The sequence below is a fragment of the Pteropus medius genome, unplaced genomic scaffold (genome assembly GCF_902729225.1).
Source record: "Pteropus medius unplaced genomic scaffold, Ma_sr-lr_union100, whole genome shotgun sequence".
Taxonomy (NCBI): Eukaryota; Metazoa; Chordata; class Mammalia; order Chiroptera; family Pteropodidae; genus Pteropus; species Pteropus medius.
This window is the reverse complement of record NW_024340849.1, coordinates 1,101,264-1,172,807: the sequence shown is the minus strand read 5'-3', so window position 1 is coordinate 1,172,807 and position 71,544 is coordinate 1,101,264. Positions and strand designations below refer to the sequence as shown.

At 52.6% G+C, this 71,544-nt stretch overlaps 1 long non-coding RNA gene and 1 pseudogene across 1 annotated transcript; one reads left to right on the top strand and one right to left on the bottom strand.

Moving 5' to 3' along the window:
* Positions 1-26,226: 26,226 nt before the first annotated feature.
* On the bottom strand, positions 26,227-26,342 carry LOC120590076 (uncharacterized; annotated as a pseudogene).
* A 191-nt stretch (positions 26,343-26,533) lies between these two features.
* Positions 26,534-46,032, top strand: LOC120583004 (uncharacterized). Its single transcript, XR_005647699.1, has 5 exons — positions 26,534-26,769; positions 43,495-43,674; positions 44,578-44,636; positions 44,991-45,226; positions 45,696-46,032. It is a non-coding gene; the product is annotated as an uncharacterized LOC120583004 (long non-coding RNA).
* The last annotated feature ends 25,512 nt before the right edge of the window (positions 46,033-71,544 follow it).

Below are 71,544 nucleotides of genomic sequence, written 5' to 3'. Positions count from 1 at the left end.
TTTCACATTTTTGTCACGGGCCCCAAAACACAAATGTCCCCTCCTGGGTATGTACAGGGGGTGCTGAGAATTCCTCAAGGAAATGAAAGAGCGAAAAGGTCCAGCCCCTGTCTGTCCACGCCTGGCCTCGGACAGGCTCTAAATCACACAGAGAAAGTGAGCAGCTTCACTTGTAGGAAGAGTGGGTCTTTAGTGCCTAACATGCACCTTCAAATTGCAGACTGTCTGGATGGGTCGAATGCGTGCTTCTCTATTGCCTTAGGATTTCAAACATCTTTGTCTCAACATTATAGAGATATTCATCTACACTTTCTTTGGGGAGGCATGTTTATATATGGGGGGGGCATTTAACATGTCAATTTACTTGGAGTTATTTTTCTGTATGATATGATAAAAAGATTTATCCTGGTATTTGTTTGTTTGTTTGTTTGTTTAAGTTGGTTTGGTTTGGTTTTTCTCAAAATCATTACTCCAGAACTAGTTTCGAATATTCTTTCTGTGGTATAAGGAAAAAATCTACAACGATAAATGGAATAAAGACACTTCAATCATGTACACTTCGGAGCTGTGTTATGGTGAAGTCAGTAAGTCAGTGATTTTCAGTCTGTGCTAACAGAAGAGACATGAAGGTCAAGTGCAGTGAACATCGAACCATATGTATATGTGTACGTACACACACAGCTGTCGCCCGAACTAAGAAGGTTCTAAAAAGTCACAACCTATCATTTCTTATGACATCTGCCCCCAGCCACCTCCCATTCAAAACAAGCCAAGGAAGCCTATATGACCAGACTTTAATTTTCTTGCCGCTTGAGGGCAGAGGCTGGCCAGGACACGGGTGCCAGGTCCACATGTTCCATAGTGGATGTTGCCATATCTTGGGGACAAAGTGTCCGAGGTTTGCTGTGCTACATTCTTATACATCCTCAGTTACGTTTTGAGATTTTTGGCCGTTTTAAAATAATATGCCAATGGTTTTGCCAACAGCATGCTTTTTCAAATCAGTGGACCTTTCAGTATATTTTAACATCTGCTAATGCTACGTGTCTCACCCACATGATGGTGTCCTGTGGTGTCCTCAGGCCGATGTCAGAAGGGACACTCCAAGGGGAAGAGGCGGGGCTCAAGGAGGCCAGGCTGGGAGATGAGGTGGGGGCTTTGCGCACTGAGATAGACCCTCAACTGCCCTGGGAGGGAAAGCGGGAGAGAGAGAACATGCCCGCCGAGCACCAGTCGGCTTCCTAAAAAGAAAATCTAATTTCTTCAGCTTCGCAGTTAATGGAAATTCTACTGCGTCTTCGAGTAGATGGGCTTCTGGTGCTTGGTGACGAGGCAGGACATCTTCATGCCCTTCCTTTTCACAGGTCGTTTCGTGTGGAGTCAGTTCCTACCCTATGCAGGACCGTGAGGAGCCATTTTAAGAGGGAAAGTGGTGTTTCGCTTTCGGTACCAAAACATGTACCGGACATCCAGTAATAAACGATTTGCTTCTGAATGAGTTATATGGTATGGAAATAATTTTTTAAGTGGGATGTGTATACAGTAGAATAAAGCATTTTAGAGAAACATGTCCCCCTGGTATCTTATACTCTCTTCTGGCTTTAGAATGTTCTCGTTTATTTTGTTGAAAACTGAGGGGAGGAAAAAGCTCATTGGTATCGAAAGGAGGTTTATAATAAAACAGAACGGGGTTCAGTTTTGACACGTTCGGTGGCAGACACATCGCTTTCCCTGTGTCCCAGAGCTAATCCGGACCCTTTGTCGAACAATGAGAGATGGGTGAAGCCCACTGTTTTGTAAGCATGTGCACATCCAGGCCTTCATAATATTAGTTAAAATCAATGTGCTGCTTTTTTAATTATTGCTCATGGTACAAAGCGGGGAAGGCTCATTTAGGAGAGAATCGATATTGGAAAGGGATTGGTAGACGGCGGAGCAGTACATCAGGCTGCTTGATGTGAAAATCATTGGGTCTGTCCTGCGCTGGTTTAGGGTTATCAGTCTGGTTAGCCTCCAGCTGGCTGGGGGGCAAGGTAATAGGTGAGCTGCCCACGAGGCGCTGCTCCTTGCTGGGTGCTCCCCACGGGGCCGCTCCCTGGCGACCGGCCTCACGCGCGTCCTAGGCAGAGGCGGCCGGCGAGCTCGGCGCCGCCGGCGCATCGATCGCGCGGCGCGGTGCCGGGGGCCGCAGCGCGGTCATTTTCTTTCTTCTTCTTCGGGCAGTAAATTTTTTAAGCTCCTGGATTTTGACAAACAGACAGGTAATAAACAACCTGTTCTGAGTGCGACATAAGTGTGCAAACGTGCAGCCGGCTCTTCGGTGGAGGTGCGTGGGGGAGGGGGCCGGGGCGGGGGTGGGAGAAACGCCCCCCAGCCCCACGGGCGGCGCCAGTGCGCGGGTCCCCAAGCCGTCCGCGACCCCTGACCCCTGACTCCGGCTTTTACCTCCCACGCTCGTATCAAGAGCATCCTGAAGACAGCGAAGCTGCCACGAACCTACGAGCTGCGATGACTTCAACAGCGCACGCCCCCGCGGCGGTCCCCAACCTGGCCACCCGCACAGACGAGTGTCGTGAGCTGGGCCCCGGGGATGGAGCCCACAATCCGACCTGTTCGGATGCGCGAATCACGCCGTTTCCCCGTTTTGCTGTTTTACACCAGTCGCATGCGCTTTCCAGAATAATCTGATGTGCGTTCAGAAGGGTGACATGTTGCTTTGACAAGTGGAGAGGGGACGGAGTGAACCAGCGCCACCAGGCTCAGCGAGGGTCCCTTGGTGGTGGCACAGCTGCGCTCACAGTGACAACCCTCTCCGTTCCTGTCCGGCCCCTGGTGGGGGGGGGGGCGGGACAGCCGAGCCAGGCGGCCAGGCCTCTCTGCAGAGGCTCCCTGGGTGGCAGCGCCCTGCTCCCTGTCCCCCGGGGCTTGCTCACCATCAGTGGCATTGATTTCCGTCAGCGCCGACTCAGGCTGGGCGGACGAACCTCCTAGGATTTTACGTTTTACTGATCACGTGCTGTTTATTTTAATTTATTTTTCTTCGGCTAATTATTTGGCTGATCAAACAGCCTGATGTTGACTGCCAGACGTTAAAAGTCATTTTTTTCAAAATTAAAATAATAAGGGCAGGTGTTTGAGAAAAATAAAAAAAAAATAAAAACATCATAAGCCTTTGAAATAAAATGTTACTTATTTTATATATATGGCATATATACAGTGTATGTACAGACATGTATGCACAATATTTGAAATGTCTAGTGAAAGCATCAACATGTTATAGTTCACAATTTTACATTTGGCAGTGAAATGGAAAGACGATGTATATCAGCCTTGGCAAAATATATAAACGAGTATTCACAAATAAAAGAAAACTCAGAAAAAGAAGTGTAATCACGTCCGCTTTAAGAGACCCTAATATACAATATAAAAGTTAAACCCATATATTAATTAAGGTCCAATTAGCTTAGAAAAGGATTCTTTGTCTTTTAAAACGCTCATTACAAGATGCACTGGAATGGCGAACTCTTCCAAATGCACCCAGCTGTGCTTGCGGAAAACGGATGTTCTCTCTTCTCTCTGTTTCTCTCTGTCTCTCTTTTTCTCTTTATTTAATTTTAATTTCCTTTCTTAACTTAGATGCCTGCCTGTCTCTTTTCTTGCTTGTATGAAATCTTCCTCTTTCTTTCAATTTCTCGAAGATGGATGTAAGTTGAGGGGATGAGTATCGGCCTGACTGAACGACCTTCCAGCCTGAACTCGAAGAGGAGTGGATCGGCCCCTCCCACACAGTGATACGATTATGGCAGACCTTTTTCTTAGAAGTATTTTCATGAAATGCCAGGTGTCACATCAGGGTCTGTTCCAAGCAAAGGTAATGACTTTTTGTCACTAAATCTTCAGAAAACTTTGATGGGAAACATTCCACTTAGTTACACTTACACAGTAAAATGATATGGACAGAATAAACAGCTGATAGAAGCCATCGCATTGATAATAGGTTTCGAAATAAAACCCCAAACACAATAAAAGAGGCATAATTTTGCCCAGATGGAATTACTAGCACAAAAATTTGAAGGAAATTAGATAAGGTCATTTATACACGACACATCTGCAAAATTGATTACTTGTCATCCAATATTTATCGAATGCCAGCTACCAGTGGAACATCGTAGGAGGCTGGTAGCAGCTGGCAGGCCACACAAGCCTGTGAAATTTCCACCATACAAAAGACAATTCTTTACATTTTCAACAATTTGCTAAACTAAGATAACGTAAACATATTCCGGCTACGAACCCCCTAGAAATGTTAGACGAAATGCTAGGGATCATTATTTTAACTGCGATGCAGACCTTATGAAAATAAAGGAGACTCTTCGGGCGCTAGCAAGAAGAAAGGAACCATACTGACAGAGGAGAGCTGGTCCGGGCCCCTTGATGGTGAAGGTGGCAGTGGCGGTGATGGTGGGGGTGGTCATCATTCAGGTTCCGTTGCCCGTGAACACAGAGAGGATGGAGTCTCTAGCTTACCTAGATGGGAAGTTGGAACTGAGGCAATTGCTTTTGCCAGAGCCCTCAAAAGGTTGCAACTTCAATAAAAGTGCTGACCAGAAAAAGGACACCGATCGGCTCTGAGAAACCAGACTGCTTTCTGTTCCTTCCAGGCTGTGCGTGAAAAGCAAACAAAGGGTTCTTAGAACTTGAAACCATGGACCGGCGTTTCTCATGGATCTGAGTTTATTCTACTTACTGGGTTGAAAAAAATATCATGATAATTGAGGCCTGGCCAATGATAACCTCCTGAGGATTTGTACAACCCAGATTATAAGCGATGGGGACGAAAAAGCAAGTTTATTCAGATGAAAATGTAGATAAAGTCACAAAGCTCACTATACCCATACAACATAGTACGATGCCAGCAGATAGAACCAGCATTAAAAACCCCATAAAAAAGTTCTAAACGATAAAGTAATAATCAGGAGAGACATTTAAAATAACTCTGTTCAGGAGACGAGTCCACACTCATCACTTGTATTCGGCAGTTTGCTGAAGATTCTAGGCAAGAAAGAAATGAAAGCGTCCACACAGGAAGCTGTAAGTGAAATTCCTAGGACAGCATGGCCACCCATGTAGAGATCCCCTGGAACCTACCAAAAACCAGCTGGGAGTGACATACAATTTTACTAAAGTCGCAGGATAAATAATGAGTATACAAGAGTCTGTCGGATTTCTATGTCCTACCAATGAAGAATTAGAAATTAAAATAAAAATACTATTTATGATAGCATCAAAAATTAAGAAATTCATAGAGATAGATTTCACAAAAGACATGCAATGCCTGAAAACTGAAAGAGCTGCTGAGAGCAATTCAGATATTTCAAAGCAGAGTTATACAATGTTCATGCAGAGGAAAAGTCAATAGCTTCAGATGCTGCTCCTCCTCAAAGCAATTTATAAATTCAATCGTTCCCAACCGAAATCCCAGCAGACTTATTGTAGAAATGAGCAAGCTGATACTAAAACCCATACGAAATGCCTGGGACCTGGAATGGCCAAGGCAACTTTTTCGGTTGAAACGCCAACGCTAACAGATGTCAGGTCTTATGACAAAGCTCCATTAATCGAGACCGTGCAATATTATCAAATTAGACAAAACTAAGCAGAATTCAGAACTTCAAATTAGGGCGTGAAGAAATTACATCGTAGACAGCGCACCGAGGAGCGAAGGTAAAAAACAGCACAAGAGGTTAAAAGATGGGAACACGACAAAGGGACAGCCCGGCCTTTGGTCAAAAGAGGCAACATCCGGACACACGAAAGACACAGATCTGAGGTTCAAGAAGGGTAGTAGGTCCACAGGACGACCGAGAAGTGCATCGCTGCGAGACACGCCACAGCCAGCTGCAGGAGGCCGAGGTCAGACGGAGGCATGAAGCGGTCAGATGGAGGCATGAAGTGGTCAGATGGAGGCATGAAGCGGTCAGACAGGAGAGCGCCCGCAAAGGCACAACCCCCACATCTCTCCCCAGGGACAGGAAGGGCACAGGAAGAACTTTCACGTACAGCTGAATGGGTGAGAGAAGGACGCCTCACAAAAAAGCCTGAGCGAGGACGTTTCCTACAGACTCTGAGCATGGAGCCTCGGAGACGGGCTTCGAGGGAAGGGTGATCGGCACTCGGAGGGCTGGCCGGGGGGCCCAGAGAGGAGCAGCCCGGGGACGGTGGTGACTGTGTGACTGAAGTGAGGGGGAGCTGCCTGCCGAAGCCGTCACGAAAGCCATCACCAAACTCCTGAGTGTCCAAACAAGACGGACTCGAAACACCGGGAGGAAAACAGCAAGGCTCAGGGAAGCGCTCCTCTGAAACGAGGGGATGCTCGGGGCGGAAGGAGAGGCGCTCATTAGTATCAGGTCTCGCTAACGAGGAGGAACACCTGCTGAACGCCAGTGGCTACTTCTAAAGTTTACAAAGGGGGTCGATTAGTTTTAAGAGTAGAAAAAAAATAGTGGAAATTTAATCATCCAAAAAACGAGAGGAGTGGAGGCCAGGAAGCGGTCCAGAGACGCGGGCTCTGGCGCCGCAGCGGGCGCAAGCGGACTCAGGTCGCCGAGGGCTGACGCCGAGGCTGCGTTTCTCCGAGCCGGGCTGCCTGCTGCTTGTGAGAGTCATAAATAATCTCTGTCGATCCTCCGTCCAAAGGAGGTGGAAATGAAGTCCCCACACCTCACGTGCCACCGTGCGCCAGGACCTCTTAGAGAAGCAGCGTCGGTAACCTTGGAGGAAGCTGGCGGCCACCACCTCGGCCGGTCATCGAGGTCAGCGGCCACAGCGAGGCGCGGCACTGAGAGGCTGGGCGGGGGGTGGCCGGGTGCGCGGGAGGTGGCGGGGTGCACGGCGCCCCACTGCCGTGGTCTCCTGCTCCGGACGCAGATCCGCCGCCACCGGCAGAAAGATTCCAGCAGAGCGCCGCCCTGCCCTGCGTCTGAGCAGTGACACTCAAAATTGTCAGGGATCTGTCATCCAAACGAGGGGACCGTGAGACATGTCACAGCCGTCGGAAACCTAAGACGACTCGGTGACAGGAGGAGGAGTTTGAGTAAAAGCCAAAGCAGTCGGGAAAAGAGTATGGACTTCGGTTCATAACGACGCATCGATACTGGTTCGCTGTCACCGCTGCGCCACACTGGCCGTGGAGGCTGACAGCAGAGGTCACGGCCCACGCAGACGTGCGGGACTGTCTGCCTCCTGGGCGTTCTAGACCTAAATCCGTCCTAAAAACGAGCTCCATCAAAGACAGACAGGAAGCACGCATAAACTGCACCCCAAATTCCCACCCTTTCCGGGGTCACCTTAGAGCCATCGCTAGAAGAGAAGTACATCGTTTTTATCATTCTCACATTTTACTTTACGGCGGGAGCTGACAGAGGTGCATTGCTGACTCTATCTGCTTGGTAGTTTTAATGACGGCCAAGTAAAGTCTCGGATTTGCTTTAAAACATTGCTGCCTGGTGGACACCGTCCCCAGCCGCCACCCGAAAATGAATTTTCCCAGCTTAGTTTCAAGCACCTTGAAAATGGGAGTTTATAATGGAAACGCTGACACAACCCGAGTGAGCACCGTGAATGCCTCGCTCTAATTTATAACGGCGGCCCGGACTCCAAACCGCTCGGTGTTCTGTGCTCCCCGCAAACAGGACAGGAAGGTCCTGCAGTGAATTATTGTGCAATTAATCATTTGACCATGAGGGATTCATTTACTAATTAAAAACGCAAAAAGAGTAAATTGAAATAACCAGTGACCACTAAATCACGTCAGCGCCTGGCCGTCAGTCGCGGCGCATCAGCCGGCGCCGTGCACGCGGGGCCCCGCGCCTCTGGCTGCGCACGGCCGTGCGTGCGGGTGACGCCTGCGTCGCGATGTCGGGCGGGCGGCTTCGGATTCAGCAGCACAAAAACGGTCAAAGACAGAGCTTCGCATGAAAACGTACGGGACGCGAAGCGCAGAAGAGCTGAGAACACCGTGGTCCACGCTCTCCGCGCGCGCACGTGCCCCTCCGCGCGACACACCTGATGCTCTGCGCGCAGGTAAGCGCCGAGGACGCCCGGCAGCCTCTTCCGCCAGGATGGGGCGGGGTGCTTTCCTCTCTCCTTAAGTCGTCCACGCCGAATATTGGAATCAGCCCCCAGGCAGCACCGCGAGACAGAAAACTACCATTTTCAACATACTTCTGAAATTTTCTCATGAGGAGTCCAGTGAGGCAGCTGATGGTGCCGCGAGGCTCTCGGGACGTCTCCAGAACCTTCGGGTGCTCGGGGTGTCCCCTTCCTTCCGCTCAGCAGGAGGGATGGGGAGGAGCTGCCCGTGTCCCCCGTTCTGCCCTCTGCGAGCCGCTCATGCCGCACCCCCGGAAAAGAGGGAAGGTGGGAACCGCACAAGAGAAATTGAGGGGCCGTCGGACGGACGAGAGGGTGGCGGGGACCCGAGGAAGTGGCGGGAAAGTGTCGTCGAGGAGGAGGGCGGGAACTCCGGCGGCTGTCACGCGTGGGAGACAGCGGGCCGCCCTGTCACCCCGGAAGCCGCTGCTCCGCCGTGTCCGGGACCCTCTCTGGCCACCTGGCCTTTCCTCCTCGCCGGCCCAGGTGCGCGCACGGCGCCAGGAAAACTAGACGTGCGACAGAGCGCGCGCGATGAGGCCGAGAGGCTGCACGGCGTTTGAGCAAGCGCCGCTGTGCCCTGGCAGGAGAGGCGCTGCCCGCCACGTGCCTTCCACGGTGAGCACGGACACCCATGGGTGCCAGGCTCTGCCTGAGGAGCCCGGGGTGCACGGGTGCAAGCCGACAGGGCCAGCCTCCCAGTCCGTCTTACTGCGGGACGGAGAGACAGTAAATCTCACAGAGAGGGATCGGACAGGTGGTAGCTGGATAGTGGATGGTCCACAGACAGACGATGGATGATAGAAATGATAGACGATTGGTGATGATAGATAGATAGATAGATAGATAGATAGATAGATAGATAGATGGATAGATAGATGGATGGATAGATGGTTGATAGATGATAGATGGCTGGATAGTATGTAGATGACGGGTAGATGATGAGTAGATAGATAGATGGACAGACAGACATTTAATCGAATAAATGGACAGATCGATCTGATAGGCAGGAAAGCTTTGTCATATGATAATACTATTTGTCCCCCGTGCAGAATGATTAATTATGCAAACATGATTTTGGGGTGCCCTTAAATATGCTACTGATTAAGGGCTGGACTTTGGAATTAGACACACTGATAGATAGATAGATAGATAGATAGATAGATAGATAGATAGATAGATGGATGGATAGATGGTTGATAGATGATAGATGGCTGGATAGTATGTAGATGACGGGTAGTATGTAGAGCCGTGAACTGGGGTTCACGGCTCACCTGCAGTGGCTCTGGGCCGCCCCCGGGTGGGGGACCTCGGTTCTCTGAGCCGTGGGCCATCCCGTGCTGAGTGGACCACTGGGGTGCTGGTGAGGGTGGATGCACCGAAGCTCGGTTCGTGGGGCGACACGCAGCGGGCGACCCACGCATCAGCGGCCACGACCCCGAAACGCCTCGTCGCCGCTGAGCCACGGTCCAGTTCGCCCTGTCTGCCCCGGCTCTGCCTCGATCCCACCCTTCCCCTCATCCGTCTCCTTCCCACGTGGCAGCGCTTCACCCACATTTGTCGCGTGGCAGCGCTTCACCCACATTTGTCGCGCTCTGTCCCTCTTCGCTGCCTGCGCTGGCCCCTCCCCACCACACGCAGCGCGGTCAAGCCCATCAGCGCCAGCCGAGCGGGTCGAGGTTATCATACGTGGGACAGTTGCAGAAAAAAGGTGCTCGGACTTCAAAAAATCCTTCGATAAGGATTTATGCCACGTTATTAAGCGTCCACTCATTAGGGGACCAGGGACTGTGGGTGCCTAGGTCATGGTCAGAATTAAAAGCCAGTGACTTACTAGCTTTATGAGTGATCCGAGGACCAGCAGTCTGTTCGGTTTGGTCTGGTCCGTTCAGTCTTTAAGTGACATTCTGCCCTTCGGGAGGCCCTTTGTGTTTCATAAAACACGAATTTCACATCTGGAAATGTGGACTGTGGTTCGCGGGCCCCTCTGCTAGCGCGGGGCGCAGTCAGGCACTTCGGCCCCGGGCGTCGCTTCTCAGCTGCACCGGTGGTGGCACAGGGCATTCTGGCAGCAGGAACTCGGTTTCCCGATGGATGTGTACATGTGCGCGGACACATTCCATGTTGCCTGTCTTCTTCCCACGGGGATACAAGGTCCTCGAGGACCAGGATTTTTGTCTCTCGTCCCCAGCTGTATCCCACACATGGAGAAAAATCTCTCTGTAAATATTCGTGAAATGGGTTAGTCCTTTTTTTTTCCCGAGCCTTCCATAATGCTGTGTTTGCTTCCATTAAACCACTTTTAATTGGTGACTAGGAGTATGGATGAGAGATGAAGCATGTAAACAATACATAAATCAGAAACGTCTGGGTTCCCGGTCTCGCCATCCAGCTAGTGTTGAGATCGTGCTCTGTTAGGGACGGGCCGAGAAGGGCACCCGTCGGGGGCCCCTCGGCGTGGTCACTGTCCGCAGCCGACCGTGTGGGATAAACCACTGACCGGCCACCACTCACCGTGACGTTGCAATGAACGCCCCCAGGCAGAGGGAGAAGGAAACAGGCATTCGGTGAAGCACAGGCGGCTGTCACGGACCCAGCAGCCATGTCCACCTGCTCGGAGTCTTTACAGGTGATCGGCCAGCATTTACGGGCCGGAAGCTGGGCAGGGGCCTGGCCAGAGAGCAGCGCAGACAGCATTTCCTGGGCTTGCCGTGCTCCCCCTCATCACGGCCTCAGAGTTAGACAGTCTACACGCATGAGGTCAGGGGAGCATTCAGCTATGCGACATGAACGATGCCTTCATTTAAAAACATCCTCGAAGATTGGCACTTCATCAGAATATGAAATATTCTAAAACAACAGGAATAAAAATAGAAAGAGTATAAGATAAAAGTATTTATTATTAAGTGTTTAAAGTTTACATAGATTTATAATTTTTTTACGGAAAAACACAGAAAAAGGTGCTTTCTTATAGACCTAAAAATAGAAGAACTAGTTCTCAAGACCCTGGATTTAAGTGTCATTGATCACTTGGGGAAATGTATTAAAAAGTCTGGGGCACTGAGCCCTTGGACGCCCACGGAAGAACCCGCCCGAGGTCTTGAAAGGGTCACTGCCTCTCCTGGATCTGCTCCTTCCCCGCAGCGCCGTGGGCCTCACGCTTCCCCCTTCCACGTGCTTTCAGATGACCCCCGAGGGGGGACGCGGCAGAGCTAACAGCTGAGGAAGGCCTTTCGGCATGTGCGCCTCGCCTCCCCCTCCCGCCAAGGCTGCGTTTCCCCGCCAGGCCGTGCTCGGAAGCGCACGAGTCGCGCTGGCATCTCCGAGGTGAGGCTGCTATTCTGGGCGCCACATTTAAACACTAACCTTTGTTTTTCCGAATTGTTCCTAAACATCGACATTTTGGTTTCTGAGTTTTCAAGGCTCAGTCCTCCTCACGCTGGTGCCACTGCTCTGTGCCAGGTGCAGTCCGACCGGACGTGGATTTCTGCCCAGGGATGGCGAAAGTCAAGGCTGGCCCATCTTCCGCCCATGCTGACGTTTCAAATGCATCTTTCAAATTTGCGTCATACCAGCAGCAAAGGCGGTTACTCTAACGAGATGGTGATATTCGCCTGCTTCTCCGGAGACTAATATTATACCTCGCACAGTGTAAAGCACTGTTTACTACATTCGATTGGATTCAACTCAATTCAATAGACTGGTTCAGACTGAGAGCCTAGCATGTTGCCGGTGCCAGGGGCGTGGGGTTCCCTGGTGCCGGGCAGACTGGGGTCTGAGCACACAGTGGGATGAACACGGAGGAGAAACAACCTCTTTTAAAAAGATAGTGTCAATACCGGGCTTTTTTGGAATAAACACAATCTAGCAGAAAATGTCAGGGTATTTTACAAACCAGAAGAGAAAACAAAATTTAAAGTAAGTGTGTAGAAACTGAAACAATAAAAAAAGTCATCAGTCCAGGTGACCGTTGCATTAATTTTATTTCTCGAAGCAGATGTGATTCTTGTTGCTGCAGGATCATTTATACAATCAAATGACGAATGTTTGTTTACATGTATATGTTTTTTAAATGCAAGCAAAAAACGATCGTGTTTCAAACCCAGACAGGCTGAAGGATGTCCACTCTCTAGGCCTACAGTTTTCACTGGATGTGCAGCCGTGGGGAAGTCTTTTGCCTGTTTACGCCCCTTGGACTATTTTATGAGAAAGGGGACAGAAGTTAGGCTTCACGACCAACCTCCGTGTTTTAGGCTCTAGGATAAACAGCTCAGAACACTGTTTTGTCTGGCGAGGGCTCTAGAGCCCACCTAATAAGCGGAACGGTGTTCTCCCTAATTTTTATGATTAAAAATTGAGATTTCAAATGGTCGCTGACGTGCACCTTTGTTTAGTACGTGTCAGTGCTGTCACTGGGGATCTAGGATCTTCTGTCCCAAAGACCAAGAAAGAGTAAAGTGATGACATTTCTCATCTTAATATGTGGCCAGGGCCAAAGATGCTCAGAGTGTGCAATTTTAGTACAAAAGGTTTTATCTATTTTTCATAATGTCGTGCCTTCAATAATATTCTGTATGCTTTAAAAGGACAGAAAGACTTGATTAAATATCGATTTTAAAATATTGCCTTTTAATGCTATAGAAATATCAGTTATTGCAGAGAGTTTTGGATCAGCATTTTGATAATTCGTTCTTTGATTTCGTGTTTGTAATACGTATTTCCTTTCTCACTGTCATCCATCCCACGTTTGTACAAATAAAAAATGACAATATTCACAACTTGGCGGGTCTGGACATTCTAATTTCACTCTCTCATTCACAGAGGGTTCAGAGGAAGGTAAATAAAACAGGACAGGAGCAGATTGTCACTCCTTCCCTGCCAAAGCCGGTCCTTCCCACCAGAGAGAGTTCGGGGCAAAAGGCGGGATGCTCGCTGGAGACTGCCGGAGACAGCGCTCGGCCCCGTCCTTCCTCAGACGGCGGGAAGGACCGCTTCTCCCTCCACGCTCCTCACTCGGCCTTTATAGCCACCGCCACCATTGTCTCCACCAACAACCACACCATCACCACCAGCACACGCACCACTGCCAACACCACTGTCACCGCCAACCACACTAACACTGTCACACCGCCACCAGCATCACCACTCACAACGCCGTAACCACCACCGCCCACGTCAACACCCGCACAGCCGCCAAGGCCGCCCCCACCTGCACCGCCGCCAGACCGTTCAAGCGACCAAGGCTGGACTCGAGCTGGCCACGGAGCTTCACTCGGCAGCGCTGTGCATTTTCTCCCTCATGGTTCTCTGTTTCTACACGTCTCATGCTTGACTCATGAGCTGCTCACGTATGGGTGATGCATTCACTATGAATTTTCACTAACTAGCTTTTAGGTAAGTGACTTCGCTATGATGCTCGATTTGTTAGATTCGATTTAATTTTCCGCAAGATGAAGAGAATTAACCTCTTTCTCTTAGCACTGAAATTAAGATTTGTATCCGTCATGTGCCCCAACAATACCTTCTGCCGTGTGAAGCTGAGACTGAAATGATCCAGTCCATTATGCTGTCTCTAGGCACTTTAAAAAGTACTTTTAAGGAACTGTATTGTATTAAAACAATGACCAGTCCAATGAATTGGTATAAATATACTGTCATTTCAAAGACGTTAATTGTGTTGACATACTGAATTACAGGTTTTTGCGATATGCTAAACGATAGGTTGATTTGGAGTTGATTTTACAAAAGGAATGGGAACTTTTTTCTTAGCATGCACATCTGATCACACGCATCTCCTAACGCTAATTCATGCGTGTGCGCGCGCACACACACGCACACACCCCCCTGGTGTTCCGACGACGGGTACGTATAGCCAGAGACCACAGGCGCCGCCCCCCCCCCCAGCTCTGACGCAGGCGCGCTGCACCTCCGCGTGGGCGCCGGCGTCTGAATCTCATGCAAATCCCCACGTACGCTGCGTAAACGCACGGGTAATTGTGTGTTTCGATGAGGTCACCAGGACCTCGCTCTCCATCTGCGTGTCTGGAAGAGCCAGCAGCACAGGGGGCTCGTTTGCAGTGATCCGCCAGCCCCGCTCCTCTTCAAATATTGTGATTTAGACAAAACCTTAATGCATCAGAACGACGCGTCCCCAGAGCATTTTCCAGAATAGAAATTAAGTGATATTATAACGGAAGCCCTCTCTTAGCTCAGCATAATGAATATGAACCATCATGTACCTCTGACCAAGGTCACGGTGCGAGAATGAATTACTCTATTAACATCTCTTTTAAGTAGCATTAGTGATAATAAATGAAGAGATTTGATGTAATACTGATAATATTATTCATGCAAAAATAGCATACTTTATCTTGTTAAAACAATTAAAGTGTGCTTTGAGGATATTTTACACCGCAGAAATATGATGCTCGAGAGTGCTTATTGCATGTTACTGAATACATCAGCATTAGCCAGTAATGCAGATAATCTGATAAAAATCGAAAAGCTGATTTGTATGCTATGCTAATTCAGGATCATCCCCTTGGCCCTAGGTACCACCCAAATGCTGCATGAGATTGCAGCAAGCTTTGGTGGTGATATTAGATTAAATTCAATCCTTTTGCTTATAATTTTTTTTCAAAGAAATTACATCCAGCATTCTTCGGCGTAAACCCTCTTTAGCTGCTAAGCAGTCTGTAATATTGCATTTTAAGCCTGGTATATTGCTGTTTGCTTCCCAGACACATTTAAGCTTTGTTGTCAGCTATAGATCATCTTATCCCAATCATGTAAGTCCATAAAAAGCAAAGATCGCTAATGTCCTTTGTTAGTGACCTTATTCTCAGTACAATATTAAAACTAACTGTGCCCCACTCTCAAATCTAACATCATTAAGCGAATGAGCGTAGCGAAACCATTTATAACATAGCTTGTCATTCAAGGGATTTGAGCACTTTGTAAATAAACCCTATTCGCCCTAAGAAAAATTCTAAACACAACTAAGATGGTTAATGGGTCTAGGGTTTCCTTTAGTGGCGATCAGAAGGTTCTGGAACTAGAGATGGGGTGATTGCTGTATGACTCTGACGACACTACATGCCACTCACTGGGATTTTATCTTACGTCAGTTTTATCACAATGGAAACAAAAAAATAAAGTTGGTGGCTTGTGATACAGTTGCAAGGTGCAGACATATCTTCTTCCCTGCCCCCATGCCCCACGCGCTTCTCCACGTTTAGCTTACCTGTTTCCCACTGACAGGAGGTAAGAGTTAGGGGAATCTTCGCAGATTGCCGTGGGCGTGGTCTTCCTTGGGGCGGGGCCGCCCGCCGCGGGTTCGGGGTTCAGCGTTTCAGCGCAGCCTGAGGAGTCGGCTCGCCCACCCTCCCCTCACCGACCTGGTCTGCTCAGCTGCGGGGCGCACAGAAACGTTTTAGATCCAGCTCCAGGGGAATCGCGGCATCCTCTCCGGCAAGTGTGAGACGGCAAGAGACGGTTTCAATGATTTTCCTTCCGTAAGAGCGGAGAATAATAATATTGCTATGATCGCATATTAAGAGTGTTGGGTTTTATTATTCTCATAGAAAATTTCATGTGATCTGGACGACGCGCTTATCTTTGAAGTCTTTCAAACAGGCCACACTTGGGAAATTTTCCTATTTTAATTAATGCCACGGTGAAGCCCAGTGAATGGCAGAACCTATCCATCTCCGCTGGCTTCTCAATCATGCTTGGCACGGCCGCTCGGACTCGATCCCACATAAATGTTGCACGTGTAAATGCAGCTGGAGTTTTGAGAGCCAGATCAGGTTTCGCGTGGCCGAGGAGCTCCCGACTGCTCGTAATTAGTCCAGGGACCGCCCGGGTGCGGGCCTCGGAGGGGGGACTTAAAGTATTAGCTCCTCTATTCATGATTAACGCTTTTCTTAGCGGCCCGAGGCCCTGAGCGGAGCGTGTAAAGCACGTTGGGTTAAATCATTCTTCGCTACAAAATGCAGACATGACACCTGGGGAAGCCTAAGGGGAAGCCGTCCTATCTGCACCGTCGTCGGCAGTGGGCCAAGTCGGAGCCAGAAATGCCGCTCCTCGGCATTTACACCTCACGCGACTTCCCACGATCTGACACGCTTGGCACGCGCCCCTCCCGTTAGCGGGAGACAAATCGCCGCACAGGTGCGTGTCCTCGTGTTGTTTCTCACAGTGGCTTACGAGGGCCGGTTCCTCACGTCCCTGTTTATCCGCTTATTTGTTGATGGAGGACTCCCATAGATCATACATGCAGAATATGTCAAAAAGCGGCGGGGGAGGCACGGTGTGGCCACTGACTGCTGGCGCTTCGTGGGACATCTGTGTGTCGCTGGGGGCAGGAACCACTGGACCGGGCTCTTTCAGTCCAAAGGGCTCTAACTGTCTTGGCAATTTTTCAAAGCGCCCCTAGACAAAAACAAAAACAAAAACTAAATAAATGAAACAAATGCAAATAAATATCAGTTTGATACCGTTAGATACAAACATCTTCGCCAGAATTTACGTCGTAATAACTTGGGAGCTGCTCGAAAATGTAATAAATGCCACGCAAGGGAACAACGGAAATGCGGCCGCCCTGGGGCCACCCTCGCCCCCACCCAACAACCGCCAAAGCGCAGCTTCCCAAACGCGGGGTGCCACCCAGCGTGAGGACCGCGAGCCAGCTCCAGCTGGGGTTCGCGTGGCGGTGTCGGGGCGAAGCACGTCTGTTTCCCGCGGCCTTGCGCAGGCGCGCGCGAGCCGCACCTGCCCACACCTGTCACCCGCGCGCTTCCGCGACGCCCGCTCTGCACCAGCCCAGCTCCGGCGTCACCGCGCGCGTGCTGAACGCGCCTTGACGCCTGTCCGCGTTTCCTGCCTTCCGTCTGGGTGCAGCCCAGCGGGCGGGAGGGTCTCCGTCCTCTTTCGGAGTGACTTAGATGGACGTAGGAGAGCAGGTCGCGGGGCGGGGCCCCAGGACAAAGGGCGGAGGTGGCCTGGACAAGGCCCCCCGAGGGGCGCCTCGCTCCGAGCCGGCGGGGGCTGAGGCGCTGACACTGACCCGCGGGCGTCCGAGGTCGCAGCTCCTCCCCCTGAAGTCCGCTCCTGGCGAGCACGGCCCTCGGCCAGTCCAGGTGGGAAGGGCAACCGCAGGCATGCCAGGCGGGGCGACAGTCCCCCCCGGAGGGGACGCGGCTGGCCTGGCGGCTGCTTCCTCTTCCTGGTGCTCTCGGTGCTGCGGCGGCGGCCGCGGATAAAATGCCTGAGTACGTTTTCACCGGATCAGTGAGCTGACGGCGGCCGGCCACATGGTCGGTGGACACCTGAGACGGGTGAGTCAGGCCGGGTCTCCTGCGTCATGCCAGCTGGATGGCGCTCACAGTCCTTCAAGTGAGGCCCAGCCCCCAGCCCGCAGTTCAGTGGGATCTGTGTTCTACCCTCTGCCATACAGGAGCATCTGGGGCCCTGCCCTTCCTCTCTGTCTGTCTCTCTGTCTGTCCGTCTGCCTCTCTCCCCCTGTGAACAGAAGGGTTTTAAGAGGACGAGATTATTTATATCTTATTCCTTGATTTTTGTCTTTCAAAATCCACTCTGAAAAGTGTAGCAGGCAGAGGGAGACTCCGCTACTTTATCTCCTTAAAGAGATAATTTTAATAAATTGAATCACCTTCTGGAGGTGTATTGTCGACCAGTGTTTGCGCTGCGTGGTATCGATAACCCGTACGTATTTTGAAGGCCGAGAACATCTGTAGGCCGTTGTTTTTACATTAAAGACAATGACATTTCAGTAACAGTTCGCAGCAGGCCTTCTCCGTCCCGCCCAGATGAGACCATTGAATTGGAAAGAAATGGGTCCTGACTTGACTGGAACATTTTCTCAAATTTTTTTATGTAGAGACAAAATTATTGTAAAAAAGTAAACATGATTCATTTCTTAGCTTTCGTATAGTTTCATTCTGAAAAGCATTTGAACACGGAATTGGATTCCGCGGCATCTTGGGAGGTACTCGCCAGTTTTCGATCTCACCTGCAGTGCGTCCACCCAGCCACCCCGTCTGGGCCCCCCCACCGAGCGGGCCACCGTCTGGGTGGTCGCCAGTTTCGTTCAGACCAAGTCCCCCTTGCGACGGCTGAAGTTATAGGCTGAGGACCTGTGAGTCCGTTCCCCGGCCTTGGATGGAGGGACCAGACTCGGTGCCCGAAGCTCCGGCATTGACGGTGTGTTTTCACTTTTATGTGGCTCGGGGGCCAGGGTCCAGGGCACCTGTCAGTCCCCGACGAGACGTGGCCGCCCTCGACCCTCCCTCGACCCTAAGGACGTGTCGTACGCCGTGTGGCACTTCTCATGACTGCAGTAGCGGCCACTCTCTTCTCTGGCCGCTCACCCCCCTTAGCTAACATGCCACCTCTTCCCCAAGCCCCCCTGAAATGCAGCCCCAACTTCCCGTCTCTTCTGGAAGCTCCATCTCCCCACAGCTGACAGATGAAGAAAACCATCGACATCTTGGTGTAAATTTTTGTTTCCTTCGGCGTGAGAGACGATCTACGTTTATCTCAAATTAGAGCTCAAACTGTTTCTTTTATTTCCCACTTAATGTCATATCATTAATATTTATCTGCATTTCATCCTCTTTTAAATAAAAGTATAATTCCCTACCTCGTACCAATCTGTGGGAACTGTATTTGTATTTCATTTAAATTGCTCGGTTTATTTTTTAAATGAGGGTTATGGGTGATATCGAGATGGGCATCACTGTAGATACATTTTTACAATGTTTTTACAAGTGGAATGGTGGGGTCAAAGAGAATACGTACTTTTAAGGTTCGATATATGTTTATTAACAAATTTCCCTCAGAACCTTACACCGATGCCTCCGGCAGTTTTACCAACAGTGGGTGTCTCCACACGCCTCGGCAAGACTAATTTTTTTTCTGTGAAAATAACTTTGTTGGTAACTTAAACCATTAAAAAGTCACCCTTCTCATTAAATTTGGATTTATTCTATTATAGGAGAGGCTGGTCATTTAAGAGACAGATAACTCTCCTTTGTAAAGCGCCTGTGTGTCGCAGGCTGTGCCCGTCAGGTGGGGTGACACTGATCAGGCTGCTGTGTGCTCCCCTCAGGATGCACCATGAAGTGAGACCCACGGAGTTTGCCAGCCCCTCGCTTGGGCGACACGGGGAGGCGCTCGCCGTCCCCAGGCTCCGGGCTGGCGTCTGCCTGCCTGGTTCGGAGGTTTCACACGAAGCCCTCAGCCCTCCGAGGTGGAGAGGAGGAAGGTAAGAGGCGGGGGGCTGGGAGCTGAAGACTGTGCTGCCTCAGCGTCTGAGCCACAACCGGGCAGGTGCGGGCGGTGGCCAGCAGTGCCCGAGGGACGCAAGCCTTGGCCCAGTGGGGGCTGATGGTGTCCCGCCTCCAAGGGACCATCCCTGCCGGGTGGCCTCTGACCCATGTCTGGCCGTCAAGATTCTGCGGCCCGAGGCCTCTTAGTGATTGGTTTCCTACCTCCATCGGCGGGGCTGTCCTGGCAGCTCCAGGTCCGGTTGACACCAGTGGCACTCTGGGAGCCCCCGCCTCTTGGTTCAGAGAGGGTCTCCCAGGGCGGGCGGGCGCCGCGCTTCCTCTGCAGGCGGCAGGGCCTTGAGCTCACCGCGGAGGCGGGCCGGGTGCTGAGAGAGCTTTGGAAAGTGTGTCCCAGTGTTAGTGACCCCGGCCTCCCCTCACCGACGAGGACACCGTGCTCCTACGGTCCCTGAGTGTGGGCCTGATAACCTGAGGGGTGACCTCACGGGGACCCCCGGGAGAAGAGCAGGACCCGGGCCCCCTGCCCACCGGCCTCAGAGCTCCCTGTGCACGTGGCTCGTCCCCACCCACCGGGCTGGGGACAGGGGACCGCAGGCTGGACGTCGGAGGCGAGCTTGGTGCTGCGGAGGGCGCACCCGCCGAGACCAGCACCATGTCTGTCCCCGAGGGGACAAACGCACGCTCAGCCTGGCCAGAGGATTTGCGAGCACTTTGCTATGGCAACGTCTCTGAGTCGAGATCCGGTGGTGAATCCGTTGCGTTCCTGTCGATCTGAGTTCTGAGACGAAGGTCACACTAGGGGCCTGAAAAGCCGAGCGCCCGCTGACAGCCACGAGGCCAGCGGCCTGGCAGCTCGGGCCAGCGCCACCGAGCCACGTGCGATGTTTGCAGAAGGGCAGTGAGGGCTGTGTCGCCAGCTTCGATGTGCCGGAAGCAGAGTAAGGCGGGGGCACGGCGAGGCGGCGCTTGCAGCCATGGATTAACGCCAGCCTGGTCATTTGCCGGTGGAATCTGCACGTGGGAGGCCAGGGACATCGCTGCGTAGACCGACTGCCTCGCGGTGTGCGCCCCCCGCCGCCCCTCCTGTTCTCGGCTTGGCCGGCCAGAGCTCCATTTATGAAAACAAGAGACATTAATGCGAGGGGCACGAAAGATAAAAGGGGGGCTGCCCGATAACGGGAAGAGGAAACAAGGCGAGCGGCCCGGGTGCCTGGCAGGCTGGGCTGGGTCCCACCGGCGGGACCCGCGATCTCGAATCCGGCCCTGGAGCCGGCGCGCGTGTTTGGAATGCAGCGTTCTCTGTGTTTCTCCGAAGAAGTTTTGTATGAAAACAGACACATTACATCTGAGGTTTTCTATCAAACAGAAGAATCCGACGATGGCCAGTCCAGCTCCCAGGGTCGAGAGGCACGGACACCAGCGCTAAGCCCCGGGGGGGTGGGACCCCCAACACCAGGGCAGTCTGGGCAATGGACACCCGAGGTGTGAATGCCGCTGTCCTTATGCCTCAGGGGACAGCTTCTTCTTTGTGTACATTTAGAGGCGGTTACAGAGATAAAGCGGAGAGCTGTGGCGGGTTCTGAGAAACGCAGCCGGACTGGGCCCCGGCCCACCGGGGGCCACAGCCCTCCTCCTCCTGCAGGCGGGGGCTGGGGGGCTAATCCCGCCCCCCACTGGACCAGAGCTCCTCGTCTCCAGCGTTAGAAGCAGTAAGAAGCCTCGGTCTCACGCTCCGTACCGCGTGCTCGGGACCGGGGTCGGTCCGCACGAGCCTCCTGTGCAGTCGCTTCTGGCTCGACTCTCGCTGCTGCAATTTCTTAAAATCGAATTCACGGGTGCGACGTGGGTTAGGGACGTGCACGGCCGCGCGACGCCGCTCTAAGTCTGCCGCGTCCCCACTGCCCGGCGTCTCTGCTGGCTTTCTCGTCGCCCCCTCGGCCGGGGGCTGCGGTTACCTGTCCCCGCCAGCGCGCCATCGACACCCAGCGAGCCAAGAGGGGACTTTTCCTCGGTTTCTGGTCTTTGGCTAATATGTCGCTACCAACAGCGGTGAGGCTGCGGCTCTGACTTTCGTCCCCGGCTCTCTTCCTGCTCCCGAGTCACGCGTGTCCCCCCGTGATGCCCGTGTAGCCTCCGTCACTGCAGCAGCTGAGACCCTGGTGTCACCGCCCGGTCCTTGGAGACCAGCAGGCCCCGGGCGTCTCTCTGCCATTAGAGAAAAGTTTTCAATCCCCACTGGAGCTCAGCCCAGTGTCGTATCTTTGCCGTGGAACCCACGACCCCAGTGAAGGGTTCGGGGTCTGTGCCTCTGTGGCATGCAGCATGTGAAAGGCCACTCAGTGTGCAGGACAACTCCAATGGTCGCAGCCGATGCTGACGGCCTTCCACAGCGGAGATGTGCAAGCTTATTGCTTTTGGTGGAAATTAAATTGATGGATATTTTTCAATTATCCTTATTTATTATTATTTATGCTTACGGCGCCTGGTCTTCCTAGGTGGTCTCCCATCCAAGTACTAACCAGGCCGGACCCTGCTTAGCTCCCGAGCTCAGACATCGGGCTTGTTCAGCGTGGCACGGCTGTAGACCGTGGACCGTGGCTCCACTGGGGCACGAGCTCAGGACCTTCTGCGTGTAAAGCAGACGTGTTCACCGCCACGTTGTGGAACCACGTCCAACTTGATGGACATTTGTAGCCATATGCTTTATGCATATTCTGAAGTCAAAAAAAAAATTGATATGTGATCTCGAAAAATGCTGCGTGAAGAGAGTTTATTTGGAAATAAACAAAGCATGACACTCCAGCTGTAGCAAGGCCCCCCGCGATGCTCCTCATTCTGGGGGGCGCGTCTCCTCCGCGCTCGAGAGCCGTTTCAGGCCAGAAGGACCTAACACGTGTCCCAGCAGGGCATGGCGGCCGGCAGAGGCCTGAAGGAGCCGGCTCGTGTCCGCCGGGCGCTTGGCGTTGTCGTGCAGGCCCCGAAGCCCCCTCCCTCTGCCCCGCCCGGTGTCCGCACAGAGCTCTGTGCGCCACGCTCACGTCCTGCCGCCCAGCGCGGGAGCGAGTGTCCGCGGCACAGGTCGGAGCGGAGCGCGCGGGGAAACGCACCTCGTCCTCGGCGGATGAGCCCTGCACTCGCGTTCGGGTCCGAAGGGACGGGGAGTCTCTCATTTCTGCATAAAAGTGTTCAATGGGAAAGGAAATCGAAAGCCGCCTCGTGATGGGGTGAGTGAGAGGGACGTGCGGACCAGCCGGAGTAATCCCCAGTGGCCGAAGCAGGGACAATGCAGGCAAGAAAATAAGCAGCGTGATGCTGGATTATAACCCAAATGTTATCATCGACGCACAGTCGGACGAGCGGGGAGAAGAGACGCCTTTCCAGACAGCTCCAGATAATGCATGGAGCTGCCCCCGAAGCGTTTGGCCCGCCCGCCGGAGGCGTCCGCGCTTCCTGGGCTGTCCTCCAGGTCAACGCCGCCAGCTCCGAGGCGAGCAGGTGGGACGGTGTGCCTTCCTGTGGTCTGCCTCCCCAACCCCGTGAGTCCTAACTGAGGAAAACCCCCGACACAGCCCCACTGGGGGCATCCTGCACTCCACGTGACCAGGCCTCCCCAGCTGTCGGGGTCCCCAAGGCCGGTCTGACAGCAGTCCCAGGGTGGGCGTGGTTCCAGAAAGCCACACGGTGCTCCAGCTGGGCTCCTGGGGCCGGGGCCGGACACGGGGACAGGCTGGTGAAGTCCACATAGGATGGAGTGTCGTCGGTCACAGCGCATCCACGTACATCTCAGTGGTGACAAATGCACGGTTGTCACGGCGGATGCCAGAACCAGGGGCGACCGCGTGGACGGCCTGCGGCCACCCTTCCGCGCGTCTGTGACGTTTCGTAAATCTAAAGTCGTTCTGCAGTGAAAAGGTTACTTAGAGCCGAGAGGGACTCACTCGCTCACCCACCCTCTGACATGGGTCCTCCTGTCCCTCGCTGCGCCATCCTCCCTCCCTGGTTCCGTCGACCCACCGTTTTCCTCGACGGCGGGAGTCTGGAGTCTCCCCGGAACATTGGGGGTGCCCGTGTGCTGTGAGGCCGCTGCTGCCTCGGGTCCCTGTGCCTTTGGAAGGAAGGCTGACAGAGGGTGGTGTCCACCCTGGTCCCGTCCCTGCAGCTGAAGCAGTGTCCCCTGTGAACACCGCGCTGGGCGCTCTGACCAGGGGTCGGGGCAGAGGGGACTTTTCAGGCATGACCCAGGCTCTTCTGAGTCGCAGCAAACCTTCAGGGCAGCCGGTCTGCGCCGTACACTAACCGCACCCTTTTGAACGGTGACGCCCAGACAGGGACCCCACTTCATAATTCCTAGAGTCGTGTTTGAATCGTGCTTCGTGTTGGCTCAGAACCAGCGTCCCCTTTCTTTGTGACATTCTACACAGTTAGGGACACAGCAGGCGTCCTCTGAAGAGCGAGGGTCGTGGCGCGTTCCTCCTCGGACAGGAGGGCGAGCGGTCACTCTCGGTCCCGACGACAGTTTTTCAGTGAACAATGGCCTCCAAGGGCTGACGCGGGCGGCGACGAGCGAGCGCGTGGATGGGGCTGAGTCACAGCCGCTCGGCGCCGGCCCGGCCGCCTGTCCCGAGCCCGGTTCCGTTAACGTGCGTGGGCCGGCCGAGCCAGCTCAGCCAGCGGGCGGGCCGGCGCGGGCCCGAACGAGGCCGTCCTCGGGGACAGGCCTCTCCTGTCCTGCGAGACTCTTCATTACCCCGGCATTGTGGTGCTTCTCCTTTATCTGTGTAGAGATTGAATTGCACGGGGTCCCTAATGTTCCCGCCGCTCGGGCCGCTGAGGTCGGTGACCTTCGCGGGCACGAGATAATAGATACATGGTCTGCTGCCCGGGCCGGCGCTGTGTCTGCACAGCTCACTACCTCCCCATTGTTGTAAGTCGAAAGCAATTAAATAAAAATACAAGATGCGGCGCCTCGCGTCCCGGAGAATTTCATATGTGTCCGACGTGGCCGCGTCTCTGCGGACGTGTGCTGTCCACGGGCTGGATGACGGGCCCGCGACGTGCGTGAGTGACTCACGGGCGGGCCGGAGCCTGGAAGAAGGCGCCGGCGGAAGCGTCTCCAGGCTGCGCCCCGAGAAATGCGCTCTCCGCGAGCCCGAAACCTCACGGGACGCTCGCCGCCCGCCGTGGGCACCGTCCGGTTTGCGCTCCGGACGCCGGCTCTCTGAAGCCCATAAATCCAACCGGCCTTTGGTCGGCCCGTGCCAGAGACAGAACAGTAAAACCTATTCTGCGTCGTTCCGTTTTTTTAAGGGTTTCCCCAGTGGTAGGGATTGCTCTGAGAGTTCATATTTAGGAAGAATCGTCATGATAAACTGTATTTATTATGACATAGTCGCCTAAGGAGTGAATTTTTAACGTTCGCATTCAGACAAGGCTCTAACTCAGACACAGTGGCGGTACCACTGTGGATAACGTCCAGCTTCGGATGAGCCGAGAAGTTCTCCAGTCTCCGGATGCCTCCTCCCAGCCCGCACTGTCCCTTTGCCTACTTTGGGCCGAGGAAAACGAATGCGCTCTAACCAACCCCCTTCCCGCCCGGCTGGCCTGGAGCCCCGTCTTCCCCAAATCCCTACCACTGACTCCAGGTCCTCCCTCCGAGGGGCCGATCCCAGGGACTCCTCGGAGCCACCCCGGACTCCACCCTGCGGTTCCGTCTGCTGCCATCTGGGGCGTGGCCTCTGTTAGCGGACGGAAGGTGCCCAGGTCCAGCGCCAATTCTGACGACTCTCCAGATCTGGTGCTTGTTTGGTGCAGTTCTTCGTATCCATGGCATTCCCGTGACACTCACGGGCTTGACCCCACCCCCCAACCCCCCGCGCTTGTGCCCTACGGTTTGCTGGCCATGGCCCCAGCCGGGGAGCTCAGCCTGCCGGTTTCCTCCGGTCACCTTAACTGAACAACCCGTTCACCCACTCAGAAGACATAGCGTTAATCCAACCCAGGTGACAGCACAAACACAGAGACCTGAGCCACTCCAGGCCACGCGACCATTTCTCTTCCATGTTTTAAAGTCAATGATATTAAATAATAAGCAAATTTTCCAAAGATTCTTTTAAAAGCCAGCGGCACGGTTTTTGACGCGTTTGGGATCTCTGCCATTTTGGAGAAAGTCGTTTGGGAAAGGAGGGCTTAGGCTGACGAGTGGGCCTGGGAGCTGAGGAGGAAGGTGAGTCCCTGAGACCCCAGCCCGCGGGCACGGAGCTGCCTGGCTTGGCGCCCATGCCCGCTCAACTCCCCGGGGGCCTGGCCACGCCCCGCGGGTCCTCTGCCACCCTCACTGCAAAGAGCACGTCCGTGTCCCCAGCTGCCCCACAGCGTGAGGACACCCGCTTCCCGGCCACCCTCTTGGGGACGTCGCTGCCCCCAGCTACCTGTCCAGTGCTCTGGGAGCACAGATCCATGGGTCAAGTTGTGACTGATTAATAAGAGACAGTAACAGAAAATTAATAGAAAATTGCATTAATAGAAAAAGTCAAGGTATACTCTGTTCACTTTTTTCTATTTCCCTAAGCAAGGTTAAATTTAATGGCATATTGAACAAATTCGGCAAATAACTGTTATAATTAATGGTAATATGGGCCATGTATAATTGCGTTTGAGTGTCCCTACGTGTGTATGTATTTCTGGGTATGTGTGTCTCTTGCTGTGTGTGTGTGTGTCTGTATTTGTGTTTCTTTTTTCTTTCTTTTCTTTTTTTTTTTTTTTATGCCTACAGCACCCGGTCTTCCTAGGTGGTCTCCCATCCAAGTACTAACCAGGCCCGACCCTGCTTAGCTTCCGAGATCAGACATCGGGCTTCTTCAGGGCGGCGTGGCCGTAGACTGCATTTGTGTTTCTTTGTGTATCTCCATGTGTCTGAGCTCTGAGACTAAGTGCCACGGCCACTGACCTGTGCCTCCTCCTGTGGACCCAGGCCCCGCCTGTCCCTGTGCTGCGGTGCTTGGCCCTCTCTGACCTCCACGGGCTGGCTTCATCACTACGGCATCCGGTACAGAGTCCAACCTGGCAGATCAAAGACCAAGAAATCAAAGCAGGCAAGTGGCTCACTGTGTCCTTCCTCGGCGAATTACGATTAGCAAACGGATACACAGATGAGCCTTCGCTGCTTCTGCTGAGGAACACGGGACGGACGCCGGCCCCTCGGGGCCTTCGCCGGCCGTGTCCGTCTGCAGCCTTTGTTCAGCCCGACAGCCTGCACCCCCTCAGCGGGCATGTTTACCGTGGCTCCTGGAAGCCCAGGAGCCCACAGGTCAGAGAACAGGGTTTTGATGGATTATGGGGTTGTAACTGTCTCTGCCAGTTGACAGCTTTTATTGGCTGGGAGGATGAGCCTGTAAAGCTTTATATAATTATTGTATTAAAGGCACTGTGCCTCTGCGTTGCCCGTGCTTGTTCAGGGATCAATGTGAAGATAATTTCAAAAATGAATAGTAAGTATTGATCGTCCCGCGGTGGAGCCTTATCAGTGGCCGAGGCCGGGGACTGCAGATTATAACTTCAATGTCATTTATGATGATTTGATATGTATTGCCGGGGAGCAATTTAAACAAAGGGCTGATTTAATTCACAGTGGATTTTTGTCGTGTGATGGGTAATACATCACAATCTATGTAATTTTTAGAAATGAACACATGTTGGCAGTAGTTCAGGGCAGTTCCTGAGAGAGCTGGAAATGACCAGGGAGGGGACGGCCAGCCGAGGCCCCTCCTGAATGATTGGGCTCCGCTTGGTTCTGGCATTCACATGACCTTGGGGTCCCTGCTGGCAGCTGCTGGTTAATTTTCTTCGCTGAGGACACAGTTTAACTTTCTATCTGTCTGCCAATTACCTGACATTTTCAACTTATCACCTTCTATTTTTTAAATGATTGGAGGCACATCCACATTTTGACATTTTTTTTACAGCGAGTATTCATTTTATTCGCTGCTGAGGCATCTCCCTGTCACCCCGCCGCAGTATCCCTTTTTTTCTGGGAAAAAAAAAGAAAATCACCAGTTACATAAGCACATGAAGAAACAACCCAGCCATTTTTTAATTGTGATTTCCAGCACACCCTGGCTTCGATGCCGTCACCCTCCACACAGGGCCCAGCCTGCAGGCCCGCAAGTGGCCTCTTAGGGAAATTGTACTGAGTGGTGCTTGTTTGAAGAGGGTTTTGCTCTTTAAAAACAAATCAGTGCGAAGCGAGCCATTAAGAAATACGGAGCAGCACGAAGAGGCGATTAAGCCCTCGAAAAGCGGGGAAAATCGGAGCAGCAGCCACGAGTCACAACGTGTCGACTGCGGGTGGCAGAGCACCAACAGTCCGCCTGACAGCCGTTCACTTCGGAGCAAGGGGCAGGAGCTGAGCCTGGGCGCTGGATGCAGAGCCCTAAGAAAGAGCGGTAGAGGATTAGGAACTAAACTAGACCCCGGGCCGCGTCTGCCGAGGCGGGAGCCAGTGAGAAGCACGTGATGCTCTGGAGCAGCGTAGGCGGGGCGCGGAGCGGACCCCACGCCGGCTGCGCCCGTGCCCGCCTGTCTGTGCCCGCCTGTCTGTGCCCGCCTGCCCGTGCCCACCTGCCCGTGCCCGCCTGTCCATGCCCACCTGTCTGTTCCCGCCTGCCCGTGCCCGCCTGCCCGTGCCCGCCTGCGGGGGCAGCATCCAGTGGGGAGGGGGGCCGGGGCACCTGGGCCGCAGGTAAAGTAGGTGATCTCGCGTCCAGGGCCGGCTTCTGGCGTAGAGGACCCGGACCCAGCAACGAGCGCGCTCCCGCGGCGCGTCCTGGGTTTACGGCTGCGGAGCGGGGCCTGGCCCGGGTCCCACAGCGCCCCCCGCCTGTCGCGCCGGCCTCGGTCCCAGCCAGCCGACAGCCAGACGTCTCCCGCGACAGTCTCCACCGTGTTTACTTCTTATTTTCACGTTTTCGATCTCTGATTCCCCAAAGTAACCGTGAGGCCCGGAACTCCCTCGCGCGTGAGCTCGGCGCGGAGATCCTTCTCCTTCGTTTTGCGCACAGCACCTGCGGCATTTTTCAAAGGCGCCCTCCTGAGTCCCCGGGGATAAGGCGGCCCGTCCTCCTGCCCACGCGACGTCCCCGCGGCAGCCACGCGCGTTTCCGGTCCCCGCGAGCCGTTCTCCCTCCGCCTTCTGAGGGCCCCGTCTGCGCCCCCGGGGGGAGCACCTCTGTGTCTTCCTCCTCCCTCCGCAGCGTCTGGCCAGCTCGCTCATAGAAAGCGTCACCACACCCCCTTTCTGTTCCGACCAGAGCCACGAAGGGCTTGGAGGGGACCCCCGCGGCCTGGGGGTTCCATGCACATCCCGCCCTCACGGCTGCTGCCCGACCCCTCACTCCCCACGCAGCCAGGAGCCGGCCTGCCTTGCCTACGGCTGCTTCCTCCAAAGAAAATTCTAGAATACCACCGAGCTAGTGCATCCTCCAGCTTTGATTTCTGAGTTATAGTCTGGAGTTTGACTTTTTATCATGAAAAGTTGAAATAAATTCGCAGGCATTTGAGTCTGTACAACACGCTCAGTCACAGAGCCGCAGACAAGCTGAGGCCCGGCTGTGGAGGTCCTCGCGGGGAACGGAGGTGGCACGGGTCAGTGGCACGTGTCATCGTGACCGACAAGAGCAGAGAAGGGCTGCCCCGCAGGCACGAGTCACTGTGACTGCATTTCCGCCCAGCTGCAACCGCCAAGTCGAGCCTCTCAGGGAAGCAAGACAATGACTCGGGGCACCGGGTGGACAAAGGGACGGGCAAAGGGCCAGGAGAGAAGTGTGTAAAGACATGCGAAGTTCCTGGTCCCGCGTCCTCGCCGACACTTGTCATTTGTTGTCTTGCGGATGATGGTCATTCTGCGAGATGTGAAGTGGTATCTCCTGGTGGTCAGTTCGCATTTCCCCGATGACTGGTGACGTGGAGCATCTTCGTGCTCCGTTGGTGGGACTGCAGGGGGGGTGCAGCCCCTGCGGAAAACCGTATAGAGCGTCCTTGGAAAAGTTAAAAATAGAACTATGATGTGATCCAGCCATTTCGCTTCTGGGCATTTGCCTGAAGAAATCCAAAACACTCATTCGAAAAGATCTCTGCGCTCCCGAGCTCACTGCAGTATTATTTACAGTGGCCAAGCTGCGGAAAGCACCGAGGTGCCCAGCGATAGACGAGGGGTAGAGGACAGACACGCAGCCGACTATTGCTCAGCCAGGAAAGGAGCAAGGCCCGTGTCGTTTGCAACACCGTGGACGGACCCCGGGGGTATTTTGCTAAGTAAAGTAAGTCAAACAGAGAGACACCCGCCACGATCTCACTTATCGGTGGAGTCTAAACAGCGAAACAAATGGACAAAGAAGACAGAAACAGACGCATGGACACAGAGAACGGCTTCCGGCGGCCTGGCGGGAGGGGCTGGGGAGCGGGTGGCAAAGGGGCGGGATCAGGACATACCTTCCGTTACAAGGTGAGCCACGGGGACGGCTTGTGCAGCACAGGGAATGGGAATGGCTCGGTCGTGTCACGAGAAACGTGCACGGTGTCGGAAGGTGACTAGACGTATGGCGGTCGCCTCGTTAGCCATATGATGTTGCATCACTGTGCGGCATCAACATCACACTGTGCCAACTCTACACGCTTCGGTTCGAAGGAAGATGTGAAACCGTGAATCGGCACGCGGGTGGTGCAGACACAGAGGGGCTCGCGCCCGAGACGCAGGTGGGCTGGCGAGTGAGCGGCCACACCAGCCAGTGAGTGGGGAGACGGCGGGACTGATTTTTAGGAACAAGGGTTATTTTTAATCCCACCGATTCCGTTGTCTCTTGTTCTGATGAATTATCCATTTAATAGCTTCCTCGGCAATCATTTTGGAAAGTTATACCAATAAAATACCATAGTATTTAAATTTCCCCCAATTTAAGGCCTCATTACCTCCTGTAATAAGGGCGAAGCTGCAGCCCCAGCTCTGTACTGTACTTAACAGCCAGCCGCATCCAACGGGGGAGGCGCCTCTCCGGTCCTGAGTTTTCCAGCGTTTCATTTCTAACGCTAATAGGAGTCAGAGTGTAACTAACTGACTTTTCCACCCCAACCCGGCACTTCCTCTCTAAAATCAGGGATGTGTATTATGTGAATGAACTTAGGTGGCATCTTCCTAATGTGGAGTTCACTTTGGTCTGCTTTAATTTCAATATATCCTTGATAATAGCGTCCTGGGAAAGCACGTAACAGAGAGATTGGTGACCTGAAGGATTTAAGTAAATTAAATATTTTTAATAATTAAATCTCGAAGCCCGACCGTGAGCAATAAAAGGCCTACATCTTTCAGATGGCTTCGGTCGCATTAGTAATAGTCGCATCTGAATGACACTTTTGATTTGAATGCGCTTTCGCTCGCCTTCAGGTGAGAGTGTGAGGAACTTCATACGGGGTGCAGGATGTCTAAAGATAAACCAGACGCCCAGGGGACCTTTTCCAGAAGCCGCCCAGCTCGGTGTCTCCAGTCCCTCCCTGAGACAGTGGCTCCGAGCGCTGCCGCTTTACAGATGAGGCAGTGGGCACAGGGGACGGCGGCCTGTCCGCCCCCCTCTCCAGGTCTGAGCAGGACCCAGACTCAGATTTGCTGGCCCCCAGAGGGAACGTCTGGGAATCAGCGGGAGCCCCTACCAGGCATCGATTTTCCTCTAAGGGATTCCAGCTGAAGCCGTTTTAAGGAAATGAGAATTTATCTGACCTTTTGAGACTTTGAGCCAAGGAGATTTCATTATGTCCTGCAAAGATCAGCTCTCATGCTTGGGTCAAGGATGACAGAGTTGACCTTAGGTTAGAACAAGCAGGTGGATTCCCACCCTCCGAAGCCGGGTTCTGCGCCCCATCAACGGTTCTCTGAACGGTGGGTCCCCCGGATGCACCAAACAAAACGCTTGTTACCGGACGCGGGTAGAGCTGTCTCTCTCCCGGAACCGCCCGCAGGCGGCCCCCGGAGCGCAGGGACCTCGGGGTCCTGCGTGTCGCGCGCACGCGCCCCACGCCCCTGCGGCTCGCCGCCTCCCCACACGCGCTCCGCTCGCGGGCCTTGTCCCCACGGAGTCTAACGACCCGGGTCCTGCCGGGGGGACCCACACACAGACGCCCAGCGCCCTCCGACTGAGGACAGTGGGGACACTGGTGGACAATGACAGCGGATGCTGTGACGAGGGGGTAGCGGAGCGGGTGGCGAGGACGCTCGCTGCACCATAAGCACCATGCCCTGAAACCAGCCGGCGGCCTAAGCTCCCTCTCCACGGCCACCGCATGGACCTGAGGGACAGCGAAGGGTCCAGAGCTGTCGCTGGGAACAGGCGTGTGACATGCGGGCATGGCGGCGGGGTCGGAGACGCGGCGGCCAGTTCCGGACCGGTCCGAAGCAGTCGCCGTCGCCCTCCCAGGACTGGAGTTCTGCCCGTCGTGTTTGAGCGTGGACATATGCGACCCCTGGGACCTGACTCGGACGCGCGGATGACGACACCTCTAGAGGCCGCGTACCCCGCGGCCGGGCGCCCGCCCTGCTCCCGGGTCCTGGCTCGTGTCCGCCCCGCGGATGGACCGCGTCGTGGGACGCGCTCGAACTCCGTTGCCGGCGTCGAGGGCGAGAGCGGAGCCCGGCTGTCGGGGACAGAGCTGGCCTTCGGCCCCCCGGGCGCCCAGCAGGGTGGGCTCCAGGGCCAGAAGCTGCAGCGGAGGGACGGGTCAGAGAGAGACACATTGTACAGAAGACGCCCTGGGTCATGTTCGTGACAGCTAGAGGTGTTTCAAAGGAGAGAGTGGAATTCGGTGACCCAGGAGAGGCGGGTTTCAGCCGGGGGGAAGGAAGACGGAAACACGCAATGTTCCCATCAGCGGTCATTAGCCAGCACCAAGACGGAAGCCGCGGCACTGGGGACGCTGCTGAGGGAGGCGCACGTGGGTTTTATTTTTTTGTTTGTTTGTTTTTAATTATACAATTAACACATTTTTAACGATCTGCAACATATAACAAAGCAGAAACAAGGAATTTAAAAAGGCTTGAACGGCTGTAAGCATCGCTTCTGGAGGTGACGCTGTTTCCCACCGTTTGTAATGCATTCGTTCGGCAGTAAGCTCGAGTGTTCCTCGCAGATATAACTTTCCATGTAGGAGCTGCGTGACGCGATGCCTGACCCCAGACGGACCGAATAAATTTACGTTGTGTAAATAGATTTCCTTTACATAAATTTAAGCACAGAGATAAATAATATATTAATGATCTACTATACATGATGCGCATACACTGAATCGTAACCTAAATATATATAGTAACCCTTTTCCATGCCGGTTAATATCCTCCTGTATAGTCACTTAACAATCCCATGATATTCTGCAATACGTTTACCATTATTTTTAACCATAGTTTACTCTGGGATAGTTTTAGTTATTTATAATTTCCATCATTGTGAATATGATAAATGTGTCGTGGGGACCCTTGGGTATATCTGTGATGGTTCGTTTAGTAGAAACTGAAATTCGTCTGTGTGCACGTGGACCCTCAGCATTTAGAAGGCGGTTCGGATGGAGGCGTCCGGCTGGCAGTGAGAAATGTCGAAACACGGAATCTGCATTTCATAATTCTAATCTGCCAGGAAAGGGCTCCTGGCTTAGACCGAGGTGTGTAGACAGAGAGGGAACGGGCGACAGTCTCGGGGAATGCCCCGTGGATGGGGGAGGCAAGGGCGGGGGCTGCAAATGCTGATTTGGGGGTTGTTGGGCTGCAGGCGCTGGGGCCAGCCGGGGCCTGGGTGACACTGCAGCATGGGGAGAAGGTGGCTTCGGGGTCAGACCAGAGCAGCAGCGCCACGGCCAGAAGAGGGCAGAAGCCAGGGAACAGAGGTCACCTGACTGAGCATTTTCAGTCTTAGGATATTTACCTACAGGGCACTTTCCCCAAAGGCGTTTTTAATACCATCAGGCACATTGATTTCCAAAATGGCACTTGGGAGACAGGCTTGAGGCCACTCTCCCCCGTCTGCGGGTGTCCTTCAGCACCCAGTGTCCAGGGCAGGGCGCAGGAACTGCACGAGGCTTCTCCCCCTTGCGCGGGAGCGAGGCGTGGAGACTACACGCCTGCTGCCTGTCAGTTTAAATCTAAGTGAGGAGCGAGTGCACTGCCAAGACGTGAGTGGGCTAACCGTGTTTTAAATGGTTCACCTTACAAAGAAGGTTCTTTCTTTCTGTGAAAAGAGCTGTGATGTATTAATTTTCCTCTCTATTATTCGCTATAGACTTTCTCTAGCATCCTCCTCATAAATCACATTCCTATTGCAACTCATCCCGAATCACAATGTAATTAGTGTAGGTCGGGGGACGTGTGACACGGAGCGAGCCTGCCGAGGACACCCCGGCAGCACCCTCCCAGCAGGCGATGCCTTGGCTCCCCGGGGACTCCCGGCCAGCCTCTCTCACCTTGGCAGACAGTCAGCATAGAAGGTGACACAGCCGGGCAGGAGCCACTTAAAAAAGATTGCTGGGAGATGCTGCAAAGAACTAAATTAGCAAAGGAAACTTAATTATCTTGCCTGCAGCTTTCCTCTGGTCAGTATTCCAATTGAACAGAGACAAAACTCAGCGTTTTTATAAATGTACTGCTCCAGACTCAGAATAATCCTTTTCTTAACCATCTATCTAGAAACGTACTGGCCATTTTTTTTCCTTTTCTTTAGATTTAGAAAGAGTACTACGCCATCTTCCTTAAAATGTAAATATCTACGACCCCCTGTTTTTTAAAGCAGCCAAATTTGACTTCTTTTCCAATTAAAAAATAGGAACCAAGAAATTTTTAGAGAAATACATTGTGTAGTACAGGCAAGTCGCTTAGATACACATCAGAACCCTGCAGAGCGCTCCGTGATGCTGCTGGGTCTCCATGCACAAACCGAGCCCACGCCCAGCCATTACGCGGACAGAAGAACGTCCTCCCAGCCGAGGCTATAAATCCTATCAAGGTTCAGAAAATGCGCTTAAAGTCATTTTTGGAAAACACACACTCGGGAGAAAGGATGATTAAAAAGGGAGGAAGCACTTTCTTTTTTCGATCGTGAGTCCACTACCGTACAGTATCTTCGTGCTGCCTTAAACCTCGCACGGGCAGAGAGCCAGCATCGTTTACCTCTCGCTTTCGTTTGCTCCATTTTCCCTGACTTCTTTGCTCAACTTTAAATTAAAGTTGGTAGAATCTTAGCTTTTTAACCACGTTGCCTGTGAGCTAAAGAAAAGCAGAATCAGTTGATTGCGAAGTTATCTATCGCAGCCTCCTTTCCCACTCGAATTGAGCTGCGAATTCACGGTCACAGGTGTATGTGGGCAGACGGCGGGTGGGTTTTACGAGGGAAGGTGAACGCTCAGGAAGGAGGCTCCAGGCTCGGACACCGTGGGGTGCCTGCTCTTGTCCAACCCCCTCCGAGTCGCACAGCCGAGATAGCATGCGTTCGATCTCTGGCCATTCCAAGCTCTACCATCAGTCAGATGCGTGATCTTTAACTCGTGAGTTATGATGGACTTAAGTCACGATGACAAACTACGTGAAAAGCTCCAGTTGATGGAGGGAAGGGGGGCAAGCAAAGGGTTTGCTGGAAACCGTGTGGAACGCGTAATTAGCCAGTTTAATAACGGGAAGACTGCAGTATGGATCGATGCATTGATCGCTTACGGAAAAAGTATTAATTTCAATGATTAGAAGAACGTTTATTAAGAAGACTACCACTGAACTCGATCTTTCCTTTTTAAGCTTTATGCTGCCTCTGAAATCTGTAATTCACTTTTTATGTGTCATATCGTGGAGACAATTCGTGGAGATTGTTATGAAAAATAATAATCCTTTAGATCATACATAGTTCTCTAGTTTCGTCACACTGAAAAAATTCATATGTCTTGCCACGGAAAATTGGCTGTGAAAATCAAAATACAAAAAAATGCAGCAAAGGATCTTTTTGGTAATCCATATATAATAGTCATTTTTGCCTAGCTTGGTAGATAGCACTGATGTAGTTTCAGCTAAAAACACGTGAAGAGAGATACACAATCTCGTCGTAGGTTTATAGACTTATTGTGTACCAAACTCATTTCTGCGCTGGCTGCTGTGTATATATTTTGTATGTTCCACACACACGCACACACACCCCCCTCAAGCTCGCACGTGTACGCCCCTCGCCAAATGCAGCCGTTGATGCTCCACAGTGCAGTTTATCTGTCTGCAGGCCTAACTAGGTGCTCGCCGTATCATTACTAGCTCACGGGGAATCATTCAAACCAATGCAATTTACTCAATATTGGTCAGTTTGACTCCTGACCCTGGTCCCTCGGCAGCGTATCCTAGGCAACCCTCGCCGTGTGCAAAGTCAGGATGTGCTCATTGGTCTCATCTGTGACAGCTTGCTCAAGGCTGCTCAACGTAGCCTGGTCTTTCCACAGAAAATTAGAAATCCAATAATACACTATATTCCGATCAGACTGGTATTTACACCCGGAAAGCCACAGTCGTGGGAAGGCACTGGGATAGCGGAGGCCTGGCCGTGGGACTCAGTTTCCTCGTCGATAATTGAAGGGGGTCATTTCCTTTGTTGTTTCGTTGGGGAGGAAGGACGTAGAATGTGTCATCACCTGTTCGTGCAGTCGCTTCATCAGAAACGTATGCACTGAGACAAAACTTGGGAAAATGAACCAGAAAATTTGGCAGGAAATGCTTCTCAGAGAATATCACAGGATGTGTTGTTCATGTCTGTATTTTAAATAAGCTTCATCATGGTGAAGGCACCCTGTGTGCGTGTGTAGCCGAGAAACGCAAAAAGGGGCGATCTAGAAATGCAGACGTAATGCCAGGACCCCTGAGAAAATTCCGAACGCAGCAGTGACACGGGGCCGTGGCTGCCAGGTGGACGAGCCGTTTGCTGCTGGGACGCGTTTTCCAGCAAATCACAGGAAGGTCGGAGATGACCATTATTACAAAGCGAAGGGCTGGCTCCATCTGCACTCACCGAAAACGGCTAATTGCCTCGCTCGTGTCCCCCAAATGTCCTGTGAAAGAAATCTCACTTAGCTGAGGTTGAAGAATTATCTTCATTTTATGCTCGATGTCCTTTTTGGAGGTTTAGAAATAACTGTTCGTTTTCATGTAAAACAACGTAGCCTTGAGGGCATTGCTGGGCCTGTGTGCCCAGCTCAGAAGCAGGACGTGGTCACTAAGTCACCCTGGGTACGCATCCCAGGAGAAAGCTCATGCGGGAACAAGCCAGCACGTGGGGACTTGGCGGGGGGCACTAGCTCTCCCCACGAGCCAGGCAAGCACTCACACTGACGCTTCCTGCAGAAACGAGCTTGAGGCCACCAGCGTGTCCTCATCTCTGTGTCCAGGATGCTGAGCGCTGACGGCTCAGGGACAGCGCGAAGGACGCCGGGAACCGTCCCTGAGGGTGATGTGCGGGCCATTTCTGCTGCGCTTAGGACATCTAAGGGTCCCTCCGTCCCCCAGGCGAGGGGCGGCCCACGCCGCCGACGTGCACTTGCTGGCGTGGGCGCCAGGTGCGCACGAAGCCGGGGTGACGAGGTTAGGGTTAGGGGACCCTCGCCTGCCCAGACCTGGAACATTTACGTGAGTCCCCAGAATCAACAGGCTGAGTTTGGCATTGGCCACTTGCTTTTCGCTCTTCCTGCCCGTCCGGCCCCGCTCCCCCGGGACCCGCCCTGACCCGCGGATTGTTTCCGCGCGGCCCGCACTGCCCCGCTCCTCCGCGGCCCGGCCCGTCTCCCGCTCCCGTCTGTCCGGCGCCGCCACACGGCCGTCGCCCGCCTTCCTCCATCCCTCTTCCTGCGGTGCTGTCGTCCGGCGGATGGTTTTTTCCAGACGCCTCCACCTGGACCAGGGGAGCCCGGTCCGTCCGGCCAGAACTTTCCACGCTGACACGCAGCATGTTATGGTCCCGGACACGGCTGCTCCAGCCCTGCGCGTTGCTGCGTCAGGATTCGGTACGAAAGCAACACGCACGTCTCGGAGCCTCCGCTGTGAGTAGCGCGGTGAGAGTCACCGCGAAGGAAACGCGGTGTTTGCACTCGGGGAGCTGGCACCTTCGCTATAGGGTTCGCTCCAAATTTCAGCCGTGTTATTGTGTGGATCACTCTTATACCGGCTGGGAAAAGCAGGTTTTTTGGTTAAATTTCTGTAGTGGAAACAAATTTCCCATTTAAAAAAAAAACAAGTGTTTAGTTTTAGAAATGTTCAGTTACTCTGAAAGCAGAGCCTTTTCACTCAGGGCACAGCAAGTCACACCCGTCCTGTTTTATCCTTTCCGCAAAGTGGTCATAAAAAAACGACACAGCATCCACAGGATTTCAGAAATTATCCATAAAAATGATCATTTTAGAGAAACTCGCGCATGGACACCCACGCTGCCGCCTGCTCCTAGGGGGTGGGAACTGCGTTTGTTACTGCGTTCTGGCCCCAGAACTCCGCCCTGCCACACCCCTGCTGTCACCGCTGCGTCCCGGGAAGCTAAGTCACGGGACACGGTGGCGGCAGCACCTGCCGCGTGCAGCATTGGGGATCGGCTTTCCCAGGGCCAGGGCGCGGGCTCCCGTGGAGAGATGGGAGTCATTCCACGGACAAGGCCTGCGACGTGCGCCAGCCAGTGGGGCCTGGGCGGCTGGCCCCCACACACCGACACCGTGCCGTGAGCTCAGCGCAGGCGACCTGCACGGCCACGCCCATCTCCCCATTCACCACCAGAGTCCGGGACGCAAAGGGACACGCGCAACGTCGGTGGGGATAGCGACGGCCAGGACCGGTCAGCTCGCCCGCCCGACCGGGAGCCTCCCCCGTGCTGAACCGCGGGTCGCAGGTCCCCGTGTGCGGGAAACACGCCGCCCACGACAGAGCACTCAGTCCTGGCCTGAAGCCGGACGAGAGCGTTCGATTCCGCAGTGCGAAGGAGCCTCCGCTTCGGATTGTCCTCGCACAGATTGTCTTTGGTACTGTTAAAATCTCTGATTTTGAGCCAACTTCATGACTTTTATCTGGTGCAAAATATATTTTTTCTTATTTCGATTTGCTCTTTATCACAGAAGCGGCTCCTGCTTCTCTCCACAGAGCGGCGTGGGCCGTCCTGACCCGTGGTGGTGGCTCTGAGTCCACCAGGCTGCGTCCAGGTCCTCGCTGTGCGCTGGGGACCGGCCACTCACGTCACAGCCTCTTCAGTCACCGCCACGTGTCCACCCCGGCCGCCTGCGCTGGCTCGCGGACAGTGGGTGTCGCTTCATTGCATTATGTATTTTAATATAGAATATTCTCATAAACATTCTATAGCTATTAAGCACCTTATGACTGGGCAAAGTTTAAATTAATTGGATCTTTTACAGAGCATTCTAAAATTATATGCACATATATGGAGATATATAATATTTGCTACATTAGAATTAAAAGCAAGCCCGAAAACCCATAACAAATGACAATATTTTGTATTGTTTTAGCTACTAGTTCAGTTGATTCTTTGTTCGGTACTGTCCGAACGAATCCCCAATAAAGCAAGATCGCTTTGACAATGACAACTTGCCTGAGAAGTCTGAACTGGGGAGATGACGTCCTCATCAACACGCGTGCGTGTTCTCTGTCGGCCACCGAGACACATGAAAATGTGCACACATGCACACGCACACACGCAAGCACACATGCACACGCATTACACACGACAATATCATTAACGCCAGTTATCACACGCAGTTAATACACACGCGACATACTGGCCACGCGCATTACCATCAGCAAGCACACTCACGTTACCTTATTGGCCACGACATTATCGCCATTACACGTGACGCCAAGATATCATTAATAATAGACGCGTTATTGACGCGCAAGCATTATCACACACGCAGCACACAACAATGCCATTACACGCCAAGCAGCCGGGTCAGCAATAATATGCACACGCGCGAAGCACACACGCAGTAGCACACATTACCGCCATTACGACACGCGAAATCCGCGACGACGCGATTACCTACAGACATGTGCACACGCGACACACGCACACACACGCGAAGCGAAAGACGCGACACACTCCCATTGACGCAAAGACATTGACACAAGCACACTCCGCCAGCCTGCCCACGCATTACACACGCACAAGCAATAATAATCGCATATTAATTATTGCTATTGAAGACACGCATACACGCCGCGCACACACGCAAGCACACACGCACACACACGTGCACACGCATGCACACACACACGCACGCACACACACGCACTCATAAGGAGTGGGTGCTTCATCAGGCACTTTCTCCACCCTTCATTAAACGACAGGAAATTGCTCTCTGCCGGCTCCGTCGATGCTGCCTGCCCGCCCATGGCCCATTCGTCTCAGATGCGTATTGCAAGGATTTGCAGATTTTAAGTGACAAATTGTGCCCGAGTGCGCATCACTCTCTGAGCTTCGTTGGCGGGACTCTGGCCCAGAGGGGCTTCCACGGCAGAGGTCGGGCGCCCGTGTCCTCGTCAGCCCTGTGGGCCCCGCTGCAGCGTGGAGCTGCGGATCGTCCTGTCTCGGAAAGCGGGGCTACGAGGTCCCCAAAGCTGCAGTGGGCGGCTCCTGAGCCCAAACGCCCAGGCGGACGGCGAATGTGCCTCAGCGCTGCATCTTTCTGTTCTGCATTAAATCTTATTGAATTTGTCACCTTTTTAAATTACACTTACCGATAATGGTGGCGAAAGATTATTTTTTTTCTAAATGAGTTAAAAAGTTAACAGTCCGCCCCGCTCCCCAAGCAGAGAACAACTCTTTTGGAGCTTTCCGGACAAGGAAGGGCTTAGAAACGGCCACGGGGGACTCTCTGCCAGGGCGGCCATCGGAGGCACGGGCCGGAGTCAGAACAGATCACTGAGCCTCGCTGGCTGTGACGCGTGCGGCCTGCGGGAGCCGTCACCACGTATTCACACCCAGCGATGGACCCCCAGCCCCAATCCGCCCGCTAAGCCGGCGGATAAGTAGGTGCGACGTGAAGCCGACTCGGGGCTCATGCTGGGGAGAAGATGATGGCTTCCCAGAAGGTCGGCAGAGCTGTCCGTGAGTCCCCCAAGCTCCGATCGTCCGTCCAGATGGCTGCGGCCGGCCCTGCCCTGCCCTTTGGCTTCCGTTCACATGGCAGGGAGTCGTCCATTTCTAAGTTACCCGTTCGTCGCTCGCTGCAGCGTGCGGCGTCCGTGTGGGGCGGGGAGACGAATGAGGTTTCGCATCGCTTCCGTGACGTGCCATTTGGTAATTTTTTTTATGTTTTTTTTTTTTAACCTCAACAATCTACTTCCTACTCGCGGCAAAGCCCGGCGCTCTCGTTTAGATATGATTTATGACGCGACGTTAACCCTTCATTGACCTAGAAATGCCCTAATATTAAAACAGTTTGACACCCAGAAAATCAAAAGCCTTTTTATGGAAAGCGCTTTTGTCCGCATCATGAGCGTCCTCGACGCAAAGCACCATCAATTTCCGGCGGCTATGGAGCACTGTATTGAAAACTAATGGACAGAGTCCTTTGTCATTTCTGTCCCAGCGACCAGCGAATAGCTCAGAGAAAGTCTCTGCCTTCCTGCCACCTCAGGCGCTTCTAAATGACACATCCGAGATCGCACTCAGCGTTTTAAGAAAAAAGACTGACTGCAGGTGACTGGCAGAGGCCATTTGTTTACTCACAGTCGGTCAAGTAGTGGCCTTGTTCTTCTTAATTTCTTGCCACGGCGTCCACTTAAATGAAATATGAGATGGAAAATCTCTCTGCAAACGTCTAGTGGCTGCTGCAGCCTCGCGAGCCCACACTGGAATATTTTCAGTAGCTGAAGTGACTTTTTGCCTTTTTTTTTTAACGTTCGAATGTTTGCATAGATCCGCTTATTTCGGTAGGTCTGAGACATCTATAGAAATGTCAAGCGTGGGTAGCACACTGCGATGGAAGTGCTGGTATCGCGATTCTCTCTGGGACTGTCCCCAGCAGGGACGCTCCGGGAAGGAGCCGAAAAGGCGTGTTCACGAGAGGGTGGCATCTGAGGTTACGCCTTCACGGCACGCGTGATGCTCGCCTGGGCGTGTGGATGCAGAGCGACGAGTGACAGGTAAAGAGGGTCCTCTGAGAGAAGCAGAGGCAGCGTCACCCCTGGACCGCCATCTGTAAGGCTCCCTCCCAGCCAGGCCACCGTGGAGCGCGTGTCACAAAGCGTGTCCCCAGCACCTGCCGGTCCGACTGTGGCATCTGACCAAGGCTTCCAAAGCCTGCGCCCCGATAGACTCACCACTGGCTGTCCCCCGGGGGCTGGCCTGTCCCCTGAGTCCCGTGGCCACTCCTGCCCCGCTCCTGTCCCCCAGGAAAGCCGACTCTGCCTTTGTGACCCAAGCGCTTATGCAGCCGCCCTCCGGGCCCCTGTTTCTTGTTTTTTTTGTTTTTGTTTTTTTCATGCTGTCCCTAAACACCTTCTGGACTGACTGTGCCGGGAGAGGACGTGGAGCACGGTCCCGCCGCACGTCCCCAGCGCCCGCCTGCTCCCTTCCTGCCACCGTGGCCTCCGTCTGTCAGTTTCCCAGTCAACAAACCAAAAGTCTTTAATGCATAAGAATGCCCTGGCCTCGGAGGAATGACACCCTCGGGGACAGGGAGTGGGGCTTCAACATGTCCGTGACTCTGTACCTAACAATAATAAAAACTCACGCGAATATAGCGAGTGAACGTTTGCTGGTGACTAACTCGCCTGGGATGTCCCAGCGCGGCCTCCCTGTCCTTCGACGCTGAAGTGACGGTCAGCGGCCTGCACGACCCCCTCCCCCACCCTGACCCTCAGGAGAAACCTGTCTGCCCAGGGCCTCCCAGCGTCCAGCTGCATCCCTAATTAAACGCTTTTGGTGGCTACGTAATAACTATTTTACATTATCGTCTTTACCTTTCTGTTGGCCTAAAATTTTCCACAGTAGTCAAAATAAACTTTTAAATTTCAAATGGGAATCTTAGATTTCCAAGGCGTCTTTCAAATGCACCGAAGCATCCCGGTCCACACGGGGCGACCGCGTGGCTTCCACACGCCCGCCTCAGCACGTGGAGCCACGGCGTGTCCTGTCGCCCCCGCGAGGGGCCTGCTTCCTTATCCAGCTGTGCCCTGGTGACGGGCCTCGTGCGCTCCGCCCCAGGCCGCGGTGAGAGCCAGGCCCCCAGTGACGACGGCACTAACGGCCTCCTGCCCTCTCCGCTTGCAGCCAGTCGGCCTTCGCGTGGCCGGGAGGAAGCCCAGCGTGTGGCCGTGTCCCCCGCCGGGGCGGCAGAGCGAGCTAGTGAAGGGCCATGGGCGTGGACAGGTTCCCCCAAGCAAGAAATGAAGAACGGGGTCATCTCCACGGCCGGAGACACCCGAAAAAGAGCAAAAGACTTAATGAGCAGTGAATAAACCTTTGACAGAAAACCACACTGTTGACAGGTCAGACCGCAGAGGACCCCGCCAGGCCGCAGGGTGGAAGGACTGGGCGGCATAAGGCCCGGCCCCGAAGACTACGGCCAGGGCCGGGCCACGCCTGGCAGCCCCGGGCGCCCCGGCACTCACAGGCCAGCGGCTTCCGTCTGCCGGGCCGGGTCCTCTGCACAGGCGAAGGGCGAAAGCGCACGTTCAGACCTCAGGCATGAAGTTTAAAATTGGACCCTGTCAAATCACGGGGACTCGAGTGTAATTCTTATTGTGCAGATGACAGCGGGCTAATTAGTAATACTGGGGAGAGGCGCCCTTCACCTCCGAGGTCACAAGCCACTGTGCTAGCCTTTGTTTATGAGCTTAACACAAAGGGTCGTTCCGGCCGCCGCCCGCCCTGGGCTTCGCCTCCCTTTTTCCGCGGGGGGTGGGGGTGGGGACTGTCTCCGTTAGATTCCAGGCGGATAAACACAGCTTCGTGAATAAATAAATGCATATGGACGGCCTCTCGGTACCGTGCAGCTCCTGAGACCTTTTGCCTCGTGCTCGTGATGCCTTTGAAACTGCTCGCGCGTGAAGATGACCAACCGGTGCTTCACAAAGCCCCGGACCCTGTCCATCCCTCATCTCCTGCTTGGAAGACAGAGATGAAGCAGCCTTCATTCCCCGTGATGGTTTCTGTGCAAACATTAGAGTCTCTAGGTATAATTACTCTACACCGTCGGGCTAAACTTATTTATTTTTTTGGTACTGTACTAAACTGCCTTAGCTATGTCAGAAAGGCTCAGTATTTCACTAAGCTCTTGCAATATTGAAAGAATCTATATTCTGAGAATTTGAAAACATGTCAGCCCTCCTAAATTACATATTGATCAGGTTTAATTGCATGCCAGCCATCAGTATTAGGTTTGAAAATTCATAAAAGAGAAATAATGTACTCTTTGTGGATGATTACTTCTGGGGCATTTAAATGAATTCCATCACTTAACCTGGGCCGAGACGGATTATTGAGCCTTGCCATCTAGGCGTCGAAGACCAGCTCGGTAGAACAGCTGTTTCCCAGCTACCGAGGAACAGCAGAGTGCAAACAATATAAATTCATATAGATTTTCTCTTAAGGAAAATAGCAAAGTAAAACATGAAAAGTAAACATTCATTTTTCAATTGCTTCCTGAATCGCCCTCCTCATTGTCTCCCTCTACGAGCTTTCATTTTTAATTCTTTTGGGGTCTCAGGCATTCTTTTATTTCAAGCAGTAATTCACATCTTAATTAATATACAGTAATCAAAGAGATAAGCCGAGGCAAATGATCCACAGCTTGGTTTTATTTGTTAGGGTTAATTTTTTATGCAAGCGCATTAAAGGATTTTAATGCTGATTATTTAGTGGACAAACCATTTAATTTTCATTAAAAAAAAAAAACTCCAAAGTTTTATATTGTTCATGCTGAATGTTCTTTGAAAGCTGTCTTCTCGTGAAGGTCACATTGGCTAAGAAAATGAGTTCATCATTAGTTTTCAGGATGTTCTTCACATTTAGAAATTATGTTTGTTGGTATTGGTTGTGTTTTGAGAAATTGTGCTTATGTATGTTTTTCTTTACAGGTTATCAATACAAAGTAAAAAGAACCAGTTAAAATCGCTGGGCTTACTTGGATAATAGTGTAAGAGCTACATTTTATTCAGACACTTTGAGGTAATAAATATCTGTGAGCATAATTAACTGTCTTTATCTAAGACCGGTCCTGGAGATGCTGCTTTAAGAGCTTCCGTCTTGTCTTCTCTTAAGGTTAATGTTCAGTTTTTCCCTGAGAGTTATTTGGGTCTGTGAGGTATGCTAACAGGATCTGCTTTAAATAGCGGGTTATTATTTGTAGACACCGAGTGGATGCATCGCTTTGCATCACCCTTGGCCCAAACAAAGCCTCGTGTTTTATTCCTTGCAAATCAAAGGCAACGCTCTGCAAATTAACTCTCCTGACACGTCTGAGTTCATTGTTTGTTTGATGAAATTACAGTTGTGGGGGACAGAAAGACACAGTTCACGGGGCCGGGGGTGCAGTTCTATCCCGAGTCCTCGCTGAGCTCACGACACATCAGGGTCCTGCAGGAGGATCAGCCTTCAGAGCTAAACCACGCTGAGGGCGCAGCCTTCACACCGGCGCTTCTGCCTCTTGGTCAGCAGCGAACACCGACCCTCGCAGCCCAGGCTTGCATCCGATGCGTCCTGAACTCTTCGTCCACGTGACAGCAGGTGTGGCGTGCGTGGCTGTTCCGCTGCGTTGTTAAGGAGGGAGTGAGGGAGGGTCGGACAGAGTGCCACAGCTGGCAATCCCCCTGTAGGACCAGCTTCCCATGCCGCCCACACACGGAGGTCGGTGGACCACGCAGCCGGATAAACCAAATTCATTAAAATTTACCCGCGTTCCATGGAAGGACGATGGTTTTACTTTGCTAATCTACTGTTCACTACCTAATTAGTTACGTCGTAACGGAACGAATTTACCTGGATCGTCCACTGGCCAAAGAGCTTTTTCTAAGGCTCCACGGAAAATTAGGAAACAATTTATAGCCAGGGGAATCTTTAAGCTTTCTTTCTTTATTGAATTGCACACTCGAAATCTATGATTTTATTAACCAATGTCGGCCTTATAATTTTAATATTGAAAAAAAAAAAACCTTAAAATCTTTCCTTGATGGGTTGTCATTTATTGGCTCTCCAGGAGCAGGACACCAAGCGAAGCATGCGTGGAGTGAAGTCGTCTGAGCCTGCGACCAGATCCAGAGCGAGCGAGTGAGGTCGCCTCCTCGACAACGAGAAGCGAGTTAGAGCTCGAAACATACAAAATAAAACTTCTTCGAAGATCTAAAAGAAATCAGGTCGACACTTGAAGAAATTAGGCTTCGCATAAACAATATTTAGATAAAATAGAAATACGATAAGGAGTTGGCTTGTTCCTTAAATTGTTCATAACCCACTACAGAGAAATGAAGAGCAAGGCATTCTCCTGCTCGCTGTGTTGCGTGGGATTTGAACTATGCTGGCGGTGTTGATGGTCATGGCGGTGCTGGAGGTGGCGGTGGTGGTGATGGTGGTGGTGATGGCAGCGGAGGTGGTGATTCCGAATGGATTGCCGAGGGGAAGCGATGTGAAGAAGCAACGTCGACAATGGCGCGGAGAACGGCGCCTGTAGAGACGAGACAACCAACCGAAAACCTACTGGCATTGAAGACAGCTTCTAAGTGTCCGTAAGTTCTACACATTTCAGAAAAAGGACAACCCTTCCACTTGAGGAGACAATGCAGAAGGTGTAAATAGCGTGTGCTTTGACCCAAGGACAACGGGAGTTCAAAAACTGGCCCTTGCTGACTGTGTGAGGCTCCGCGGTTACTTAGCGTCACTCACCTCTGTGTTTGTCACCTGCGAGCTGACGATCTTGTGACGGTCCACTTTACTACTCGAGTTAAAAGAGATAACACATACAGATCACGTAGTCTAGTATTGGTGCCTATCGGGCACTTAATAAATATATTTTTTTCTCACCATCTATTCAAACATTTTTAAATTTTTTTTTTTTTTTTATTTTGGGGTGGGTTATAGAAATAGCAGTTTTCCCATGTCCTATTCATTCCGTCAAGAACCAAGTCCCGAGCTTGTGATATCGGGTCGAAGGATTAGGGAATCAAGACAAAGAGAATTTTGTCATATCAGAATGGCCTTCAGCTGCCAATCAAAAGCAGGAACTTCCTGTGCAAAGCAGCTCATCTAGCCATAAAATGACTGCCTCATACTCAGAGATCGGACCAATGTCACATAATAAAATGACATTTGCTCCATCAGAAAAACATGCCTGGCAATTTATTATAAAATTTCACTTTGCTCAGTTTCTTTTCCATACTTAAAAAAATTTTAAACTCTAAAATATCAAAAAAAAAAAAAAGAAAAGAAAAGATGTTCTTATGCAATTTGTGCAGTTAGTTAAAGATATTTCTCAAAATGTGCCATGTAGAGCGAACTTATTTATTCGCATACATTTTGTACTTTTTTGTCACTGGCTCATTCGTTTGTAAGTGAGGGCCCAGGTCACACTCGGTGACCAAGCCACGGGCCGTCAGCAGTTGAGTGCGATGGCCAGATGCAGAGCACGGAGTATTTCTGTCTGCCATCTTTCTGGGGTGCGGTCGGAGTGTGGTTGCATAAGAACCCGAATTCACACAACCTGCCATCGCCCCTTTTGGGCAGAGAATGCTGGTTTGGACAGGCACCCCCAGAAGAGCCTCCGGGGAGAGGGAAGGACGGTTTCACTAGTGAGCTGCGGGAGACAGGACAGTAAGTGTCTTCAATCTCGTTCACAAAGATCACCAAACTAATTGTTGTATTGTTGGAAACACCAATACTGATTTACAAGTGGCCTGAAGACCTGGTGTGTGTTTGAGATTTTGTAATGAAACTTTAAAGAAATGTGACCAAATATTTAAGATTCAGAGAAATGTTCCGATCTGTCGCAGAGACTGCACACCCTCCGCTCTCGGCGTTGCTGCTCTTACCCGTGAAGCTTCAGCTCTGGGGGTCCTGTCGTAACGACCCCTTCGTCCGGTGGATAAATCAATAACAAATCACTTTTCCTCAGGACCTGGGAAGCGCAGTCTGCAGAAGGCCTGATGAGCTCTGTGGAGTCCACACGAAAGCGCATCCTCCATCAATCACGGCCACTGTCCTCTGACGACGGACATGGCCGGAGCCTCCGTGCCGTAGACATTTCTCTTCTGGAACGACCGTCTGTGGCCAAGCTTCTCTCCTCTGAGGTGCGCTTGTGATGGACCATCTCTGACCGGTTCGAACAGCAGAGTCTCATCGCGGCTAAGTCTGGAAGATAACACTGCAAACAAACACTCTGCACTGTGAGAACAGGCCAAAATAGGAAGAGAGAAAACTACAATATTCAGTGTGGCCGGTGACGGGGCTGACTTTTAGTAGCGGCTACTTTTACTCGGTTGCAATTCCTAACGCCTGGTGGGCGGAGTCCCTCCTAACACAAATGTATGTCGCGCTCCGAGCCCCCAGCCGCCGACGATGTGACCTCGTTTTGAGGGAGGGTCTTTGAGGATGTGGGCGAGTCGACACGAGGCCATGAGGCTGGGGCCTCCATGGAAGGGGAACTTCGGACTCGAAAGACACGTGCAGAGGGAAGTCAGCGAGCGGAGATGAGGCCAGGACAGGGGCCTGATCGGTCCCTTCTGCCCAGCCTCCGAGGGGACGAACCCGCCTATGCACGGACCTCTGCAGGCTGCAGGACGCTGGCTCGATGTGCTCCTGTTGCTCAGGCCGCCCATTTGGTGGTGGTTTGTCACGGCAGCCCTGAGAAACCAACACAGTGCCCCGAATCGGCAAACCGTCTCAAATGTTTTTAAGTCATAAGGCCCACTTTAGTATGTAAAGTACGATATACGAGGATAAACTTGTTACCCGAAGACTTCAATGCTCTAAGGGTCACCAGACCACAGTGTCCGTTCTGAAATATTTTCCAGTGTACAACACATATACTATTTTCAGGTGCGGCAGGACTGCCTGCATGCAATAAATCATTTCAAATACCGGAAATCATAATAAAAAGTGCAAAATCATCATAAATATCATGGTCCAAAAAATCCGACGTCTCCGATTTCGTGACAACCTGTTTGCCTTTTATGGATGTGATGTTCTCTTATAGAAGAACACAAATTAAACAATTTCTGGAGTTTTTATTTGTTTCCTTCATTAACGCTGTTTCCCAGGGTTCACTGATCCCTGCGTGTGTGTGAGTGTGAGGCGCACACACTCACCCTGTTCCATCCTCCTCATCCCGTCCTAGACCTATGCGTCCCTGGTCACTTGTGCACTGTGTGACACGCTGGTCTCATCCCACTGAGGGAGGGCTCTAGGACAGCTCAGACACAGAGGGGACGCAGGGGGCAGGCAGCTCGTATGGAGGATGGACACAGCTCCCCCCGGCTTCGAAGCACCTGTGTCCCTGTGATTCTCAGGCACCTGTGCTGTTGATGTCGCTGGTGCTCTGGGAGCCACCTGCGGCTCTGCGCTCACAGTGGAGCCCTCCGTCGGAGGCCCTTCCGTCCCTGCGTGTGGCCAGAGAGGGGACCGTGGCCCCTCCACCCCCACCTTACTCCGAGGAGCGAGGAGCCCGTCCCTCCCAGGGCCCGTCTGTTAGTGTGCGTGCGTCTGCGGCCCTGAAAACCGCCCACCTGAACGGCCTCTCTCGTTCTCATTCACCTCTCTCAGCCTGCGGCCTGAGGCCGCGCGTGTGCCGAGTCCACGCGTGCGTTCACCTGTCACCCCGCCGAGCGCCCAGCACGTGCAGCCGGGTTTTGCATTTTGCGTTTGAACTTGTAACTGTTCACATTGCAGCTCTCGTCCCGTGGCCTCAAGACGGGATCACAGCGGGGCCCGGATCGTCGCCCATCAGCCCGGTCATAACCGGGGGGCAGGTTGGGGGACGTCGATTCCTGTTAGTTTTGCTTGTTAGTGCCTCGGACATAGTGGTCACGCTTACTAAAATGTAAAACTTCCTGTCTTCGCAAAGCCTCGCTAAATCGCCTCCAGAGGAGCAGGTGCAGGCCTGCCTTCCCGTTACGGCCGCGGCAAAGCTAACGCGCCGGTCATTTCTGCATTTAGGGCTTGTCCTGTGTCTGGCCTGCTCAGTGACAAATACCAGGCCATTAAGAAATGTCTGGGTTTCCCCTGAAACCTTTGTTATTCTCAGGAAGATCATTTTTCAAATTTACTTTGAAATGCTTTTTAGGCATCAAGTGCTTTTAATACTTCAGAATCGTGTTGCCCTAGTTTTTAAAAAATATTATTAAAAATATTTATTTCAATGAACTTAGCAGAAGACAGCAGTATTTTTTTAAGAGTTCACCGCCCTGGCACAAAGAAGCGTTACCATAACACACACCGGACTGGCGGATTCCTGAAGTAGGATTTTATATGTCTTTCTCCTTTTACCGCCCCAACCACGTGTCTGAAATGCACGACCACATGGAGGAGGAACCGTCTCCCGTGGGCGGAAACGACTCCGGCCAGAAAACCCGCGGCGGACGCACAGCGCAGACGCGCCGGAGCTCCCGGGCAGGGCGCGGACGGGGACGCGCGCCAGGCGGGCGGCCGCGGGCCGGGACGCCCGCCGCGCTGGTAGCGAGCGATGGACTTCGGTGACTGCGACGCTCACGCGGTGAACCGGGCAGGGATTCGCGCCTGACCGGCGACGGCTCAGCCGCCGACCCGAGCACGGCCAGGCCCCCCGCGCCCCCGCCGGCCTCCCGCCTTCTTGTTCTCGTTTTGTTTTCCATTTTCTTTTTCTCGCGTCGCATAAGGTTTTGCTTGCGAAAGTGGGCGGAGTCACAGAGCTTCCTGCAGGGCCCACCCGCCTTTCCGAGCTGGAGGGACAGGATGCGAACACGCCACAGAAACGCCTAGAACTCAAGCCAGGAGCCGCTCCCGGCCTGTGGACCGTCCCCGAGAGGGGACAAGTGCCAGGGCCCGCCGCGCCCCAGCTCCTGCATTCCTTCTGCAGCGGCTTGCTCGTTGACGTGTCACGGAAGTCCCCTGTCCCCGGTCCTCCTGGGGCGCCTCGCTCAGGGAGGGCCGCGTTCGCTGAACGCATGCCACTCTGTGGGCGTCGACTCCCGTGGAAGAAATCGTAGTGATGGGAAAAAAACAGTTCAAATGGGATGCAAAGTAAACGCAAAAATATGAAAAACACCCGTAACTCGGTTAACCACGTCGCGAGCCACACGGCGATAGTGTCAGCTGCCTCCTTGCATAGTTAGCGTCAGTGGGACACCAGTAACATGTGCCTCTGCGATGTTTCTTCGCAGAGAGGGATGTTGGGAATGTCGATTAGAACTGTCCTGGAATTCTGAGATGTTGGGAACTGTCGGAGGGGCGTTGGACCGTTTGCTGTTTCTTTTCTCTCCCAGATGCGTTCGTACACCCTGTGTCTTTGTAGAGATAAAGGTATTGAACATCGGGATGAAATGTTACCGGTCTAAGGGACAGGCTACCGGATCAGACACGGTCACTCGCCTGGTGAGTGGCCCATGGAAACGGCATGTCATCTGGACTCGCTGTCCACCTTAGGGGCGCAGAGACGGAGCCTGAGGTCCACTCGGTCACTCCGCCCTAGGCCATCGGGCTTCAAAAAAAATTCGCTCGTACACCTCCTATAAAAGATTTCAAAATCCACGTATCCCCGTGTGAATTTTTGTTTTGAATCCCCGATTTTGTGACATATCTGAAGAGTTGCAAACATGTGATTTCTTGTCCCGACCCCGACAGTTTGTGTGAACCTGTCCCCTCCAGGGTTTGGCGGCCCCAGACGTGGACGTCTGTCTCTTTGGGGCACCTTCTCGGATCCGAAGAGAATTTCATGCGTCTGCAGAATTCCAGGACAGTTCTAATCGACATTCCCAACATCTCCAAATCGGGCGCAAAGGCCCCAGGGGCTTTCAGAGGACGCTGGACACGCAGCGTCTCACATGCTCGGCTGCCCCACGTTAGGTCGGAGGCCGACCACCCGCATCGCCGGCTTCTGCGGCCCGGCCCCAGGGAGCCGGGGCGGCCGCGGTTTGGGGAGCGGCCCGGATTCTTTCTGTGTTCTTTTCTGTGCACATATTTGGGGTCCCTCCCTTCCACTTAGAGGGTACTCAATTTAACAGAGATTTCCAATGACTAAAAAGAAGGAAAACAGAAAAAAAGGGGAATCCTTAACGGTACAAATTCATGAACAATCCGTTTCAGAGCGAGAGGAAAGTTTTCATTGGTATTAAACGGAATTTCTTTCTTGTAGTCTCCTCATATGGCAGAGAGAGAAAACGATGCTAATAATAACAATAAAATAATGACAGCAATGATGAAGAAGAAGCAGCCTTTGGTCAGTGACGTCACGTGCCGGCCGCGCGCTGGCTGCGTAGAACCTCACGTGCGTCATCTCCCCATAACCCGACGGTTTACACCCCGTTTTACAGATGAGGACACTGAGACGAAGAGAGGCCAAGACAATAAAACCGACGGCCACTCGACCGTGGAAGCCCTTCTTCTTTTAACAAACGATGAAAATTAAATCAGGAGGCGCCCCGCGTTCCTTTACCTGATTTTCTTATAAGTGTTCTATTTTACCTAGACAGGCAAAATCGCCATAGATGAGGATTTTCAAACATATACAAGTTCCTCTTTAATTTTTTATTGATAAGACCTTGTATCTTCACTGTTTTAAGTTGTACAGACTATTTCATTCACCTTCGATCTTTACCAAACCGCCGAATTATTTGTGTCACTTAATAAAAGATGGAACGAATGCCCGTGGACCAGATGATCTTTGTTATTTATATAAATGTTTTGGAACAAGCATTTAGTAGGTTGCAGGGCCAAAACTTTTTGATCTTGTTGGAAACTTTTATCTGAATTAGCCACTTTATGCTCGACCTCGCTTCAGGTGTTGATGCCGGAATTGTCCCATCACCCTGTTAAATATTTTAAATATAATTAAAAGTCCGTTGTCATGTCTTCTACTTGGCTTTGATTATCTAAGGAACTGCAGACTTTAACTCTTCCCAGCAAGCTGCATGCCCTTGCACCTGTCACTAAGCAGTGGTACTTTAAGCGTCTGCACCTTCATAAGAACCCACAGGAATATTACGGAAATCGTGTTTCTTTTATACAAACTTTCCGCTCATTGAGTCGTTTTCAGAAAATGACGGAAGAAAAAGGAAAAGAGAAGAATCTAGCCCGAGGTTGGAAACGGAAGCAGAAGGGAGCTAAAAGCCGGAGCCGCCACGACGCCCGGGCCCCCTTCACGGCGGCCTTCTCTTCCCGAGAGCCACCACGTTTCGTCCCCTGCCCTGTGCCTTACAAATGCTCTTGTTGGCATAACAGTTACTGCTAAATTATTTACGTGTGCTCATCGGGGAGAGGCAGAGCAGACTGCCTCCTGTCACCTCCTGGCTGCCTCTGTCTGCGTGAGCAACATGAGGAGCCATGTGGAGTGAATCGCCGAGGTCCCTGTCTGCCAGCACCCGCACTTCCGGGCCCCTACGGGCTGGTGACTAGATGCCGGTGGGGACCCGGGCCCGCATGCGGTCACCGTGAACAGCCATCAGGGCCCTCCGTCTGTGGCCGAGGACTCGGGTAGAGCCTCCGGGTCCACGTCACCCAGCTTGTGACCCCTCTGTCCACGGAGGCCTCATGAGACCTGGAAATGTCAACACCACCTCAGAGCAGGACCGTGTCCTGGGCATCGTCATGTAAAGTCAGCACGTGGCCCAGCCCGCCGTCCCGGGGTGTCTGGGCGGTGTCCCCGTGTGACGGGCAGACGGCCTGGCTCTGGCTCCACCGAGGGCCCAGAGAACAGCTTCACCTTTGGAGCCTGAGAACGGGGTGGTTTCAGCACTTATTTTGAAAAATGGTTCTGTTTCACCCACCAGTGGAATATTGAAGTAATCGAATTCTGTGGCCCTTACTTCAGCTCTCAGTTTAATTACTTGTTTGTCTTTTATTGGGAAAGAAAATATGGCTGTCAGGTTTATGGGGGCAAAAAGGCTGACCCTGTTTTATCTGTCCTTGCATGCGCGTTCTGTAATGATGACAAAATGGGATGTTAACTAATGATTAGTAGAAATGGTTGCAGTTAATTAGTTGGTTCTTCGTTTATCGTCCCATTTGCACATTTTGGGAGTAATCATTATTAATTAGGACCATCATGCCGAAAGGGCGGAGGTGTGGCCCTACAGCCAAGTTAATCAGGCAGCAATGAAAGCTCCATTATCTTGTCAGATCATGTTGGCCTGTGATCTATTTGCATTATCTAAAAGCTGCATTAGGATCCCAAAGAGGATCAAGGAGAGGCCCGCGTGACGGGTTTCACCGGCACCAGGGGTTTCGTGGGGGACGTCTCTGCTCGCCCAGCCCACTCCCCGGGGCCGTGGCTGGGGAGGGGACTCTGGCTGCACGCCATCCCCGGACTGTGGTCACAGGGCGGGGACGAAGGGGGTGGATCGTGGGTCGGGCCTTCGCATCCCCCCAGAGTGACTCGGGGTTGGGGCCTCCAGCCTGGGGTTTCTGAGGCTGAGACAGAGAGACTCTGACGCGGCCCGAGGTCGCCTGGGGCCGAGCGTCTGGCTGTCCTTCCTGTGGGCCGTGGGCTGGGTCCTATGAGCTTAGCTTTCGTTGTCAATGTAAATGAAGATAGCGCCACACACAAAAAGAGAGGTGTGGGCAAAGTCAGCGTTGTTTCTCTAAAAGAAGCGGACTTGGGTTCCATCACAGAGGGCTTCTAGAATGTTCTTCGTTTAATCCCATAATTCTGAGTCTCAGGAGCTTGTTCTTATATCCCCTGGGACCTCGCAGAGTGGCTGGGGCGGGTCGCTGAGTGGAACTCGGCCCACCCAAGAGGACGCAGCAGCATCTGGGACATCGTCCCAGCGTTAGCTGATTCCACACGGACCCGCGGCCAGTCCAGCCGTCCCACCATCAGATGAGCAAGAGGCCCCTGGACAGGGCCCCGAGCGCTGCTTACTCACAGAGAACGGCGGGGACCGCGTCACCTGCAGGAACCAAACCCAGAACCCCAAAGGCACTCTCTCAAGAAGCAGGTGTGACCCGCGTAGCTCCCCTGAAATCTCCTGCGGTGTCCACGCCCTTCCGGGCTGCAGACGGGGTCCCAGCTCTCCCACAGGCAGTTCAAAAGACCCATTTAATGTAATGTGATGTCGCATTGAATTTAGCTTACAATTTCTTTCAGGGTAAATATCACAGTTTTGGGGTTCTTACAGGTCTCTGTACAGAATTTGAACATGACAATCAAAGCACGAATGCAGAGTACATTTCCGATGGTTCAAAGTGCCCCGTTTTAGATACTAAATCCATCCAGTGAGTCCTGCGTAAGCGGGTGCACGTCTGCGGGCGAAACACAGTCAGGGGGACACGCAGGTCCCTGCCCCATGGGCCTGTGTGCCGGCGAGCTCTGTGGGGAGGCACGCCCGACGGCCAGCGGCAGACTCAGGGCTAGGTGGAGTTTGTTTTCATCACAAGGACAAGGATACCCATCGAACGGGTGATATTTGAGCACGGACTTCAAGAATGATCTGGAAAACGTGAGATTTAAGAAAAATGTGTCTGCAGCAGAGGGAACAGGACGTGTTTTGCGCTGGGAGAAACGAGTTGGAGGAGAGAGACGGGGGGAGGGGGAGAGGGGGACGGCGGGGAGCGGACCGGAGACGGCAGATGGGGGGACCGCCGGCCAAGGCGGAGGTTAGATGGACCTGCAGCTGTCCACAGCGCTCCAGGAAGCATCCCTAAACCGCCTCTTTCATTTCCGCCCGTTTCAGAAACATGTCTTCTGTGTCCAAATGCTGTTGCAGCCCCGACCTCTGTTGCGATCAGCGCCCCTCTTCCCCGTGCTCGCCCCAAGCCAGCCATTCAGGGGGCTACGCAGATGCAGAGTGCGTGCGCTGCTTCTGGTTGCTGCTTCGTTTGGCTTTCGCTCAGCTCACGGTGGCATCGTCTTTCTTCCTTTTGCGACCTCAGGAGCCGGAGGGGCTTCCTGACTCTGCCCGTTAATCTGTTAAAATCGTCGAACGGGGCCCCGCAGCGTCTCCTTTTTCCCGTTCTCGGCTCGACCGTGTCCGTGGAGCGGCGTTTCCCGTGTGCCCCGCTTCGGTGACGTGTCTGTGGAGAGGCGTTTCCGCGTCCCCCGCTTCGGTGACGTGTCTGTGGAGAGGCGTTTCCGCGTCCCCCGCTTCGGGGACCGGTGTCGCCGCACGTAGACAGAACACCTGAGAAGGGCTCGATTCTGACTTTCGCGGCTGATTTTCAAGGTGATCGATTGGCTCCCTATCACCCCCCAGAAGGACGGCGTTGGTCTCCTACCGCTGCTGTGATAAATGACTGTGTCCTCCAGTGACCTAGACCAGCACACACGGGTTACGTCACAGTTTCGGAGGGCAGAGGTCCAGGACGGGCCTCTGGGAAGGTCCTGGAGGCTCCTGGGCAAGTCCATCCCTCCACCGTCAGCTTCGAGGGGCGCCAGCTGCCCCGTCTCCTGGCCCGTTGCTCAGGGACGGTCACCCAGGCCAGCGCCCCCTGGAAGGGGCAGTAACCGGATCCCAGACTTTCACGGAGCCCCAGTGTCCAGTCTCCTCACTCTTCCCACAGACCCCTCCCCCGGGCCAACGATGCCCTTCCCAGTTTCAGCGGCTTTTCTCAGATGGCTCCACTGTGGCTTTGAGTGGCCGTGCGTTGGCCAGCTGGGTCTACAGGATGCTTCCTCAGGCCCTCGGTCCCCGCAGGCAGAGGGCAGGCCCCCGCGGCGTCACTGTGGCCGATGACCGCGGAGACCCCGCGTGGGCTCGCTCGCGTCCGCTTACTCCTCATGCTCTTTCTGGGGTGCACTGGTGACTTTGGGACGCTGAGAGCAGCTGCCTGGGCTGTCACCCCACAACGCTTGAGAGGTGTGGGTTTGTTCCAGGGAGGGGACCCCCCACCCCAGACATCTTCCCTGAGAACTAAATGGACCCGACTTGTGAGTCTGCGCCATGCTGTTGGCTACGGAGTGGAGAGAGACGCCACAGGGGCCTCGGGGGACCGGGGCGGAAGTGGGTGACGGACGGTGGCAGCTCGTTGCAGCGGCATGAGACAGGAAGACAGAACCGGAGCGAGCGTCCCCGAGTTGGTTTCTTCCCGGGAAAGCGCGGGAGAGGCTGGCTTGCCCGCTCGGCCTGGAAGCCACGTGAACGTCGCGTCCTCTCTCACGGGACAAGCGGGCTTGACGGACGTCGGTGGGGACGGGCGTGGACGGGGCACCTGCCAGGAGGGACTGGGAGGCTCACTGCTAGGGCTCTCGGTGCCAGGAGGGCCTGGCAGCTGCCGGCCCAGTGGGAGCCAGCCGGACAGTGAAGCAGTGGCTGGGCCAGCTGTGAGCCCCGAGTGGGCCTCCTGTTGCCACCAACGAGCTGCAGGACACAAAAGGTGAACGTGACTACACGTGTGTGTGTCAACAGTGCACTCAGGAGCTTCCCTGGTTTTGACGGGGGACGGGTCCCCAATAGGCTACTTGCAGCCGCTGAGGCTGGTGGACAGGGACCGATGAAGCTGTGGAGGGGGCTTTCTGGGGGTTGGGAACGATGACTTCGTGGGCGATCACACCAGACTGGGCGCTGCACGCGATGCGTTAGAGGTAACATCTGTGCCCAGCACCGTGAAACGCCGAGACCAAGAGCCGTTAGAGCCAGGCGTCCCGTCCCAGAGGGAGAGCGTGCTCAGAGGGGGACCGCTTCGGCCCTTGGCCACGGAGAGCCTGGACCAATAATGTGAGTGCGGCCACAGCCCCCGCCCGCCTCCCGGGTCTCAGTGCCCCCAGAGGGACCCCTCGGCCCCCACCCACCGAGCATGAGCCCGAGCTGCAGACTGAGACCGAGGGCCAGACGCAGCCGCGTCCCCCACACGCCGCGGGGCCCTGTCCTTCTGCCCCTCGGCCCACGTGGGTCCCCTGCGGCCAGCACTGTCCATGCTGATGCCGGACATTTAAAATAATCAGTGGCCTGGTGCTTAGGAAGCAAATGACTGCGAGCCCCCTTTTAAGCAGACGAGGGGTCGACGTTAATAAACATGTTTCTGACCTCACTGCACCTCAGACGGAAGTCGAGCTTGCTCTGCCCCCGCCGCCCCCCACTTTCTCTGTCTTTCTCGTCATATCCACTTCGGTTAGTCTGGCGCTGAGTCTTCTTTGCTTGGTCAAGGTCATCTGACGAACTGAATTTTGAGAAAGCAGAGGCAGCTTTCACCTGGAAAGTGCGACTCCCTTTTCCACGTTGGAATGGAACTCGGGGCGTCGCGGGCTGTGCAGCAGGAGGGGGACAGCCGTGAGAACAAGCGCAGCCCCTCAAAGTCTGGCGGCCACATCCACGGACAGTAGACGATCCAGGGCCCTTGACGGGAGCGTCGCCATTGGAGCGAAGCGAAGGGAGATGGGCCTTTCGGGAGGAGCGGCCCTGCTCGCCCCGCCGGGCTGGTTTAGCGTCGCATTTTGTGACGGCGGCCCTTTCTTAGAGACGGACGAAGGCCGTTAGAAGGTTCGCAGATGGCTCCTCCGCCGTTGCTCACGGGGCCACAGAGCGCACCTTGACTGGTCCGGTGTGGCGAGGGCTAGGCCACCGGCCCCTCGGCCTCTGATTCCGCTGCGAGACGCTACCCGACGCCCCCCCCAGGGGATCCCCTGCGGCCAGCACTGTCCACGGGAGCCGGGCCGCGGGCAGCCGGCCGCGTTTGTGAGGCTGACAGACGCGTGTGCGCTCAGACCTTGGCTCACGCATCGGGTTCAGCCAGACAAACACACGGCAATCCACGTGGGACTCTCGGCCCCGTGGGCCAGTGGCCGGGTGTTCTTTCTCTTTCTCATCCCACCTCCCCCCAAGGAAGGTAACACTGAGGCTCTCAATGATTTACCCAGATCACCTCTTTATGAATCGCACAGTAGGTGACCCGAGCGCCCCACGCCTGGGCGTCCGTTGTGTGCTAGGTAGAGTCACGGCCGCCTCATCGAAGACAAGTCCAGTGACGGAGACGTGCTAACCGGTGTGACGCTGTTAATAAGAATCGTGAGATGAAGCGAGTGCGCTGCTCGCAGGTCGGGGAGCCCCCCTCACCCCGTTACCGGCTTCGGCTGCGCTAAATTATGACTTTCGTCGCCGCCAGCCTCACCGGCGTGCATCTCTGAAGGGCAGATGACCCAAATGAATGCAAATCGAATTAGGTTTCCTCTCAGAGACTTTAATACCATAAATGAGCAAGAGCATTCATCACAAATAACTAGGGATTGTATACCAAAGTGCTTGAAGAAAATCAATATACTTTCAGCTGCTCTCGGCCTATAAATGTAAATGAGAACAGATATAAAGCTGATATGCACTAAAGAAGGTTATTGAGGGAGCAACACATAACACTAGGAAATCAATTGAATAAACTTGAAAAATGATTCAGATAGAGTAGATATGAACATAGAAAATCAATCATATAATTTAAAGAATAAACAGCTTGAACCTCGCAAATCTCCCGTATGGTTTTGGAGTGTAGGATTTTTAATTTAGCATTGATGTAATGCCAAGCTATGAGGACCTGCAGATGGCGGTGGCTCGGAGGAAAATCAATTCATTCTTGTTCTATGGTCTTAAGGGGTGTTTGATATTTACAGCAGGGCAGCATGGATCCTTGTATAAATTTACATTTTAAGAGATAAAGGGCCTCTGTATTTTGTCTTGTTATTGTTAATAGAAACTGTCTACTTTTATTCTGTCCACTTTCTGGGGAAGCCTGGCTGTCTTTGTGTTCGTGCGTGTCACAGGCAATTTTCCGGGCTTTATTTTCCCGATACACAAAGTTTTGCTTTGTGTTCTTTTTGCTCTCTCCTGCAAGGCAATCGAGGTGGCATAATTGCATCAGTGCTACAGAAATATAGGCTGCAATTTGGGGGGAGAAAACAATTCCAGACAAGTTCATTTATACGTGGCGTGGAGGTTCCGGGGTTAAGGAAACGTGACAGGGAACAAGCACATGTGTTCGGAAACCGAGAGACTCTCATCGCGCTCATAAGCAGTTGTTTGCCTTTTTGCTTCGAACTCGGGGATTCGTCATTAAGAAAAACTGAAAAATTAAATTCACCGGTGATCCCACAGATGCCGCGGCGGGGACACGCCTCCCAAACTTCAGATGGTCCACCTGTGATCCATGGCCGGCCGGCGTCATCGAGCACGTGTGTCATCAGGATGGTCGCGGCCACTTATTCGCCTAATGGAAATGGATGTCGCTGCGTTAGACGTGTCTCTCTCTCTCCCTCTCTGTTCCTTTCACCAGCCTCCGTGTCCGGGGGGAGAGACCAGGCCCTTCTTTGCTCCAAAGGTGCTGTGGGAACCTCAAAAGGTGGCTGTGGCCACTTCTTGAATTCCGCTTAGTGAAAATGTTCAATTTGATTTTTTTCCTGTATGAAAGTAGACACCATTGCAGGTTTTCTTCTCGTGAACTTATCGGCCTAGATGCTGTTACTATTCGTAGTATGTTAAACCTGATGGGAGCAGAAGCGTGAGGCTTGGGGCCCACCATGAAGGCGTCTTTTTGGTGAGTACACGCGGAGTAGACGTCACGCGCTTTAGTAAGAAGGCAGAAGATGCTTCGAATGCTCGTTACACACCCGCAGGCACACAAAGGCGCATGTCCATGTCTGTGAGTGGCTACGAATGTAAATGGGAACATCGATGCAGATCTGGATGTAAATAGGGAGATGGATACACACCCCGATGCGGATTTCAGCCTAACCCCTCCCACGGTGACACAGCAATGCCATGTTGTTGGGAAGGAGTTAGTTCCTTTAAATATGGAGGTTGTTTTTCCGTCTGTGATTTTAAAAGCAAATGCACAAAGCTTCCTGCTTCCGGGCGATGGAGCGGACGCCTGCAGCTCATCACTCTGGACAGTGCATGTGAAACACCTGAGGGCCGCCGAAGGGTGGCGAGAAGGAGACAGGCCGTCCGGGGGTCTGAGGCCGGGGAGGCCCAGGTGGGGGGTCCCCGGCTTTTCCTTCTGCCTCGAAAGATCCCAGACACGGAGCCGAAAGGTCGGCGACACGTGCTAACGGGAGAACAGCCCCAAGAGGAGCCTGCGGTCTCCGGCCAAAGGACCCGCAGAGAGGCGGCCTAGCGGGACGGACAGCTTTGAATCGGTGATGGCTCTGCTCCAGCAGACACCGGAAAACAGCCCGGGCTTCCCCGCCACCGTAATGAGCACTCCACTCTCCCCTGGGCTGGTGTCGGGGGTGGGGCGGGGGGCCCAGGGGAGGGTCAGGCTTCTCACCACTGTCCGGGATGATGGGCACACACCCTCCCACCCGTCAGCAGAGGCCTGCAGGAGCACGAACTCAGACCCATGCCCAGCAGTAGTGAGGAGTCACTGGATCTCCCACTGGATCGGCGTGGAAGGAAATCTTCAAAACAGAACATTTCAGTAAGATCCAGCATCTCATACCCTAATACCCATTATGCCCAGAAAAACCAAGGGACATTTTAGAACAGAAAATATGACATAAGTGCTCAGTGGATAAGCTCAACAAAAGAGGGTCTCCCTCCACATTGGATCAGGACCTCAGTCCGAAGCTGAGGATTCAGCGAGTCCACGGACGCAATGAGCCTAACCAGGCGCCTGACACGTCGTCAGCGCTGGAAAAAACCTGTACGAATTCTGTAGCCGTGTTAGCCTGCGGGACGCCGGTCACCACGCACGCGGGACCCCTACTCGTCATCATGCTGGGCCTGTGCAGCGTCCTCGTTCCCACAGATCGAGGGGCGACTGTCTCCTGCGAGACCCAACTCGACCACGCAGCAAAAGTCAGGAGGCTTTTTAGTGAGTAGGTAATTGTGTTAAAAAGAAAACTCTGCTCAGAAAAAAGTGTGCTTGTTATTTAATTATTAGAAATCTATCACAATAGTAACAAAGCACGTAAAAAGTGATGTCACAGTTGTCACCGCGATGCGCGATGCGAGTCACTCGCGTCCTTCTTCACTCGTAGCATTGTCCGTGACTGTCTTACTTTTCCACATGAGCGTATTGTTACCAAATCTACGGTTTACTCATTTAAAAAGTGTGCAAATAATTGACACAAATTCAGAGTTTTCTAATCAGTGTCCAGGTGGGGAGGGTGTTGTCCCTGCCACCTGGCGGGATGCAGACCCACTGGGAGCCGTGTCCTGGGGCCCACGTGCCCTCTTTCCCACCTCCAGACCACGAGGAGAGCTGAGGGACAGCCACACACCGCTCAGAGCAGCCAGGCCCTGAAGCTCCTGAGGTCACTGTCCCAAGCTGCCATCTGAAGCCCGGCGGCATGAGCTGGGTACTGGCTTCTCCATCAGTACGGAACGCATGGTGTTAACAATGTTTACGAAAACATGAAAGGAAATTTGAAATAAAATATTTAGAAAGAGCATAGGTGCTCAATAGACTTGTGCAACTATGGATTTAAAAATGCGTGTCGATATTTGAGATAGAAGTTAAGAGGGAGTTAGGGGAGTTCATTTTGGTTTCGTATTTTTTCTTTGTTCTTGCCGGTTTTATTCCCTTAAAGAATTTTAGGGTTCTATGTGACGTGGGCATTTCTTCTATACTTCCTCAGAATGAAAGCTGTCTCTTTAAATTCACTCAGGGGGGAACTCACCTCCCCAACAGACCTCTCGGAGTTTTTATGTTTAAAATTAAGAATTGTTTGTATGGAGTTAATTTAATTTTGCGAGCAGTGCTATTATTACCAATCTTGAAAGAAAATCGTGACTTCGTGATTTCTGCAGACGCATCCACACGGCCTGGATGGAGGCATGACCGGAAGTCTGTTTTTTCTTAAACGTACAATGCAATTATTATTTAAAGATCGGAAACCTCAAGTGTCGTCTTGCTTTGAACTACTATCTCGAGTTCCAGTGTCCTTTCCTTTTACGTCGCATATACGTGTGTGTGTGTGTGTGTGTGTGTGCGCAGAAAAGCACACGCTTGTGTGTGCATGGACACACGTATTTGTGTGATGAGATTTGAATCGATTCCGGATTTTCATGATGCAATTTATGTCGTGAACGCATACTATGTTCTGGGATGATTTACCTTTCTTTTGAACGTATTTTCATGTCATATTACTTATGTTTCTAAATCTACTAATGAAAAAAAAAAGTGATTGTGTTCGATTTTCAGGGACGTGCACAAAATCACTCCGTCCAAGGGACAAGACTAATAGAAACGCGAATCTTTTCTTGTGATGGAAATATCATGGGCTTCTATACAGATAGAGGGGAAAACCTCAGTCATATAACGTTTAAATGCTTTTGAAGCTATAAAAAACAGATGTGATATTCACGGAACACGCGCTGCAAGTATCTCGTGTGCCAGGAGTTACGCTGAGTTCTGAGAAAGTGACAACAAATAAATGTAAAAACACACACGACGACCTGTAGGACTCCTTGGCCCTTCATCACACAAGCAAGGAGCGAAGACAGGTATGACCTAGGTGAGCGGAGGCAGCGTCTGCCACGTCAGCGGAGGCGTCTGCTGAAAGGTGAAGGGCTGGACGGGGGGCGTCGGGCAGATGGAGCAGGGGGGGCGAAGGCGGGGAGCCTCCCCGTCTGCGTGCCGTTCTCAGCATTCGCTAAGTCGTAAGCTGGAGAGGGACCGTGGGGTGAGGCTGGCCGCCAGAGGCCCCAGGCCAGAGCGGGGAGAACAGGGCCCTGCGGCCGGGAAGATGCGGTTTGAGGCTTCGCATAATCGCCGACCTTCCGGGACCCGGTATCTGCGCTCTGCTGAGGGAGCGGGTGATGGGATTTACCCACAGGGCACGCATCGTGCACCTTTGCAGCGACTGTGAATATTGGTGATTATAGGGATCTGGTGGTCGAACTAAGAAATCCAGACCTTCATCCTCCAGGTGGTGAAAACCCTAAGAATCTAAGCGTCAGGAAGCGGCGTGCTCCAGTTCACATGCTGGCAGAGGTCGGCGGCATCCTGCAGGGGACAGAGGCTGGAGGCCAGCGAGGCCCTCAGCAGGCGGTACCCACGTGACCCTGCGTTTTCCAGCCAGGGGTCGGCGCAGCAACGAAACTGAAATTTTTGAATGCCTACGGCATGCCAGGAACCATGCCGAGATTTCCACTTCGGCCGTACCTGGCATTTCCCAAAAGGTCCCACCGTGGACCAAGGCTTTCTAAATGTCAGAACAGGACACGTCCCGTAGAGATGAGTCACTAATTTACTCTTTTACTTAAAGTTAGAACGAACTTTTAGAAACACTGACAACGATGTGTACGTAAAATATATATCTTTGTCTACATTTATTATGAAAGAATGTAGCCTTTTTACCACATCTATTAACACTGACACATAAAATGGTGTAGGTTGAAGGTGTACGATGTGGCGATTTGATATCCGTGTGCATTGTGACATGGCTACCACCATGAAGCTAACACATCTGCCATCTCCAGTAGTCACGCGTGTGTGCGAGCGTGTGCATGGGTGTGTCTAGGAAGGGTATAGACTTGGAAATGAATAAAAGAGGTATTTGCCTTTCGATAGACATATTACTCTAGCCTACGTCCTATTCTGTTTTTAAATATAGTCTGTTCTGTCTCTCTCTGTCCTGTCCCTGTCACACACACACACACACACACACACGTGCGCGCGCGCTCGCACGCACGCACAGAATCACAAACCATCCTGGGTGCACCCATTGGGCACATCTTTGCAAACTTAATCGTAACGATACTAATCTATTTATGTGAGAGTAGGAAAAAGAATAAACGTTACAACGGATTAGAATTTCTGCTCTCTCGGTATGTTTAACTGGGAACCAAATTAGTGAAAATCAGTCGGAGCAAATTCAGTATCTCAGAGGATTTGCAAGTCTTTCTGTAAAAAGGGTGCTGAGACCTCGCTGGGAACAAACAGGACAGGGAGCTCGGGTGTGCGGACGATAGATTTATTACGACCTCTTATTTAGAACAGGTCGGAAGGAGGAAGGCGCTTCTCGTGCGCCTCCTGAATCCTGGGCGCTGTACCTGTGTCCACATCCTCCACCTGAATGTTAGAAACGTCAGTCTTCATGAGCCCTGACGAGGCAGCTATTATCATCCTGTTTTGCCGTTAAGAAAGGACTCTCAGAAGAAGGAGGACCCACAGCCTGTGACCCCAGGGCTGGCACTCGCATCCAGGCCTCTAAACCCCCAGCTGCCTCGAGAAGATGCCGTGAGCCCCGCGCGGGGCGGGGGCGGAGCGGGCAGTTAAGAACCCGGGGACCCGGTTCCGGCGCAGCAGGACTTAAACCCATTTCCAAGCTCTAATACCTCGCCGTTGTCATTAATTCTCTCAAAGACTCATTTTCTTCATGTTTAAAATGTAAAGAACAGAGATTTTTTTGTAAGGATTAAATCCACGCGCACGCAGCCAAGGAGGGCGGCGAGCCGCGGAGGAGGCGCCGTTACCGCGATCAACCGCGATCAACCGCGGCCGCTCCGGCGCCGCGCGTCTTACGCGTCCCGCGTTCTCGTGCCTGTTCTCCTCCAGCGGCGTCAGCTGCGTGTCACAGCGCGGCCTTTGGGGTCCCCGACTCAGTCCCGGTTCCCATGGACGAGTGTCCAAGAGGCTTCCGTGGGCCCAAGAACCTAGTAAAAAAAAAAAAGTGCGCGCTGCCCTGCGGCTTTGTGACATGCGAGTGAACTCAGCTTTATTTCTAGTCGAGGCGTCTGGGTCGCATGTCCACACAGGCTTTGCCTCCGGCGTGCACGCGGGCGACGCCGGGTCCGCCTCAGAGGCGGGGGAAGCGCCAGCCAGGGACGCGCGGGAACGAGCGCGCGGCCACCGCGGCGGCCCCAGCGGAAGTTCTCAGCCGGTTTCTTCTTCTTCAGTGACAAGTGCAGACCTGCGTTTCGCATAGACGATTAGAACTTTACACCGGCACCGATGCCCGACTTTCCACGCAGCCCCATTTGTGAGCCGGGTCACCCCACACTTTGCATTCTGGCCCTAAGTTTGGGGTCAGGTCTTCAGCAGGAGCGCGCGCTGTCCTTGGGGACCCGGCGAGCAGCCTGCCGCTGTCCCCTCGGAGAGCCAGCCTTCCTCGCACGTGGTCAGTTTCCCTACTGGCCCTGCTCCAACGTCTGGCGTCGCTCGTTTTAACAAGTTTTACCTAACAGCCGAGTTAACAGTAAGGTAAGTTCTGCACGAGAAGCAGGAGCCGGTGAAGCCCGGCGCACCTGCCGACGGAGCATGCGCAGTGGCAGCTGCCTCTGCCCGCCTTCCCGTGCCTCCTCGTGGCCCAGGGGCAGTGAGAGTCCCTCGCGGCTTCAGCTTCCCCACGGAAGAGGCCGGCAAAGGCAGAAGAGGCCAGCAAAGGCCTCCCGGAGAGGCGCGTGGGGCGGAGGCGTAGATGGCACGTGAATCAGGACGGGGCGAAGGGAAGTAGCTGAGACCTCAGTCCCTGGGGGGGACGGGGGTGGCAAGTAGGTCCGTATGACTGGAGCATTTGGGGAAAGCAAGTAGGACAGGATGGGGAGCCGGGGGACAGGCAGCGACCACAGCGCAGAAGGGTCACAAGCTGCGCGAAGAAACAGGGCCTCTAGCACGGCTTGGCTTCGGCAGGACCTCGGTGCACCCGCTCCAGAAACGTCACCGGGGCAGTGGTCCTCGACGCCCCCTCGCGCTTAGACTCACCTTCCGCCTTTTAATAAACGCGTTCTTGGTGGTTCTAATACTTCGCTTGGGGCCGAGGTGTTCTGGATATGAAGAATGGGTTCTGTTTCGTGAGACTCGTTAATTTATGTCAACCTTGGAAGAAGTAACTCATAAAATGGTTTAAGAGATTTGTCAGAAAATATTCATGTCATTTCATTTGATGAATTCAGCATACTCTCTAGCTACCTGCTCTAGCAAGCAGCATTTAAAGGCGAGTGTTAATTGTTTGGCTTAAAGGTGTAATTTATTTTTCACTGCTGAATTAGCGAGACTTAGGCATATTATGCCCGCTTCGGTAACAAGAGCGGATTAGTGAAGCTTTAGCACATGATTCTGAGAGGTTTGTGTTTGAAATTGAATGTGAACAGCACGAGTGAGCCAACCTGTAACAAAGACAGTTGTCATCACATAAATTAAGCATCTGTTTTGCGCTTTGCTGAAATTACTGAGTTTTATTCATAAAATATTTATACACCATACTCATAGCTGTTACTGCTTGCTGCCAACGGAATGAATTTTCTATCTCGAGAACACAAACGTTCCCAACTTGTTAAGCTTAACCCTCAATGCCCATGTGTTCTGCTTTTTTTCGAATGGTTCATGAATATGAAGCAAATGGTTTTCGTGTGTTCTGGTTGTGATTTAAGGATCCATGTGACTATACGTGGAAAAGCAGATAAATTTAAAAGCATATTTATTAAGTTTCGGTAGACATATTAGAGCAAGGGTTACCTGTGAAATCTGGAGTCTATTTTAATGACTTCCCGAGGGTTCATGACCCTCTGAAAACTGTGTTCCCAGTTGTGTCTTATAAAGGCGTAAGCGTATTTCTAAAATTCTAGGGGGCTAAATCTATAAGAATTCTTTCAAATTCTCAAAGAGTTCTCTGATTTAAAAAAACAAAACAAAGAATGTGGTTAGAACCACTTAGCTCTCTGGTTAGAAAGCGCAAAACGCTGAGACACGGAGATGACTTTGTAGGAATGACCCAGCGATCCCAGCGCAGTGTGTGTCCTGTGTCCTGCCTTCAGCTCCGACGCCGAGCTCCGCGTGAGGCTCCACGACTCGGCCACTGCTACGCGCCCGGCCGGGAGGCAGCGCCAGCACGTGCCCACCGGGCTCTGGCCGCAAGTGCTCGCCTCGTGAGGTCAGAGTGGCAAACCCAGGCTGATCCTGAACGTCCCTGGGCTCGGGGAGGGGAGGGCAGCGGCCAGACCACAGCGCTCGGGTCGGAACGGGCCGGATCCACCTCTGAGACGTGTGGGTGACCGCAAAAGGGAACCGAAAGCGCCGCGCAGTATAATCCCTGCGCGCGACGGCGAGGAGACACCGGCTCTGCTTTTACGTCGTTTTCCGTGTTTGAAGCCGAGAGGAGAGAGATCCAGGTACCGCGCAGGGAGTCACTGAGGAGGGCAGGTGAGCTTGGGAGGACGTTTTCGGTTTTTACTCTGAGTTTGGGACTTGACAACAAACGGGTTCCGTGTCCCTGCTGTGACCTAAAACGCAAACGAGGAAAGAAAACCCGAGGCAGGCGGTGGCCCGGAGGAGGCGCAGGGGGTCCGAGCCTGCGGACCCGTCCTGGGAAACGACCCGAAACTGACTGTCCTACGTTGGGTAATGTCAAAATGTGAGCACCTAATAGGACAAGGCACTCCTGCTTGATTTTAAGCTTAGAGATCATTCATTTCATCTCGCAAACGCACCCACATTCTGGTAAGCGGGCCGGCAACGAACCGGAACAGTGAGGGGATGGCCGTGCTCTGCGTGGGAGGTCAGATGCCCTCCTCCCGGGCCAGCCAGAGGGCGAGGTCTCTAGACACCGAAATTAACTCCTAGCAAGACACATCTGTCCCCCAAGAAAGGATGGACACCCCATCCCTCTCCTCTGTCTGGAATTGTCCGCTCATCTCTTTGGTCCCAGTTTAAACCATCTCTGTGACGCTGTTCTTGTTTCTCCCAAGCGAACCGCTCCTTTAGCGTTTTCCACAGCACAGCGCGGACGTTTCTCATCTGCATCTGTTCACGACATCTCTCTCCCTCCCTCCTTCTCTCCCTCCCTCCCTCCCTCCCTCTCTCTCTCTCCCTCTATCTCCTTAACGATGAGCTCTTGAAAATTATAAGTGGGACATTTTTCGTCATCTCATGATATTATTTGTCTTATCCCTTAAAAGGAGTTCAATAGCACACGAGTAGATAATTACAAGTTTTGTGTCTTTGCGTAATATGAAATTTAGCAAGGTAAATAAAGCTAATTACCCACCATTACAGAGAGCAATAGTTCACTTTCAAGAGTTAAATGGAAAATCAAATCCACCTGAAAAGGAACGCGTCGGCTTCATATCCTCTACTCTGACCTCGCTGGACACATCGATAGACCCACAGGAAACATTTCGTTCTTCTCAGTGGACTCTGGTCGGCCATCGGAGGGCAGAGTCCGGAACGAGGACCTTGGCGTTGCCCACGAGAACCGCTCACTGCTCTCCCATGGCCTTTTGGGCACTTCCGGTCCCCAAGACAGATGTGATTCTCTTTGCAAAGTAACGTGCTGACATTCTGGTGGCAACCTCGGCTTCGTGTGCATCCTAATCACTGCCAGTTCTCAGAATCTAACAGATGAAGGCTGAACACTAACCAAAGTGCACCCTTAGGTCTTCGTGTTGGGAAGACGTCAGTTCCAGCTGTGTCCCCTCACCCACCGAGCTCCCTACAACATCTCAGAGGCCACTGGCTCCCTAGACACGCTCACTTGTGGCCCAGACCATCTCCCGGATGCTGAGCTGTTATTTGCTGTTCTGTTCATTTCGGTTTCCACGTGGGGAAACACACAAAATGTTTAACAGTACGGGGACACGTGCCGGTCCCAGCGGCAGAGCCGCTCACGGTGACCCCCACTGGGTGGGTTTTACCTGCTTTTCCACGAGCGATTTCTCAGAGTGCGGGGGCGGGGGGGGGAGCGGGGCGAGGGAGGAGAGAACGTTTCATTGCTTAAAAACTTTAAAAAGATCTTTGCTTCAGAATATCCTGCGATTTCATTTATAGCTCTATTTCCCTCTGCCAATTTCTATGTTAAAATATAAACTTGAACTAGATGTGAAAACGAGTATAAATTCAGAAGACAAAGTGATACGAATGGCTGAGTGACTAGGGAGGTGTTATGGCGTTTTCACTGTTTTATTTTTTCTTTAAGGACAGTCAGGGACTCTGTTATTTTAAGCAGAAAAGATGGAAGTGTCGCCTAATGATTCTGGCATCAGTCTCCAGAGTGAGACTGCAAAGCATTTCAATTCTGATTTTAGTACCAAACGTGGGAACTTGGTAAGTTACGCCATCTTTCTAACCCTCAATTTATTCATCCCGATGATGGGACTATTATCTCATAGAGCAGCTGTGAATGAAAACGTGACTTTTACAGGATCTGGAGAGACGCCTTGGAGATACTTTTTAATGAATGGCACAACACAGGCAAGCTTCACGAGACATACACACACAACCCCACTCACACATATATGTGCCGGAATCGGACTTACCCTGATTCTTGTAGAAAACATCTTTTTAAAAATGTAAGATTAACATCAAGCCACCCATGCCCTAAGCACGCCTCCCATCACCTTCCTGCACGTCTGTGCGTCAGGCTCTGGTGTGGGCCTGGCCAGGGGACAAAGAGGAAGAGCGAAGGCCCAGTGTGGCCGAGACAGCCCAGCCAGGCCAGGTGCAGCGACAGCGCCTACAGTGTGGGCATCGGCTGGGGGAGGATGTGTGCGGGCTTTGGGGGTGTGGGCACTCATTTACCCCTCATCCGGTAGACTGCAAATTGCATTTGATTCTTCAAATGCCAGGGCTAATTCTGGCGATTTCCAGCTCCCACTAGTGGCCAAGTCGACGGTATCCTAGTGGCTCCCTTGCTGACTACTATAAACTCTGGGGGAAATATTTAAAAATCGATTATTTAAAGGTGCTTAAGAGTTACCCCAAACAGTAGAAACTGAAGAGAACTTTTCACTAAAAGAACAGAACTACGGAAAACAGATTCACATGTTATTGTCTTTTCCCAAAAGGCACTTCCGAGCTTTTCTGTGTCGTGCGGGGCAGAGCTCGAGCATCAGCACTTCACAGTTTGGGAATCAGAGTTTGGGGTTGGGGGGAGCCAGAGCTGCTGAAATCGAGGTGAAGGACCCCAGAAAGGAGAGAGAGAGATCGGCCCCTAAAACTGAGAGCAAAGAGAACAGGCGAACACTGACAAGTGAGAAAACCCAGAGCCTAATGACCCTGGGGCAGTATCAAGCAGACAGACATAAAAGCCACTCGAGTCCCAGAAGGAAAATCGAGGGACAAGAAGAGAGTGGGGTAGAAAAAATATACATGTTTTTTAAAAATATTGGCAAAATATTTTCAAATTTGACCCAAAATATCCACCCATGAATCCAATAAACCCCCAAAACGAGAAATGGGGAATAAAATCCATACTTAGGTATGTCATGGCAAAACTGCTGAAAACTTGTAATAAAAGGAAAATCTTATAAATGGGCAGAGGAAAAAAGACATTTTACATACAAAAGAACAAAGATGTTTCTTATACACAATTCAAACCAGAAGACAATAGAGAAACTGCTTTCAAATTCTGAAGAAAGAAAAAACATTGCCAACCTAGAATATAATATCTAGTAAATATGTCTTTCAAAACTTAAAACAGAGATATTTTCATATAGGCAAAACTTTAAGAATTTGATTCCAGCCATCTCGAATATAAAAAGCACTAAAAAAATTCCTCCAGCAGAAGCAAAGCAATGTCATGGTGAAACAGGAAGCCATAGGAATGAATGCAGATCACTGGACGTGTCAGCACGCGGGTGAATTCACAGGAACATATTCTCAGGTCTTCTGGCTTTCTAAAGGTTAGTTGAAGTGAAATGATTGTCCAAAGCAAATTTAAAAAACAAAACAAAACACGAAAACGACATAATCTGTGGCTTATAAAAAATATAAAAGTGAAAGAGATAAAAATGCTAGTACAAAAAATTGGGAGATATTATAAGATTTTCACAGCAAACCTGCAGTGGCATAATGTTAATTTAGTGATGACCACGAAAGGTTAAGTTTCATCCCCAGAGCGATCACTTAAAAAAAAATAGTTAAAACCCAAGAGAAGAAACAACATTCCATTGTAAAAACTGATTATCCAAAAAAAAGGGGCAGGAAAAAAGGAACAAAGAACAAGGGAACAAAAAAATAGCATGTGAGTGAGCTTCACTCCAAACCCATCCCTGACGACAGTAAATGGT